Source organism: Haematobia irritans, chromosome 5 (genome assembly GCF_050003625.1).
Source record: "Haematobia irritans isolate KBUSLIRL chromosome 5, ASM5000362v1, whole genome shotgun sequence".
Classification (NCBI taxonomy): Eukaryota; Metazoa; Arthropoda; class Insecta; order Diptera; family Muscidae; genus Haematobia; species Haematobia irritans.
The window spans coordinates 173,630,828-173,702,916 of NC_134401.1; the positions used below are offsets into that span (position 1 = coordinate 173,630,828).

Sequence of the window (72,089 nt, forward strand, 5' to 3'; positions counted from 1 at the left end):
GTATTGCGAAAACTGCGTAAAAAAGGTTTTTTTATTTATATATATCGCCTCGAAAGAACTTAATGTGAAGCGAAAATTAAGTCTTGTCTAAAAAGCCCCTCTTGACCAAATTTCGTGGGGAACAACAACAAAGGTATAGCTCTAGCTTCAGGCACCGTGGTGCTGTGGTTAGCATGCCCTCCTTGTATACAAAGGGTCACGGGTTGAATTCTAGTTTCGACCAGGCACCAAAAAAATGTTTCAGCGATTGATTGTCCCCCTCAGTAATGCTGGTGACATTTCTGAGTGTTTCCAAGCTTATCAAAGTGGTTTCACGGTTCGGACTCGGTTATCAAAAAGGAGGTCCTTTGTCACGAAGCTAAACATAGTGGTATCACAATGGGCTGAATAGTCTAAGTGAGCCTGAAATATCGACCTAGCCCTATATCTAGCATAACCTAAACTAGCTTCAGCTATCTCTCTTTTAGTATGTCTTGTACTGTTGAGTCTTGCACTAATATTTCATATTCACGTATAGAAAATTGATTATATTCTGACAACATTGTGGTCAGGGTATAAATATAAACTCTTGCTCATAAGATTTTTATGTGATATGGAGATAATTTATCAAGCTCACTCAGAGTTTATCTCGTTTCTTTCCTGGCATTATGTATTTCGCAGAAAATCAAATAGAGCACAAATCCTATGTAAATATATATGAAAAAGGAATTAAGATGAAGATGAAGAAATTTTGTATATTTACCCAATTAATATAATTGTTTTCAGATGTTGTACGAAGGCAGTTCGGAAACTTCTTAGTCTAGCACAAATAGCGCGGTATAAACAGAAAAAAGTTAAGTGTTTTGTTATGAACACATGTTAAATTTTGTTTCGATCTGGCAACTCCTTCATATAGAAACAGGTGTTCAAAAAAGACGCATCCGCAATTTTTTTACAATTTAAATATTTCCATAAAAAAGGTTTATCGGGACAAGAAATTCATAATGATATGGTGAATGTGTTAGGTGAAAATACTCCTTCATATGCAACAGTAAAAAATTGGGTTGCTGAATTTAAACGTAGTGGACGTCCAAAAACAGCAGCAACAACAGAAATTGTAGCCAAAGTGCATGATATGGTATTAAATGATCGTCGAATAAAAGTGCGTCGAATTGCTAATATCATGGGCATCTCAAATGATCGAGTCCATTTAATTTTGCATGAAGAACTACAGATGAAAAAATGAAAAAGCTTTCTGCAAGATGGGTGCCGCATTTGTCAACAGTCGATCAAAAACGCATAAGAATGAACATTTCTCAAGCTTGTTTGGATCGTTTTAAGCGAAATAAAATGGATTTTAAGCGTCGTTTCATAACTATTGATGAGACATGGAAGTTTCAGGATATGATATTGAAAAATAAAAATATTTTTGAAAAACTAACTATTCTCCTTCATTGATAGGCTAAGAAGTTTCCGAACCGCCCTCGTATATCACAAACGTAGTTCCTCCTTCTTTATAATACTGTACTAGCAGAGGGCTTGTTCCTTACATTTGTAAATAATAAAATTTTCCCTCCAACACTATGTTTGTTATACACTTCAGATTACGGCAGTAACAAAGAAAAGATCTCTAGAAGTGCGAGTAAAACATGTAAATTAAACACCAATACCAGGACACAATGTCACCAAGTGCTCAAACAGGCATATTCTCATTACTCAACGTTAAAGTTGTGTAGGCCATCCCCAATATTTGCACATAAATCGGAGCTGTGTGCGTATGAAAGGCATCATTGAGATAAGATATCGATTTTTTTTGCCAGATATCTGGTATCACCTGTAAATCGCTTTGTTATAGGTGTCCAATACCCTAGTTCCCTGTTGGGTGAGAATGTCGGTGTTATCATATTTCTGAGTTGTTGTTATTTTTGTTGTTCGCTGTTTTGTTTTTTTTAAATAATATATTTTAACCATATAATGTTTTGGTTTTGTTTTTAATTTCAGTTGTAAGCGTTTTGTGGCATGGCACACATGGCCAGTCGTACCATTTTATAATCGGTCATCATCAACGAAATTTCGATCAACTATATCGCGATCCTCCGCCCAATAATAATAACAACAATCACCAGTATCCAATCGAGACGAATCAAACGGACTCGAGCTCAGTTTTGGAAGATAGCAATAACAATAGCAGCGATTCCACATTAATTCTTGTGCAGAATTGTAAGTAAATTTTTGGATAATTAATACTTTTTATTTTGTTTTCTTAACTGAATTATGGCATTTTGTTATTTCTCTTAAAATGAAAATCTGGGTCTAGAGGAGTTTAGTGTTAACCGAATGTATAATGACCCATATCGATTTTGTGACCGATAAGCAAGGGAAATGGATTTTTATTACGGTGACATTTATAAATTCAATCGATTTGCGTTACTATATTTGGGGGCGATAAAAGAGTTGAATTGGCAGGTTCATTGTTCCTTTCAAATACAATGACCTTTGCCACAATAAAATGTATAGGATAGACAAAATATCGTAAACTTAAATGATTTGGAAAAAAATACTTAGAGGCCCAGTGAATATTTTATTCTTAAATTTGGATAGTGTAATAAGTCCCACGAGGCTAAACCAGAAGAACACAATGCATGGGGCAGTAATATGAAGTGCAATTCGAACAAACGTGGAGAGGAGGAAAGTTTGAGCCGGTGCCTTTTTATGTTGAAGAAGTACTCTGTTCTTCGCCAAGGGGGTCCTTTTTTCTTACAATATTATCTGACCCTCTTACAGTTAGACCAATGGGGATTACAGAAAACCTTTTCGGGCGAAGTCCACTTTATCGCAGCAGGATACACGCAGAGAAGTAATATGATCGCGTTGTCGCAACCATGGTATTTTTTCGGAAATTGTGTATCTGATTTCAACAAGTATTTGACGTTTGCCGAGAAACCAATACTTCCCTGTTCCGCGTGAAAATGTAACATTATTCTCTTGAACCATATTGGGGGGCCTATTGCAATTCGTATCAATTTTGGAAAGTAGTCAACGAAAGAGAAGTGTTACCCAACACAGTATCTAAACGATTTTTAATTCGCTGCACTTTCAATTTTATAAGATTCGTGGTTACTTCCAATTCCACATGCGGTACTACGTGTTCGATCTGGATGAAATATTTGCAATTGTTTGTACTTAGTTTAGGTTAGGTGGCAGCCCGATGTATCAGGCTCACTTAGACTATACAGTCCATTGTGATACCACATTTGTGAACTTTTCTCTTATCACTGAGTGCTGCCCGATTCCATGTTAAGCTCAATGACAAGGGACCTACTTTTTATAGCCGAGTCCGAACGGCGTTCCACATTGCAGTGAAACCACTTAGAGAAGGTTTGAAAGCCTCAGAAATGTCACCAGCATTACTGAGGTGGGATAAAGCTGAAAAACTTTTTGGTGTTTGGTCGAAGCAGGAATTGAACCCACGACCTTGTGTATGCAAAGCGGACATGCTAAGCATTGCACCACTGTGTACTTGTACTTAACTTTTCGGTATACTTTAAATGCCTGAAAAATAATATATGTTATATAACAGGTTAGCTGATAAGTCCCCGGTCTGACACATAGATGACGTCGCTAGTATTAAATGCATACTATTTTTATATAGTACCAACCTTCAAATGATTCGTGTCAAAATTTAACGTCTGTAAGTCAATTAGTTTTTGAGATAGACCGTCTTTTGTGAAGCAACTTTTGTTATTGTGAAAAAAAAAATGGGAAAAAAGGAACTTCGTGTTTTGATAAAATACTCTTTTCTGAAGGGAAAAAATACTTTGGAAGCAATATAATTTGGCTTGATAATAAGTTTCCGGACTCTGTCCCAAGGAAATCAATAATAATTGATTGGTATGCAAAATTCAAGCGTGGTGAAATGAGCACGGAGGACGGTGAACGCAGTGGACGCCGACGAAAACATAACAAAAAATCTACAAAATGATTTTGAATGACCCAAAAATGAAGTTGATCGAGATAGCAGAGGCCTTAAAGATATCAAAGGAACGTGTTGGTCATATCATTCATCAATATTTGGATATGCGGAAGCTCTGTGCCAAATGCCGAGCGAGCTCACATTTGACCAAAAATAACAACGTGTTGATTATTCTGAGCGGTGTTTGCAGCTGTTCTCGTAACTCGTAATACACCCGAGTTTTTCCGTCGATATGTGAGAATGGATGAAACATGGCTCCATCACTACACTCCTGAGCCCAATCGACAGTCGACTGAGTGGACAGCGACCGGTGAACCGTCTCCGAAGCGTGGAAAGACTCAAAAATCCGCTGGCAAAGTAATGGCCTCTGTTTTTTGGGATGCGCATGGAATAATTTTTATCGATTATCTTGAGAATGGAAAAACCATCAACAGTGACTATTATATGGCGTTATTGGAGCGTTTGAAGGTTGAAATCGCGGTAAAACGGCCCCATATGAAGAAGAAAAAAGTGTTGTTCCACCAAGACAACGCACCGTGCCACAAGTCATTGAGAACGATGGCAAAAATTCATGAATTGGGCTTCGAATTGCTTCCCCATCTACCGTATTCTCCAGATCTGGTCCCCAGCCACTTTTTTTGTTCTCAGACCTCAAAAGGATGCTCGCAGGGAAAAATTTGGCCGCAATAAAGAGGTGATCGCCGAAACTGAGGCCAAACCGAAGGGGTACTACCAAAATGGTATCAAAAAATTGGAAGGTCCTTATAATCGTTGTATCGCTCTTGAAGGGAACTATGTTGAATATAAAAAAAGGAATTTTGACAAAAAAATGTGTTTTTCTTTGTTAGACCGGGGACTTATCAGCCAACCTGTTATTATGCATTAATAGTATGCATTTTTTCGTTACTAAATCAAAAATTCTACAATGCCGAAAAGTTTCATTACATTCACGAATAGTTTCGTGACAAAATTTCGTTAATATAATGTAGAGTTTTCTATCAGTGTATAGTGAATGAATTACATAATTTTTAATAGTATCAACATGCTAGAGAATGTCCTCTTCTCGCCGTTACTTTTTCTAAAATTATAAACATTTTCCCATTAAATCTGGACGATCAATACGTACGTCAATTTAGTAAAATTATATGTTTTACAATCAATTATTTTAATGAGGTAACCGAGAGTTTCAATGTGAAAATCAATCATAGTATCGGACTTTAACCAGAAACCACGCAAAAGATATATATTCACCAATATGTATCACCTACTCACCTACCGAATAATCAGTACAATCAAAAGTATGAATATGTTAATGACCTCACACATTGGATTCACTCAACTTTGAAAAGAAAGTTCAAATTGCATCATTAGAGATTTGGGTAATTGAGAAAATGTGTTACAAGGTAAAATATTTTCCTGGTTTCAACGAATGAATTATGTTTCGCCATCCCCTGTGATTGATAAAAGTTTATTGTCATAAATTTGAATTGAATTTTTTTTTGTCGTATCGAACAGAGATAAAATAACCGGAAAAAATTGGTATCTCTTGCAAAATGACAATTAAATTATGAATATGTGTTAACATGTTAATGACCATTCTGTCTATGTTATCAGTTCTTAGTGATAAACTAGGGCGCTCTAAGGGGAACACTCGCAATTGAGTTTTGGGTTAATATTCCATTGAACAAGGTGCGTAATACGAAGTTGTTAATAAGATAGGGGAAGATTTTTGTGAATCCCCAATGCAATTTAATTTCTTGCGTATTTTGATAAGAAATTCAATTGGGTGCAAACATTTTTTCTGGAGTATTTCCCATAAAGTGTGTGTATTGTCATTCGTCGGGAATTGTAATTTTTAATTTAACTAAAATTATATGTTTATAGGTTACATGAACTATGGGTGTTATAATTATTTAAAATATTGTTTTCTAATTCTCTTGAGTATTATAAAAAAACACAAACAATCAAGTTATTATAAACTTCATGAAGAGGGTAAATAGAAATATTTCTAATATAATTAAAAAATTTTATTTAAAGTGGTAGTTTGATATAAAAATACTTCACGATTATTTCATTAACAGTAATAAATCGTATTACCTGATTTTCACACTTACTCCCATATTAGTCCAATTTTTAAATGGCTTGGGAATCTTGATATTTTTAATTTTAAAAACATCAAGAATCGATTGGCAGAGAAGACTACAAAGAGTTGAAGTCATTTTTTTAATGAAAGGTAGATTTCGGAAAATTGTACCTTCTAAACGCTCCGCAAATTTATTTATATGGGAGTTGTATCCTAAAAGTACTGCAACGTGCACCAATGCTGCAGTTTCTTACCAACGAATGAAACCAACACAGTTTTGACGTTGAGAACTAATACAAATTAATTTAACTTTTGCGGACGTGATTTGGTGGATGAGTCCTCATAAAAAATGCCTACTCGGTGTCGAATAGTTATCTAATGGAAATTCTTATGGAAACCTTCCAATGTTAGGTTAGGTATAGTGACAGCCTGTTAGTTTAGGTTCTCTTAGATTAAGTGGTGAACTTATCTCTTAGCTATGAGTGCTGCCCGATTCAATGATTAGCTCAATGCCAGGGGACCTCTTTTTTATAGCCGAGTCCGAAAGACATTTTACATTGCGATGAAGCCACTTAGAGAAACTTTGTAACACTTTTCAGTATCTTAGTAACACTGAAAAGTGTTTAATCCACTGCTGAAAAACATGTTTGATGTTTTGGACTATTTAAGCAGGGATTGAACCTATAATCTTTGTATGCAAGCTATACATGCTTACCATTGTAGCATTTCCCAACTATTGACAAGATTAGTTGTACAAGCAAACCTCCTTGAGAGTCATTTGGGTGCAATAGTATGTTCCATCCCAGGTTCAGCCTTATCAGCTCTCAGTACTACTGGTGGCATCTCTGAGTATTTTCGCAAGGGCTTGATTGTTAATAAAAATCAAGACATTCGACTCTTTTCCATTTTTATGAAGAATATTTAATACAAAATAATATGCGATCAGAAACAAAAATCTTCTTTTTTTATTTTTTCACAACGCAATATGCCATATTTACTTGTATTTTGTTTTCAATTATGGAATATGTCGCATTATTGACATTTTTTGGAATAAAGTAAATATACACTTGCCTTCATATCTCTATCTGTTATGAAAACACCAGTAATTCTCCTATCTATCTTAGACATAAAAAAAACCTTAAACACACCCATAAACTCCCCCTTAAATGTGATAATGCCATGACAACTTCAGTTAAAAATATAAATGATCACCCCAATTCAAATATGTGGTGTGGTTTTATTTATTTCTATATTAACAAACAGTCATTAAGATTAACGATAATTTTTTCTTTTCCACAAAAATATAGCAATTCGTGATTCCTCCAACGAATTATCTCAAACTGCCATGGACATAATTACGATTGTTTGGTATGTGGCTACATTCCTGGCCTTGGCTGCTTTCTTCTTACTGATGGCCTGTTCCGATCGACGCTGTGCAGATGCATCGCAACGCACCAGAACAACGACTACGAGCGAGACACCCATTCCACCGCCCACACCTTCACCATCCTACAGTGAATTTGCTCCTCCCAGCTATGATAGTGTAATGAAATTGCAACATGCGAATAAACCCAGCATTTTCGTCATACCCTTCCCCAATGACCAGACCCCCAAGGATAATCAGTCACCGAATACACCCACATTGAATGTCTACACAATCAATGAACTCCAGAAATTGGGCAGTTAGCTGAATAATATATCATCTGATTAAAGAGAACCATGAAAAAGACATCTAACTAGGCCGACTTTTAAAGTCGGTAGTATTGTTTGGATTCTCGTCTCATACAAATCTGTGATATTAGAGCATTTCCTCGGTCTTGGAGAAGAGGGTTGCCATTTATTGATTAATTAGTTTATAAGTGCATAAAAATGAGGTTTTATTCATATCTAAATGGCATACACATAGATACGAGAATATCTATGTTTGTATGTAGATTTATTTTACGTAGATGAGAACTCGTAAATTATTTTGATAAGACTGATGATGTTAGAGTAACTGGCAAATTTTTTGCCACACCAGAAATACACACACCCCCATTAGAGGGGCTACTGCCTGAGAGGATTATATATATGCCTTAATCTACGGAGACAAGTGGTAGTCAACTCCAATGTAGCATTATTCAAGTATTTTTTATTGCTATTTTATTTGTGATTAGTATTGTCTGTATGTATTCCATATTAGCATTAATAAAGGAGATGTACACAAAAATTTAAGCTTTGATTTATTACGGCATAATAATTATACGATTTGATTCGCTTCGCAAAGAAAAACAATGTTTTCCATAGACACTAGGAAACAAATTTTAAATTAAAATAATTTCCGAATTTTTATAAGATATACAGAAGATTTGGAGTAGGATTTATCTCCATTAGGTATTGAAACGCATCCAGTTTCATTTTGAGATTATTTTCTCAAAGAAAACCTCATAATATTATCTACAGAATGATAAATACCTTTAACACTATGCCATACACAACTATAAAAGAGCTAAAGTCAAGCTTAGCAGAATACACAATACCCTAAACAAAGCCCATCATAAAAAAAGAAAAGTTGACTTGTATCCAAATATTTTGTTTTGGTATTGATTTCAAATTTTCAAAGAAATGTGTCTCCCTAGGAGAAATTGGTGCAAATTGTCACTGACGGTTCAATCACAAGACTTATACCGGTACTCCAGTTCTTCGTAATTTTTAAATTTTCATATAATTTATTAATTTCTATACTCTCCTGATATTAAAATCTTATTGGATCTACACTTATACTGAAATACAATTATCAGAATAAACTCTTATTGGACTCTTTCCTGGGACAAAATCTTAGAAATCAGTTTCATTTAGAGCATCATATTCGCACCATAAAGGAAAACTAACTGGAATATGTTGCAATTAGTTTTCTTTTCTGGTGCGAATACGATGCTCGAAATGAAACTGTTTTCTAAGAATTTGTCCCAGAAATGAGTCCAATTCGTGTACTAAAGTGTAAATTTATCTGGTCAATGGCAAACTCGTGTTAAAGTGATCGGTTCCTTCTATACGTTTTGACCTGAGTTGGGACTGGTCCATACGCACTAGGGCCTAGCCCTGTGACAGTCATGGGGTTGATCCGTTTCCCGTAGGTATCTATTTGTATGGGACTTACAATTATATTGTTCATGCGACAGGTATCAAAACACATACTTTGTACAGAATTTGAAGAACAACGCACCGAAGGTATCAAAAATTGTGTCCTATTTAAAAAGATTATTTAATAAATAAGGGTAATACGGCTGTAGTGGTCAAATCTCGTGAGGGAGTCTTTGGAAAACATCCGTTAACAAAAAATTACTTACCCCGCAGATCTATGGTTCTTCAATTTGCAAATGTTCCACACGTTCTTATTTCTTCTTTATAATTCAAGAAAAACCAAATTATACCTGCGAAAATTAGCTCTCCTCAACTTGTACGAGCCATTTGTATTTTTACGATTCACAGGTGCCATCTAGTGCTGGTTCATTCAAAATTTAACATTGTTAATAGCAACTCTAATGCAACTATAAAAGACACATTTGTAAATCATATGAATTCAAGTTGCTTTCTCACCCACATAATATTTAAAAGAGTGTTAAATCCGCAAGCAAGCTGTTATGTGTGTTAACATGTCAACGAAAGCTAACACGTTAAAAGTTTTTTAGTTTGCCAACTGTTGTATATTGTTACGAGATGGCGCTGGCGAGGCCATGAAGCAGTTGTATATTGCAGTTGGAGATTTAAAAATGTAAGGATTTGAAATAATAAAGAAAAGTCTTCGATTTTATAGGTTAATGTAAACATACCTAGCATGTTTCCAAGGTCTAAATCCAAGAGATGTTAATTATATTCTGAATTTTTGGGTCTAATGAATAAGCTTTCATAATTTTTTAGTTTTCTATTCCAATCACCAAAAACATTTAAATCTGCCATATTTTCTTAAGATATGTTTGATATTAATATATTCTTTCACCCATAACAAAACTAATTGTCACAAGTTTTATGATGTCAAGAAAAAAATCAATTTAAACATTTCCATTAATTTAATGCATAAATTCGAGAAGTATCATTTGTAAATATAGAATTTATTATCAATACAATAGGTAAATTACACTTGCTAATAATAAAAATTAATGGCTGATGTTTGCACTCTGAGGTGAATCTTTCTGCAAATTTTTAATCGCTGATTCACAGAGGACTTTGATAAGAACCTAGACAAAATATTTTATTTCTTGGAATTAAACAGTGATGTCATAAAAATAATGTTTGTTTTATTGTACCATTCAAGGAATATTTTATACATTCGTTAAAGATTTTCCACAATACTCGTATTGACATTGCTATGTAAATATAACACAGCTTTTATGTTGGCCTCACAGAAAAAAATATCACCAAAATATTTCCAATTAAAAAGTTAATTGAAGTTGAAATTTTTTTCAATTAATAAATTAATTGGTACAATTAACTTTTTAATCGAGATAGAAACATTAAGTTAATTAAGTCAATGATTGAAAATTTTAAAATTTTGAATTAAAAAGTTAATTGATACAATAAACTTTTAATAAAATTCGGGAGACTAAGTCAACTAAAAAAGTGATTAACATTTTTTAAAATTTTTAATTAATTTTTTTTTTCAAACAATCAATTGTTAATGCAAATAAAAATTCTAAGCCAATTCAAAAGGTAATTGAAAATAGTTACCTTTTTTAATTAATAAATTAATTGAGTTTTGCAATCAACATCAATTAAATTTTTAATTGAATCAATTAAAAAATTAATTGAAATTTGGTAATGAAATCAATTAATTTTTTAATCAAGATTTTTTTCTATGCCCAATTAAAACTGTGATTGATACTATCATTTGCGTGATTGAAGACATTTCAATTAAAAAATTAATTGGACCAATTAATTTCGTGATTGAATCAGAAAAATTTTTTTTGTGTGCTGATATCAATGCAGGCTGGTTATTCGTCCAAAATAATTACTTTACATATTATTATAATTTTAATACGAGCTTATTGGACATGAAAATTAAGGAATTGTTATTAGTAAGTTTTTGAAAAGAAAGTGCCAGATACCAATGTTAACAAGCCTGTCTATATATATGTTTCATCGCTGGCTAAGTCGAATTTCTATAGTCTTTAGTGGAGATCTGGTGGTATAGGGTCATATATGGTATTTTCTTATGGAAATTATATACGAGAATTATTCCTGCAGTTTTCTTTTCCAAAAATTAAGTGAGGTTGCCAAAACATGTTACGTATTCCCCATGTAAAAATATCGTTATGCTTTTGAAAAATGTTTAAGGTGATAATATTCCTTCTCTGGGTGTGTCTACGATAGGTTATAAACAGAAAAAAATTTCCGTAGTTAAACTAGTGCTAACTTATTTTTATTGGAAACAATTTATTTGCTTGTACACTGAAAAAAAAGCATGCCCGGTTCCAAAGATTTTGTCTTTACTTCGTATTGATTCCGAGCCAAAAATGCTGAGAATACAAGTAAGGATACTTTTAAGACACAATTCCCTTTTAAATTTGGGTTTTGTGTACTTGCTTCTAGGAAGCAAATTTTAATTTGTCGCTCTTTTTTTGTCGATTTTTTGCTTTGTAGTCAAGATGGAAAAAGACAACAAATTTAAAGAAAATTTCATTAAATTTAAAGAATTTTTCTGAATTATTAAAGTCAAGTTGACCTTAACCCAAACAGTTTTTCTTTCATGTTATGATACCCATTTTTAAGTCAAATCACTTAATTAAAAAGACAATACGACTTCATTGAAAAGTTTATCGACTTTGGACAAGGAAAAAAACTTTATATTAGAGAAATGCGTCTTCTATGCTAAGCAAAATTTGCATTCGTATTTTAAAGGCATGAAATCTTTGACCTCACGACAATTTTTTTTTTCAGTGTAGTTACATTTTATTATTTTTGTCGAAATTTTCCACAGCTTAATGAAATCTTACTTTTTTTAAGTACGTCTCAAAAATTTTATGAACTAGACGTGAGTATAAAGTTCAATGACCGTACACATAAGTTCAATATGAACTAAAGCAAAAGAAGATTTTCGTACGATTCCCAAAAGTAGTAAGAATGAACTACTGTATGTTATGGTTTAAATATGGTCATGATTTGGCGCCAATGATTTTCTTCTTTATATTTAGTTAATTTTTTCTTCTATGAGATAATGTAATTTCGTGAACTGCAGTTAAAAAGTGCAACCGGGCATTAAAATTTCCTGGTTTTAACAACGCTTTGTGGAAATCTCAGAATGTGGAGTAAAATTTAGTTCAATTTTCGTGCGAGGTAGTTCATTCTTCCTATAAAACTGTTCACTTTTTTCGGTGTAATCAGAGCTGTGAAGTCGGAGACGTTTAGCTCGCCTCCAGCAAAGCCAAAACATTAAAAGCACTATATTTTTTTCTAACTAATAAAATATATACGCAAATTTAAGTCCATTGAGTTCTTCAATCGATCAATGACTATAACATAATTGCGTTGTAACTTCCACTGATGGAGATTATTCTGTGTTTTCAAGAAGCTTACACTAGAAGATGAGCTGAAACGATCCATTTAAATTCCATTAATAACATTTCGATTTTTTTTAGTTTTTTTCAATTTTATTTTTAAAACAATATAGCTATGTCCGTCTGTCTGTAGACTTCACGCTCACATATAAATCGATATTTTGATTGGGTTTCTTGAGCGTTAGGTTAGTCTTTTTTGTAATAATTGTAATATTTATATGGTACAATACTATGATTTTTCCTTGTTGTTTGAAAAATTCGTAAGCAATTAATTTTTAGCAGTTAATATGGTTGTTATCAGCAATTTAAGTTTTTTGTTTGTTTGCTATGCTGGGGACAACTTTAAGAATATTTAAGAATTTCAAACACGTATGGGAAACATTCTGCGTAAACCCAAAATTGATTATTATTATTATTGTTATGAAACGTAGTAGTAAAAACCCCATTATAATGGAATGAGGCAATTGTGTCCCATAAGCCAACGTAAATAGACAAAGGAAACTAAGATGGGAATAATTTAAATATAATTTATTTTGATTGAAGGAACACGAACAAACTATACATAAGAGAAAAATTAATGCCTTGATAAAAATAAGCAATAGTTTGTTTAATCCCTTGTTCGTTTTAGCCATAATAATCAGCATTAAAGAAAGATGATATATTTAGTCACTTGAGATTTAAATGACTTTCAGAAATTTGACTTTTGTTTTTATTTCCCATTTCGACGTTAGTTGAAATTGAATGACAATTTCTTACAATTTTCTCATATTAATTCGTTGTTATCGGTAAGTTGAAAACGTGTAAATGCAACTCAAGAAGTTTTTTTTAACATTACAGTTAATTTTCCTATCTAATTTTGAGAAGTTTATGGTATTTCAAAATACAACCCAGAAAACAAAAACGTACCCACAAAAACATTAAAAATATTCTTTTTATATGTGGAAGTGGTGAAAGATTTGCACAAAAGCAATGAATTTTACAAGGGTTTGTTATAGGGCGAAGACATCTTTTTAAATACCCGCCGCATCGATTTCACACTAGTTCATCAGATGTGATGCTATTTCAGTATTTCGGATTTCATTTTGAAAATTTTTAAACATTTTTCCTTACTTATTTATGCTTAGCACTAAGTTCGTTTCTGCGAAAAAAGAATATCTTCATCCAGTGATGCCAACTCCCGAAGGGCAAAAAACACCAAAAATATATTATAACTTCTAACATACCACCCCCAACACAAAAACTACTAAAGCCAGCTAAAATTCAATGCTCTACTAAAAAAAAAACTTCCAAAGATGTATTATAGAATTTTTGTTTATTGATTTGACGCATTTATAGTTTTATGAAATGATGAACCTCTATTCAAGTGCACACCTTGATCCGTTTGAATACATTCAACCCATTCATTTTGATCAGCAATGTCTATCAAATTGCACACTATTTTTTTTTTTTCAGAGGAGAAAAACATTTTATCGACATTAAATTTGGAAATATTAATATTTGTAGGGAGTGAAGTAAAAAATACTTCAGTTATGAATTTAATACAAACGTTTTTTAATGACATCTTTATCAAGTTGAGAAATTCATCACTGGTCGCTAGGTATTTCTAAAGAATACCCTAAATACCAATATTGATTAAAAAAAGAATCTATACCACCTTCATAACAATCAAATTCTATATTTTGCAATATAGTTGAGTTTCTTAAGCTTTTGAAAGTCTAATCCGAATTTTTGTATGAAAAGATATCGCCAATTAAACTCAAAACTGTTCAAATTGAAAAAAGCACCAAAAGCACTAAATGAAAATGGCAGAAAGCACCAAGTTGGTGTTTTTTTTGAAAAGGCACTAAAAAGGCAATTTGGTGCTTTTTGGAAATCAAAAAGCACTAAATTTAGTGCTAAAAGCACCAAAATGGCATCACTGTCTTCATCTATGTCTGTAAATAGGGTCTCAAAACCAGGGATGTTAACTTATTTATGCGAAATAATATGTCTGCCTATTTTTTCGTGTGAAAAATCCAGTGTTGTATAAATATGTGTCTGAAAATGCTCAAAACAAAGATTTCGCATTTATTCCGCGCTAACGTGTTTTATATTGAGTATAACAGCTTTTCGTGCGAAAACGTGATCTGAGTACTAGGCTTTAGAAAGAACTTCCAAATTTGTTTGCTGGGTTTTCATTTAAATCAGAGGGAACTATGAGTGTTGAAAGTAAATTTTTTACTATGCATTGCATTTGAAAAAATTTTAAATTGAAATATTTTAGCGATAATATGAAAAAGTAACAGAACAATTCTAAGTAGAGTAGACTTACAACTGTTATACATTACAAATAAATGCGTTTTATTTGAGATAAAAGTAGGATCAAATCTTCAGGAATGCTGTTGAGCAATTTCTAAGCGACAAATCATCTAACAACAATACCAGAAAAAAAGAGATTCACATTCGTAATGCGAATCTTCGCATCTGTGCACAACTTGGACAATCCCACCTGTTGGTCTATATAAAAAAATTACCTTCACCATTTGTTTCGGCTGGTTTTCCTTGGTAGCAAATAAGTTTCGCAGAAATGGATCGACAAGCGTGTTGGAAAACCGGTAAATACAGGGTCTAAGAATAGCCTATACTATCTTGTCGCATCTGCTAGATGTAAACAATGTTTTTTTGTTTTGTAAAAAATCACATAAAAATATTATACAATTAAAACTATACAATAACAACAACAACAGCGATGGCGATAGTAGGCAGCAGCACAACAAAAACAAATGTGGGCAACGTAAATTTAGCGTGTGCTGAATGGGCCATGGAAGTGCGAGCGGAGAGTGTACGGCCAATGTTGATTTTTTGCTACGAGGGAATTCCATTCTCTTTGCTTTGAGCTCTCTTCAAAGAAAAAACCTCAAACATTAAAATATTAAAGAGACAATATGAGTCTCTAGGTCGACTTGTTTGAGCTTTACACTAAAATAAAATATTGAACTAATAAGGGTAGGGTTACACTATTCAAATATTTGGCCGAACATTTTTTTCCAGGTGTATTTTTGAAACAGTTTGATACTGTTTTGGGAAATGTACCTATCGTGGTGTTATATATGCTTAAAAATATTTGTAGGGTTGACGGTAACGATTAATTCTTTTTATTTCTACCAAAATTTGGTCCATTGCGATCATATGCCAGAATTAAAGTGATTAAATCCTGTGGACCGGTTTATCTTCTTCTTGCACCGATTGTCGGTTTTTGTGAAAATCCCATTTTCGGTGGACCGGTAGAACCGGTATTTTGAAGGCCCCATCAACCGGATTTCGGTGTTTATATTTTCATTGTAAAAATGACATTTTTAACGTCAAATTTAGGTATATACATTTGGGGTTTTTAATAAATTGAAATATTAAATAGTTGCAACGTACATTAAAATTAAACAAAGTGTGTCAAAGTTTTAATAAATTACCGAATTATTTTCTCCGTTGATTTTTTGTGACAATAAAATTAGACTTTCTTTTTAAACTTACGTGCTTTTATGAAAACCGGTTATTCGTTTCAAAAACAAAAAAAAAAAACACAGTCCACCGGTTTTGGAAAAAGTCCTGGGTTTCAAAGCCGAGAAAACCCGACTTTCAAAAAACCAGATTTTTATCACTCTAGTCAAAATGATAATGCATCGTAGATTTAAGGAGACAACGTTTAAACAATATTAAGTGATATCATTTTGTGATATCATTTTAATTTAAATACTTGCCTTTGAAATATGCCTTCACCTCATCTGTTAAGGATTATTGGCTTAGGTTAGTTAGCTTAGGAGATGTTAGGTATATTTTAGGCTCTCTTAGACTTATCGTTGAGAACTGCCCGATTCAATGTTTAGGATACACGGAAAATTTACCGAATTTTTTCGGCTTTTTTATTCAAATATATCGGAAAATCGATTCAAAAATAAGAAACAGACCTTTTAATGGATTATCTGTCATATTATCTTAATGGAGCACACATATCAATGCTTGAAAGAAAATCGAATTCAGTCCTATATTATATAAGAGTTTTTATCTATTTCCTTCGTGTTGATTATGTCTTTAGCATAGAGATGACGAACTCGACTTTTTTACAAAAATCCATTAGAAGAAAAATCGACTTTTGTAATCATCAATGAACTCTTCATATTTTTGAGAACTAAGTAAAATGTTGGCCTTAATCAACTAATCGAGTTTAATAGCGATCTAAATCGACTAAACGACTTTTTATGAAAATATCGAAATGTCAAAATTTGAGTCCAAGTCCAAAATTGCGACGCCAAAACTTGAATTTCAAAAAACGCAAAGTCAAAAGATGACTTTTATAATACTCTAAAATCGACTTTTAAAAATTTTGAATAAGTCGAGAGGTCGAATAGAGCGGCTCTTCCAAAATTTGAAAAAATCGACTTTTTGATTTTTTTTACAATTTCTACTTAAACATCATAGGGTTTTTATGGTCTGCTGTTACAGACACATATTATCTTGACCATTTGAATACCGTAGGTCGTGATTTTCTCTCTTGATAATGATATCGGATTGTATATTTAGAATTGCGACAAAAGGAATCTTATCTAATCGGTTTAACGACTACACTACTTCCCTATAAAAATGGGTCATATAGGATAACAGGTTGGCTGATAAGTCCCCGGTCTGACACATAGATGGCGTCGCTAGTATTAAATGCATATTATTTTTATATAGTACCAACCTTCAAATGATTCGTATCAAAATTTGACTTTTTAGTTTAAGTCAATTAGTTTGTGAGATAGAGCGTCTTTTGTGAAGCAACTTTTGTTATTGTAAAAAAAAAATGGAATTTCGTGTTTTGATAAAATACTGTTTTCTGAAGGGAAAAATACGGTGGAAGCAAAACCTTGGCTTGATAATGAGTTTCCGGACTCTGTCCCAGGGAAATCAACAATAATTGCTTGGTATGCAAAATTCAAGCGTGATGAAATGAGCACGGAGGACGGTGAAAGCAGTGGACGCCCAAAAGAGGCGGTTACCGACGAAAACATCAAAAAAATCCACAAAATGATTTTGAATGACCGTAAAATGAAGTTGATCGAAATAGCAGAGGCCTTAAAGATATCAAAGGAACGTGTTGGTCATATCATTCATCAATATTTGGATATGCGGAAGCTCTGTGCAAAATGGGTGCCGCGCGAGCTCACATTTGACCAAAAACAACAACGTGTTGATGATTCTGAGCGGTGTTTGCAGCTGTTAACTCGTAATACACCCGAGTTCTTCCGTCGATATGTGAAAATGGATTAAACCTGGCTCCATCACTACACTCCTGAGCCCAATCGACATTCGGCTGAGGGCACAGCGACCGGTGAACCGTCTCCGAAAGACTCAAAAGTCCGCTGGCAAAGTAATGGCCTCTGTTTTTTGGGATGCGCATGGAACAATTTTTATCGATTATCTTGAAAAGGGAAAAACCATCAACAGTGACTATTATATGGCGTTATTGGAGCGTTTGAAGGTTGAAATCGCGGCAAAACGGCCCCATATGAAGAAGAAAAAAGTGTTGTTCCACCAAGACAACGCACGGTGCCACAAGTCATTGAGAACGATGGCAAAAATTCATGAATTGGGCTTCGAATTGCTTCCCCATCCACCGTATTCTCCAGATCTGGCCCCCAGCCACTTTTTCTTGTTCTCAGATCTCAAAAGGATGCTCGCAGGGAAAAAATTTGGCTGCAATGAAGAGGTGATCGCCGAAACTGAGGCCTATTTTGAGGCAAAACCGAAGGACTACTACCAAAATGGTATCAAACAATTGGAAGGTCGTTATAAGCGTTGTATCGCTCTTGAAGGGAACTATGTTGAATAATAAAAACGAATTTTGACAAAAAATGTGTTTTTCTTTGTTAGATCGGGGACTTATCAGCCACCCTGTTATATATATTCGCTTGTGGACCTACATGACCCATTTTTTTATATCGATATTCCTTAATGAATAAAAAAATGTTCGTTTTGGTTTCAATCACGAAATTATTTGATCAAATTCATTTAATATCAAATTAATTTTTAATAGCAATCTACGATGCAAATTTAAACATTTATTATTCCAATTGAAAAGTTAGTTTTGTCAATTAATTTTTGTGATTGATTTTTATTTTAATTTAAAACTTAATGATATCAAATAATATTTTAAATGAATATTTTTTTAAAAATTAAATTATAATTGAAACATTAAAACTATATATGATCAAAATTGAGTATCCAGCGACTTAGTGCAATAAGATGCAATTAGGCCAAGTTTTAAATCGATGTTATTATAAGACCGATGGAGTATCGATATTTTTACTTTTTGAGATCTCAGATAAAGTTAAGAATGTGGCACCAATTACCTGTTTATATTCTATTTGTATGTCCTCTTTATTAATTGTAATAAATTTAGTCTATATTAAATACTTGATGTAGGTGATATGGGAGCATCTGCCACTTGTTATTGGTTTTTTTGCCTTTAGTATTCGTTCTCTCCACAATCCACTGCCAAGCATTTGAATGTTGATCACTTTTCAAATTGGATTTCAGTGACAGTTGTGCGAAAGATTTCACTCTGTCCAATACGCCTCGAGAACTTCAACGCTTTGGAATAGTAAAACCTCGTGTAATAAGTGGATGTGTCTTTTAATTTTTGTTGGTGTAGAAATTGTTTATAAAAAGATTCATCGAACAATTTAGAACGTTCAGTCGAAAGTGATACGCGGTGAACCAAACAAGTGGTCGAAATTTTAAGAAAAATAAAGAAAAACACACACACACACAAGTGAGAGGAAAATATTCCACTGTGATTAAGAAAATAACAAATTAATTCACAACATTAAAAGCAACAAAAAAGAAAGTGAAAGACCATGTCTTGTAAATCATTGTGGCTCATAAGTGGCGGCTTTATGTTAATCACATTGCTATCGATCACTCCAGTGATCAGGGCTGACATTGAGAATAATGAAGTTAGTGATGGTCCTGAATACCAAAGTACGTATGAATGAAGAGTCATCACTGAATGAATGATTGAGCGAGTGTTTGACGTTGATAGCGCGAGTAGCAAAGATGATTCTGGGATTTATTTTTATCAGTTTGATTGAACTTTTGATCCCTTTTCAAGTGAACATTGTGGCGTATTTGATTGTCTTGGTTTTCCCTTGCAAAAAATGTGAAGGCAAGACTCGGGCATGCACACTCGGAATATGTATTTACTAAATTCTTATTAACAATTGCGCAATTGTTTACTGCTGCTGCTGTCAGTGAAACGCACTGATTTCATGTTTATTTTTACCATTAGGAGCCCTGACATTGGCTGCAAATGCACGCGACAGGCATCAGCTGATGGCTGAACGGATGTGTGACACATGTCGTATATTCAATCCAATCCAAATTGAGAAAATAGCCCATGTGAGAAATGCAATTTTGTTTTATTTTTATTTTAAAGAAAATGCATTTGCAAATTTATTGGGTTTATAAATATCTCTGTTGTTAATTGGAAAGTAATTAGAATTTTTTATTTCCCACTTGGTGTCGATAACTCTAATGCGGATACATTGGATTCAATATAAAATTCGATATTTTATTGGTTAATACATACATTGAGCAAATATTAGCCATCCTCTTCAATATATTAAATATTGTTAGCTTTTTCACTTTCAAACCCAACAAAATTGTTTACAATATTTAAAAATTCACAAAATCTGATTTTTGTTTGATTGATGGTCCTTTAAGTAAATGGTACAAAGTCAATAATATATTAACCTATATAGAATTTGTTTGTTGTAACAAATCAGCAGATCAGGAAAACTAAAATGTTGTTATCGGTTTGAATGGGTGTTATACTATATATATATTGACTGGCACAACATTTGCAGTACCCGGTGATTCACTACAATGGAAATTGTAAACCATTTTTTTATAGCCAATTTAACTTTATTTTAGTTTATGAATATTTGTTGATTTTAGTTAAATTTTGCCAATTGTGAGTATATTTTTCTTAGTTTAATTATTAGTTGCATACTTTAATGACGTGAACTAAAAATGGCGAAAAGGTTATATAAAAATGAAGTACACAATTTTTTTGGAATTGGAAAATAGTTCATAATTTACTACATATTATTGCAATATTTATTCGAGCTTATTGGACAAGAAGATTAAGGGAAGGTTTTACGAATTCCCAAAACGCAAAATTTCGAATTGTCAACCAATACCTATTTAGACATGAAAATTTTACAAATTAATCCTTATCGATAGAAACAGCTTTGTGAAAAATTCGTATTACATATTGTAGTGCTTCCGATAATAAAGATTGAGAAAAATTTTGCGTTTTGCTAATTTGTAGCAAAACGCAAAAGAAAATGTGAGGTACCCATCAACACAATCCTGAGTATACACATGTTTCATCGCTGAGTAGCCATAGCCTTTAGTGTAGAACTGTCGGTGGTTTATGATTCATTTTGGAACTTATATGCTAATTTCTTATAATAATTACATACGAGAAGTATTCTCCCCGAAGTGAATCATTTTTTATCACCACTGTGCATCATCTTGTTAAATTACTAACGGCCATTTTCTTGTAGCTCCGTTTGGCTTTAACTGCCAGTTAACAGAAAGTAAATTGCAAATATCTACTCTCCGGTCAACTTTAACTGAAAAATTTTCGGAAGTTAAATTTCTAACTGGCATGTGGAATATATAGGCAAGATGACAGATATGTCCATACTACAGTTTAAAAGTTTGTTAGTTAAGGAACAATAACGGAGCTTCATGAAAACGGGGGTAAATGGATAAAGTTTACTTAAATTGCGTTTCTCAAATAAATAAAAATTTCTTCATATAGCGCTAAAGATATTTTAACCATTTTTATCTTCAAAATATTAATTTTTCTTAAACAACAGAATATTTATAATATTTAAAAGCTTTTAAAAAAAACCTACATTTTATTTCAAAAATACTGATACTTTTGCTGTGTCTCAGAAATAGATTTTTGCTTTGTGTGACACTTTAACGAAGCTCTTCGTCTCAAAGGGAACGATTACTGCTTCAATCAATGCATGGTATTTAATTCCAGAGTCAGCGTTCGTAACATTCAATAAGCGAATACGTTACAAGAAACGAATCAACCTCAACACTAATATAGGAGAAGTCCTTAGGGTGTATGGACGTGTCCCAGTTTTGGTCAAATCGTATGGATGGGATGGTCATTTTAGGTTTTTCTTTGACAAAGTTAACTCCACAGTACAAGTTCTTGAAAGCATCCAGAGACTGAACAGTTTTGGGCAACCTATTACCCAGCAAAAAATAGAGTACTACTTCAGCAGGATTGAAGGGAGAGAGACAGTACCAACTGCTTACAAAACAACCGAATCAGCGCTGATTTAGTGCAGCTTCTACATAGCGCTGATATAATTGCTCATTTCAATAGCAATATTGCTCAGAAGTGATATATAATCTTGAGTTTATTTAATGGCATTGCTGGTATGAAGGAAAACAGCACTACCTTTCATGCATGTATATTGCATGAATTGGTTGCAATAACGTAAACGAATGATTATAAACTAGTTTGATTACTCGTTTACGTTATTGCCACCGATACATGCACTGTGGATGCTCTGCCTACTTTATTGTATACCAAAAAAGGCAAATAAACTCTTACTGCCGAAGAATTTTTTGCTGGGTAGGAAGGAACCTGTTGCATGTTTAATAATGATCACCGCCACCAGAAAGGAAAGGAAAACCTATTGAAATCTGTTAAACAATAGACAATTCTAATAAATTCAGTTCACATACATAATTCGAATGTGTAGTTCCATTGGATTGTATTTCAAGAGAAAATACAATTTAGAATTGTGTAAGAAAATTTAAAAACTGCTATAAAGTAGAGCAGGGGTACTACTAGTCAGTCCTGTGATACCACTTACCGTAGTGTAGTGATTTGTGTTTATTTATTTTATTTATTTATTTCTATATTTATTATAATTAAAATTACAATAAATTGATTTGTGTTTTTTTTATTATGTCTAATCTGATGTGTTGATTTATTGCATCCTCCATGAAACTAAATGAAATACCTGTTATTTCGAACAATATGACAGCATATTTCACGTTTTCTTACCTTCAATTTCGAACATTCAATAAAATGATGTACTCACATGCAAATAAGTCATGAAATCAGGTAGTAAATTAGTTTGGATTCATTTTGTCATTCATAGCATTTTTGTTTTGATTTTTAAATCAATGATACCATTGAGAGGATTTATTGTGTTCAGTTTGTTTTTTTTTATATTCTCGGTTAAACCGCATTGAAAAAGATTTACAAATATGTTTATTTTATTTAAATGGCATTGCAAAAACAGATGGTGCTCCAATTTTCTTATTGACTTACTTGTCTTATGAATGAGGTCTGCATATGGATTAAGGTGATGATGTACGACAATGAAGTCTATCAAGACAAAATAAATAAAAAATAAACAAATATATCGTTGTTATTTGATGATAATTTTTTGAAAACCTCATAAGTAGTTGGACAATAGCCCAAAAATTTGCGATTAAAAAAACAATCTTGGCCAGGGTAGACCAAAGACCTGTGACCACTTAAACCTTTCTTTGTATCTCTCTAGCAAATAAACTGCAATCAATCTTCTATAAACAATGCCAAAATGTGAGGTTTTTTATGTTATTAACCCATGAATGGGATATACCATATGTTTATATTGAAATTCCAAAGGTATTCAATATTTGCGAATAGTTTTGAATACTAAACAAGTCTAAGCAATACGAATACGTTAAAACAATCAATAGCAAACAATCGGTGGTAGTCGAAGGTGACGCTAACGTGAATGATTATTCGGTTACTTTTTATTATATTTAATTACTTCTCTTTGCAGTGATCCAAGGTGTCAAAGTGTATCGAGGTGATCGTGAATGCATCCTTGTCGGTGGCCTGTGTGTACATAACAGTGATTGCCTGGAGTCCACAACCAACAAAGGACTCTGTCCCTCCAATCAACATATGGGAGTTGAATGTTGCTACGAATGTAAGTTGTAAATATTCGAATGTGTTTAACACCTTTAACCATGCCACTTTTTATAGTAAAATCCTATTATCACTCCACATAACAAATCAAGCACACAAACTAAATTTAACAAAAAAAAAAAAAAAAACTAAAATAATCTAAAAAAATTCTAACCTAAAAAAATCCTATCCTTACGCTCTCCGTTCAAATAAATCGATATCTAATTGGTATATTATTCATTATCCCATTGATTCAATCCTTTCTTTCCATATACCATCGTACCTGATTATAGTGCCCATGAGACCAGCACCATGCCATCAACATTGGGGTGAATGCATGGATCGTTGTCATAAGGCCTTATTGAGACCCGGCACTGATTGTGAAAATGGTCAAGTGTGCTGTGTGTTAGTTTGAATTCGTTCAACAGTTACAGATGGCGCTGCTGTTCAATTCAAATTATTGTGAAATGGTGCTGAAGCGTACATACATAGCTCTAAGTGTAGATGTGTAGCAGCTCATTAACCAAACGATTGGAGCTTAACCCAAAGCTTTAATAATAATAATAATAATAATAATTATTTTTTTATACTAGATATAAACCATAATTTTAGGCCTTATATTTTTTTGTTTTGTTTTTGTTACATATTAATTTATGCGAATAGTTTTCAAACGAAAAGAATATGTAATTTATAAGTATGTAAATACTATGTGTAGATCATTTCTTGACTGTGTATAATGACAGCTGATTTATAATTTTATTATTACTTTATTTTTCAAAGAAAAAAAAAAAATAAAATTTGTATTAAGTTTAAAACTACAATAATGTCTTCAACATATTGTTAAAACTGTTTTTTTTTATTCGAACAATATTAAGGAGTATACTGAAAGTGTTGGGAAGCTTTACATGGGACATACTGGGTAAGTATTTTTTAAAAAATATATACGATTATAAATATGTGATAACAAAATATGTTTTTTATATCGTATTCATATAAAATTAAGTATCATGATAAAATCAGAGAATATTACTATAATTATAGTTTGTAATGTAAATGTAGAATAGCAATAATATTCAAAACTTATTATTGCACTATTGTTATCGGATGGACTGTGTACAAGATAAAGATTTTTTTTCGCAATTATATTGACCAGGAGAGTACTCCAAAATGTCTTCAATGTTGAAAACCGAAATATTATTTTCAAAACCACGTATTAGGTGTAAAATTTCGTCGGGAGGGAGATCGTGAGGACGTATCTCATAATGTTTAATACATTTCGCCAATGCCTGTCGCAAGAATACCGCAAAAACAATTAAGGGCTAATACTGAAATTTAAGATTGGACTAAAATTTCTCTTTATATCGCAGGAAGCGTTTACACGGATTCTTTCATTTAAAAGAAGGTGTCTACTCGTTGGTCGTCTTTTTTACCTGATTCACATTGACTTCTCGGTGAAGAGAAATTTGATCGGCACTTGCAAGAGAAACAGTATTATTTCATTGCCGACTCACTTGCCCCGAATAAGAAACAATCCAATGAGAAGATCAACTCATCAGTCGAGGCTTAGGACAAATTCAATCTTCAGATGTGTCGAAAAAATTGGTCTTCATTGGGCCAAGTGCAGTTAGCTAACAGGAGACTATATGGAAGAATAAAATGTAACTTTCCTGAAATGTTTCTTATTTTCGTATAGGCTAAGTACTTATCGAACACACTTTTTTAATTTTATAAAAAAATTTATATATTAAATAGGTAAAATTCAAGATTGATATCTATCTTATAATAGTCGTAATTGTCATCAACATAGGCTCTTAGGGCGTATACACAACATTGAGATATATTAATCATACGCGGTGGTTGAATGGCCCAAATTGCTAAATCTTAAATAGCCAAATACAATTTAGATAGATTTTTATGAATTAATAGCAAAGGTTTGTTGAACTTTTTACCCATGTCATTGTCATCTATGCTGTCACATCATATCTCTGTGATTTTACGAAAATATTCGAAATGTTTACTGAGGTAAATGGCATCATCTTTTTTCACAACTGACCTCTAAAAATGACAATTTTAAAAGCCAAAATAAGCAATGACCTTGTAAAAAAAACTTAAATACACATTTATATTTGTTTGTATACTATCAAAATGTGTGTTATTCGTCTATCCTATTTTCGTTTCACCTAAGAAAAGTGTCACCAAAATTCTATTTTTATAATTTGGAGACACTTTCTATTGATTTTGACATCAAAACAAACAAATTAATGGCGCCAGTGTTTTTGGAAATTATAATCAAAAGAATTTAATTCGCTGTGATGTAAAAACTGTACAAACGATTCTTGTATTTGTCACGAGATTGAATATTAGCACATATTTATATCTATTTTTATAATAAAAAGCATACAACTTAATTAGCTCAATATTTCATTCAAAGGCACTCTGAGGGATATCAAATTAAATGCATGAAAGATTTTTTTTATATTTAAAATAATTAAATTGATTTAATGTTTTGATGAAATTTTGTAATAATCCTTACCACTGAAGAAAATGTGTGTGCCATATTTTATACATTCACAACACAGGATTTTGGTATTGATTCCGAACCAAAAATACAGCTTCTTTAATATAAAGATATTATTTAAGGATCTATCTCAATATTGGCTTATGTACAAAAATAATATCAATTTAAAAACCCAAGCAAAAAATGTTTTCTTAATTCCAAAGATGCATGTCCTAAACTTAAAGAAACCAATTCTTAAAGCAAATATTATGAATTTTATTTCAATTAATCTTTGAAATCATTTTTTTATAAATTGATTTTGTTATTTATTACTTAAAATAAATGTTTGTAAATAAAAACATGAACATATCAAGAAAAAAATACAAAAATTATAGAGCTCAACTACATACAGAGGAATTCTGGTAGTTTGAGGATTTCAGGTATGTAAGGAAAATTTCTATATAAATGAGGAAATAAGGAATATAAATATTGACCAATGACCCTTTGTATGCAAGGTGGGTATGGTAACCATTGCACCAAGGAGACTCTCAAGGAAAAAGTAATGACCTGTATATTTTTAACTACAATTTACGAAATTAGAAGAAAAAATGGACTAAAGGTAAAAACAAACATCATTGGCGCGAAATCATGACCATATCAGCCATAAAGTAGTTCATACTTACTAACATATTTTTGGGAATTAAACGAAAACGTTCTGCTGCTTTAGTTCACATTGATCCTATGTGTACCGTCATTGAACTTTATACCCACGTTTAGTTGATAAAATTTTTGAGACATTGGATGGTTGAAAATTTAGTAAAAAATAATAATATTTAACTAAAACTTTTTTGCAATCAAAATAAATTGATTTTTTCATTACCTTAGCTACGGAATTTTTTCGACATAGGAAAAAACGTATTTTGGTCAAGCCACGATCAATAAAAATAAAATACTACACCCCATACAAATATGATTATTATTTATAAGACACTATGATTATTCAATTATAATGGGAAACATAATTACAATGACATTGGAATAGGGGGTAATATTTAGTATGATACAATCCATTGGTTCTTGAACACAGAGGACCCTGTGCCTTGTCTCTGATCCTCTCAAGACAGCTATAAAAATTATAAATATTTTTATTAATGAAAAAAAAATTATAATATATAATTATAAAAATTATAATATATAGAATTTACTTATTTGTATCACAAATTCAGCGCAAAGGCTGTGAAATGGTTGACATCCATCCTATGAGAAGCATATGTTAAAATTCACAAAATTATCTTACAATCGAAAACAATCTCAACAAGTTCAATGGTTATGAAATCGTTTCAGAAGCTCAGTAGAAATAATTCACTCGTTCTGTTTTTATAATTGAGGCTCTACGAGTAAAGCAAACAGCAAATTTGAATTCCGCGTTGTTATACCCACCACCATAGAATGGTGACGGGGGTATAATAAGTTTGTCATTCCGTTTGTAACACATCGGAATATCGATTTCCGACTATATAAAGTATATATATTCTTGATCAGGGAGAAATTCTAAGACGATATAGCCATGTCCGTCTGTCCGTCTGTGTGTCCGTCTGTCTGTTGTAATCACGCTACAGTCTTCAATAATGAAGCAATCGTGCTGAAATTTTGCACAAACTCGTCTTTTGTCTGCAGGCAGGTCAAGTTCAAAGATGGGCTATATCGGTCCAGGTTTTGATATAGTCCCCATATAAACCGACCCCCCGATTTGGGGTCTTGGGCTTATAAAACCCTTAGTTTCTATCCAATTTGCCTGAAATTTGAAATCTAGAGGTATTTTATGACCACAAAGGGGTGTGCCAAAAATGGTGAGTATCGGTCCATGTTTTGGTATAGCCCCCATATAGACCGATTTCCCGATTATATTTCTAGGGCTGCTAGAATCGATAGTTTCTATCCAATTCGCCTGAAATTGGAAATCTAGAGGTATTTTAGCATCATAAGGAGGTGTGCCAGAAATGGTGACTATCGGTTGATGTTTAGGTATAGCCCCCATATAGACCGATTTCCCGATTTTACTTCTTGGGCTTCTAGAATCCGTAGTTATTATCTAATTTGGTTGAAATTTGAAATCTAGAGGTATTTTATGACCATAAAGAGGTGTGCTAAAAATGGTGAGTATCGGTCCAGGTTTTGGTATATCCCCCATATAGACCGATCTCCCGATATGGGGTCTTGAGCTTATAGAATCCGTAGTTTTTATCCAATTTGCCTGAAATTGGAAATCTAGAGGTATTTTAGAACAACAAAGAGGTGTGCCGAAAATGGTGAGTATCGGTCCATGTTTTGGTATAGTCCCCATATAGACCGATCTCCAGTTTTTACTTCTTGGGCGTCATAAATCTGTAGTTTTTATCCAATTTGCCTGAAATTAGAAATCAAGAGGTATTTTAAAACCCTAAAGAGGTGTGCTGAAAATGATGAGTATCGGACCATGTTTTTATATAGCCCCCATATAGACCGATCTTCAGATTTTATTCTTGGGCTTATAGAAACCGTAGTTTTTATCCAACTTGACTCAAATTGGAAATCTAGGGGTATTTTAGGACCATAAAAAGGTATGTCGACAATGGTGAGTATAGGTCCATGTTTTGATATAGCCATCATATAGACCGATCTCCCGATATAACTTTTTGGTCTTCTAGAAACCGTAATTGTTGTTCACTTTGCCTGAAAATCTGGAGGTTTTTAGAAATATAAATAGGTGTGCAAGAAATGATTTTATTTTGTAGGCTTCCAGAATCCGTAGTTTTTATCTAATTAATTTATTTTAGAACCTTAAATATGAGAGCCGAAAATGGCGTGTATTGGTCCATGTTTTAGTTTATCTCCCAAATAGACCGATGTCCCGATTTTACTTTTTGGGCTTTTATAAGCCATAGTTTCTTTCAAATTTTCATAAAATTTTAAATCTAGAAGTATTTTAGGAACATAAAGAGGTGTGCCGAAAATGGTGAATATCGGTCCATGTGCACTGATAATGAAAATTGCTTGAAACTGAATTATAGTTTCCAGATTTTACTTCTGGTAATCATTTAAATAATGGGTGTAAAAATCTATAGATGTTAGATTTTAAATCAAGGCGTTATTTCATTTTCATTTCATTTTCTTGCACACTTGCACACGATGTTTATGATTCCTCAAAAACTCAAACAAATATGGTTCTTATAAATCCAGAATCTGATCTAGTCTTCATAAGTAAAATCTTTGAATTTATCTTCGGGAAGTGCATTGGTTGAACTGATCTGCTTGTCATCAAATCCCCCTGAAATTTTCACAGGAAACTATAATATTTGATTCATGGTGGTGGGTATTTAAGATTCGGCCCGGCCGAACTTACTGCTTTATATACTTGTTTTTTTTTTTGTTTAATTTAAAAGAATTATGCAAAATGTGACAAATGCAGTGATGCAATTCATTCATTGTATAAACCAATGGACTTCATTTGTCGGTCACTTTATGGAAGACCAGTGTGAATGCCACACTGAGTCAAGTTCAATTGGTTGAGGTTGAAGAACGACAAACGGCAAAGAATTTACATAACATTCTCAATTCCGACTTGATTTCATTTGAAGACCATTGCCAGCCAGTTTGTTTATTTCGATAGGATCTTGTTTGTCGTTAAATTGGACAATGTCTTGGTTAAGGCTGAATTTTAATTCCATTAAATTGTAATTGAAATGACAACCGAGTTTTAGTTTCTTAAAATATTTTGCGCCGCAATGAAGATCACAGGTCGAGGACCAATTGTGTTGGGTATTCCTCGAATTGCGCCATAGACATTGTGTCATCAAAAGAAACATTGTTTCTGGTGTCATTTAGATGATGGCAAGTGGGAAATTCTTTCATTCTCCAATTGTATGCAACGAAAATGTTTGTTATAGTAGTTGCTACATTGAAATACATCGATACTGCATTTATTTGTGTGAGTGTGTGTTGTCTAAATGTTCCAAATATGTGTGTGTGTGTATTTGTGCCTGTGAGAACGATAATATATCCTTTTGTATATCTATCGTTGACTGAACATTAAGCAAGCACAACGTTTTTAATCAGTATCAGCAAATTATGACAATGACCAAAAGGAAAGAATGACCATTTTGTGAAACGAGGCCCACAAACATACAAAAAAAAAAAACAAAAATGAAGACCAGACCAAAGTGGTAATTATGATGCACAATCTTTTATGGGGTCCATAGCCTTGCAAAAAATATTGTGCACAATTATCATCTTATGTTGGATAATATGAGTCATTGCGAACATTTTAAAAAAATTAGGTTCATACTCATTTTTATTGGGGGGTATCAAATCGACTAATTTTTTTTTAATTAGACAAAAGGTACAGCTCAAGGGGGAGGGGGTGCTATGGCTACTGATAATAGATGAGATTCTCACCGTTCTGAGTAATAATCACATAGACTATTCAGTCCATTGTGATACCACAGTGGTAAACTTCTCTCTTATCACTGAGTGCTGATCGATTCTATGTTTAGCTCAATAGGTAAGTCCGAATGTCGTTCCACATTGTGGTAAAATCACTTAGAGAAGTTTTAACGTACACAGAAATATCACCATCATTACTGAGAGGGGATTTTTTACGTATGCTCGAAACTGGGATTAAACCCATTATCCTTTGTATGCAAGGTGGGCTGGCTAACCATTGCATCACGGTGGATCCCTAATAAGGGTTGTGATGAGTAAATCACTACAATCTCTTCTAAAATGAACTAGGGCACACGCATTGGTATTTACTGCAATTGAGGAATTCTTTGAGTTGGACCACGAATGCAACAAATTTCAGGCGAAGATATTAGCTATTGAAAAAACTGCAGAACTTCCATCGATTAGGCCGTTATTTAGATGCGATATCAGCATTTTCATCAGTCATGCAGAAATAATGGCCCTGGGCAATACGAACATAAGGTTGAAGGAAGTCATCAGCTCTCTTAGAGTGCTTGTGGTTCTCACTGAACAATATAATGTAACTCTGTTCTTGGCACCTGGACATTATGGCATAATAGCAAATCATGAGGCATAGGAAGGGGAACTAGAGTCACTGCGATTTTCCTTCACTTTCTTCGTATATTTACAGAATTAATGGAAAAGATAACGACTTATGGAAGGGACGTTGGGCTTCTTCTGCAGGCTCTGAGCAAAAAAACTGATATGGTACAAAAATAGTAGAAACTCTAGAATACTAAAGACGATGCAAAGAGGGGAGGTGAGGAACCATAACAGGACAAAATACTCTGGGAAAAACCATTGTACGGATCGGTTTAACGAATGATATTTGTAGATTGTGTTTGGACCCTGGGGCCATTTTATGTCCAGCATTATCTATTAGAAGACACATGATAATGGGCTCATATTTCTTTCAGCCTTTTACCGATTTGCGAAACTGCAGTCTGAGGAGTATTCTCGCTTTCATCAAGGCCTATGGGTAGAGGACCTATGCAAATCTGAAGGACATTGTACCATATGATGAAGATAATCCCATGGAACAGTCACGAAGAGGAAGAGAAAAGAGTTTGGTATAAGTGGATACAAATCCATCCATCACAAATTTTGAATTACTTTACATGTTTGTCTTGCATATAGATAAAACAGAATTTTCGAAAATCAAAAATTCAAATATGCCAGTATCATGGGAAATAGCATCTCTGGGTTCGAATCAAATTAAAGAAATCCGCAGGTTTTTCATGTTAAACCAAAATTTCTTCATCATGAAATGTCCCATAATATTCATGCGAAGGCTACATTTGGAAGTGGTCTCCACTCGCTCAGTCATTGGTCGTTTAACACTTTACCACTGGCATGGAATAATCTCTCTCGAACCAACATTTGAATGGTCATTTGCGATGAGCGAACACTCTTCAGCACTGCATCAGCCATTAAAGTAGAGTAGCTCAACCCCCTTAACCAGCCTCAAAAGTTCCACTGCCACATAATCAGGACTACGATTAAGCCACAATTGTAACAATTGCAATGGCCACCATTATTTTTATGATTGTACAATGAAGCCGCCATCCGGACACAACAAGAGGATATAGAAGACAGACATGAGGTTCGACTTCTTTTATTGCAATAGACAACATGCTGATGATGATCGTCCATGCTAGGATTTTTGGCTCTTTTTCGGAAATAAGTATCTGTCATATCATAGACAACGGGGCATGTATGTGTTTGGGGGTAAGGGTGACTATAAAACATGGGACCATATTTTGCATGAGACCTAAAATATAGCCAGCATATCTGTGCATTCATGGCCATTACGACCAAGGGACATATTTTACACAGAAGACAAATAAGGCAAACGGTTGCTGGGCAATGACAATGGTGGATTATTCCTCACAGAAAAAAATATTAGAGGAAATTAAAGATTCTAGTGGTCTGCAAATAGCTTTTACTGTTTCTAATGAATTGCTTTCTGATAAAAGAAAATATCTCGCTTGTTTTTTTTTGCAACAGAAAATTTTGAAAGAAATGGACTTGTGAGTAAATAAAATTTGTTATACCTTTAGGGCTTAATTTTACCTGAATTATACGCAATTTTTGTAATTAACATTTTCTGCGTTCAACCCTTGCCCGGTCTTATAATCCATCCCTTGTCTTCGTCCATTTGACAAACCGCATCTGGTGTAGGGATGTCGATTGGGGTTTGCTTTGGGTTCTTAAGGGAATTATAACTGGCAATGGATGATTCATTCCAATTAGAGGTGTGCACGTGAGTAATAGTTTACTCACGCTCACGCACACTCACGACTGAAAAATCATACTCACGCACACTCACGCACGATATTTTTTGGTAGGACTCACGCTCACGCACACTCGCGAACAGAAAATTTGTGCTCACGCACACTCACGCACGAAAACGTAGTGACTTACGAAAAATACCGTGACTCACGAAAAATATCGTGACTCACGAATAATTTTATGATTAATTTACCTTACCGAAGTGTCGAAAACATGAGCATTATTAAAATCGAGAGTGTTATTAAACTCTTAACATCCCAGGTGTCACTAAAATTGTAATTGAATTTAACTCTTAAGCGTTTTACGTTGGTGAGCAGGAATATTTTCGTGAGTGTAATTCGTTACTCACGCACACTCACGAAGATATTATTTTCGTGACTCACGCTCACCACGACATTTTGGTTTGTTAATCACGCTCACGCACACTCACGCTATTGTCATGAGCGTGACTCACGACTCACGCACGAATCACGAAAATTTTCGTGAGTCACGACAATTTCGTGTCACGTGCACATCACTAATTCCAATAATGGATGAAAATATCAACACAATGCGCTTAGATAACTTGCGCTTAAATAACTTCGAAAATTATTCAAAAAATAGTTTGACGGGAATTTGAGCCAACAGCTCTGTGTCAAGTCCAATACTTCATGCAGCGTCAAGTCCAATATTTCATGCAGGTCGCGTTATTTTAAAATACCTGTTGTAGCAATTTCCTTGCTTGACATGAGTCGGCAAAACGATGTTTCTCCTCCATGATGGCCACCTGAACTCATCGAAGAAGAAAACCCATCGCACACAGATTTCTCAAAAAACAAAAAACGAATCAGAAGTTTGTTTAAAGAATGTAGGGACTTGGGTCATTTTTAAGCCGAACTGACGTACATATATATGAGTGATTAATTCTTATTAGCCATGGCATAACCACAGAAACATGGGCGCTAAAAGCAACAAACGAGAGAAGACTGCACTCGTTTGAGATTTGGATATACCGACGGATCTTAAAGATATCCTGGACAGATCACATCTCAAACAATGAAGTACTGAGACGAATAAATACCGAAAATCAAATGATCAGAATGACAAAAACGAGACAAACTGCATATTTAGGGCACCTTATGAGAAATGGAATATATAATCTCCTCCAAAATATCATAAGAACCAAAATAGAAGGACGCCGACGGAGAGGAGACGAGAAATAACATGGATAAAAAACATTCAGGAAAGGACAGGACACCAAGTTGAAATAAGCCTTTTGAGCGCAGCCAGACACCGAGAACTAGCTATAATTGAATGACTTTTTTAATTTTGTAATATATGAAAAAAAAAATAACTCTGTAATAATTAACATTGTATGACCGCTAATATCCGAATACGGATTTGTAAATAAAGTAGAAGAAGAATTCTAATTAACATATGATATATAATTATGTTTTCGTAATAGTATTCAAATGAATCATCCCTGACAAATGGGCGAACAGTCACTGGTAGATTGACTCAGGATTTTATATCAATATTTCTGGCAGTGTTCTTTTCAGTAGATTTTTCATAGTTTAATAATCATTCGTTGATTTTTGGACTCCCCAAACAGACGCTATAAAATTAGACTGATTCAGCTGAGTGTTATAAACTATGGTCAAAATAATATTACGAAAACTAAGGAATACAGAATACTATTTGTTCCGGGAATAAAGCTATTTTCATTTTTTGAGTGGTATTTGCATACTTTTAGGCGCACCATTTTACGATAGTCTCCATTCTTATGATTCTATTTGTTAATAGTTTTAATAGTTTTAAATTTTCTAAATACATACTAATGTTGATTGATTTCCTGGCTAAATTTAACTTCATTTATTTTTGATACATTCTTAATCGGTGGCTGTTTTAATGGACTTTTCCAAAATTGAAACACTTTTTGTTTAAATGTGAAAATCTTTAGTTACGCCCAACCCCTTTATGCCTTGCTCGTTGTATGTTTGGATACCAGCCTTTTGAGTTCATGACATCCCTAAGCTTCACCTCATTATTCAAATACTCATTATACTTCTGTGGGTCTTTGCAAGAACATAAACTTGCATGTAGCTGGAATCTAAGGAATCTTTTATTTGTTCCAAAGAATTATCGTGCACATCAAGTTGCTGGCGGTGTAGATTTAACTGTCAATATGTCTGTCACACTGTCATCAACATCTCATGATCCTGTTGCCAGCAAAGAAAGTTTTTAATAAAAAACTGCCACAAAATTAGGAAAAGTATAAAAATATACAACTGACAGCTAGCGTGGAAAAAATGATGAAAAATAAAGATACGGAGGGGTTTGCCACCAACCCCTTTTCCATAACATTAACGGGTATCATTATCCTGTATTTTTTTTGTTATTTAAAGAAAAACTTTTTCTGCAATTGAAAAACAAAAAAAAAGAATAAAGCTAAGATGAGTTGAGCTATTCACACAAGAATGGTAGTGGAAAATTATGAGTGGAAAACATGCAAAGAAACAAGCCAAAATTTATTTATTTAGATGCTAATTTCCTTGAAAAAGATGGTTAATTAAAAAGTGTTGTTGTCCTCATAAGAAAAGTGCGTGCGTATCCTGTCCCAGCTATTTCAATTTTGAATGTAACGGAAATGCCCGCGGTTATGTGAAGAGGTCGCTTCAGTGGGCCGTTTGCTACTGTCTATTCCAATCCTTGATTCACCTTAATTTTGTTTGCTTTCTTTGTCCTCTTGAACGAAAGGAAATATTAATTAGAAATTTACTCCTTTACAAGGACTAAGTATCCTTGATTAGATTTAATTGCCAAATAAAGCCAAGAATTCATCTAAAATATTGTTAATTGCAGTATTTTTCGATAAAAGAAGATCGTACGAAAGAGAAAAAATGATAAGAGCATTATTCTTGAAGCATCAAGGTCCTTTCGTGGGCAATTAATCATATTCACTTTTATGAAATTCGGATAAACAAACTTGGATTTGCTTGTTTTACCATCCTCTGTTAAGTTTTCCAGGACGAAGTTATGACAACAATTATAGCATCTCGATTGCTATGCTAATTACGCTCTCTGCCATCCTTATCGCCAGCTATGCATTTATGCATGAGAAGCAATCTTGACCATATTTACATGACATCGTCCAAGATAAAAGCACCAAAGTTTTGCGGAGAAACTCGAAGAGATTTGCATACCACCTTCAAATAACAAACTTCTCCAAGTATCATGTGGCATTAGCCAAGGTGTGGTCATAAGCTTCGGAAATAGGAAATGCATATCATTAGGCTATGTTGGGAAAATCATTGAAATGGCTAGATGAGTAATTGCTTCGTTGTAGTTGTGGTTGGTGGACGAGAGTGTGTGTGTGAGGAATTCATTAGAGCTTCGTGTGTACTGTCATAAGGGCCAAATCAATTTTTATAAAATTGAACTGACTGGTATGATAAACAAATTAAAGTTTTTAGTTTTAACTATTTCAGAATACCTTACTTTAAGTAAAATGTTTAACTAATTTTAAGTTGAAATATGAACTGCAAAAGAGTTCAAAATTGTTACGAAATTTGAATAAATTTTTTGAAAATTGAACTAACTAGTTGTTGAAGTTCAGAACTTGTTATAAATTACGAGCTACATTTTTCTCTGTGTAGTCTCGACCTTCGCTACTTATTAATTGTTGTTTTAAGCTTTTTAAGTAAGTGGTGTATTTCGTATTCGTCTATAACTAGTTCATCCTGTATGATAAAGATGGGATACGTTCGGTGAAAGAAACTCCCTCTATTGTCCATTTTTATGTATATCCCCCATATAAACCAATCCCCGTGTCTGATGGGAATATACTCCTGCTCTCTATATATTTCAGTTAAATATTTTTTGTATTAAACACTTTATGCCATTAATTGTGTGCTTAAACGTTTCACCCTAATATCGACACTCTTTCGAATCTCTATATTATCCTATAGTTTGGTCCTTAAACAAAGAATTTCGGTGTACTCGAAAATCATATGTCCAATCACTGTTGTGGCATCGCCTGTGATTATTTTGTAATCCATTCCCATGCCACTCGTTGTGTCCAGTTTGCCATCCATACAGGATACACAAGGAAAAATGCATGTTTCCGGCTGTTGCTGCCGCTTTTGTTGCAATTACCAAATATTTATTTATCCTTTCGTTGTGCTCATCTCCCATGGCTGCCTTTACTCCACTCCTCACCAAAAGTTTTCCTCTCTTTCTCTCTTGTAGTATCTCAAGAGGAAAACTCACATACGCACTTCTCAGCTCATTAAAAAGTTTTACGATTTTCTCATCTTTATCTTTTGCTAGAGAATACGTGTATGTGTGCGCGTACGGTGTTTGCTTGTGCATGGGGGGCTGTATGAGTATTTTAATATCAAATGGAAAAGTTGCCAAAGTTTGTGTACTCTTTTAACTTCATAAGGATAGGAAAAAAAAAACACTGGTGTTTACGCCACTCACAAACAAAAAAAACGAGAGAAGAAGAAATTTATCCAAAAAGATAAAGAATTAAGTACAACCGAGTACGATGACGGCGACGAGTAAGAAGACAAGTATGATATGTTTGGTAATGATGTTGAAAATCAACACTTCCGGCTCCATTCACAAGAACCAAACAGAAAAACAAAAACAACTGAGAAACAACAACGAAAAATTATGTAAAGTTACTCCTTTCGGACGGATAAAAGAAGGAAGATATGATGACGACATCTCATTGAGATGTTTTTAATTAGATAGTAAACTTTCCGTTCGAAGAACTCCATAGAATGTAATGTTTGATTGTTGGCAGTGACGTTTTCCTCTACAAGATGAAAATTAATAAACTAATTTTTGGGGATTAAATAATTTATGGAACATTACATTACAGTGGGGTGGAGTATTCCTGTTAATACTACCAATGAACCAATCATAAACGAATGCATTAATTGTATTTGACAAGGCAATTTATTTAAAAATATATCATAATGTCAAAGGTATAAAATGTTTGGAAATCATACTTTCATACAATCATATTTACATAAACTATTCATTCTGGTTTTATTAAATTTTTCATTTTCTTTACATTAAAAAATGTATCAAGAACCATCTAGATGGCTCACTAATATTAGTTTTGGTAAACAGCCATTGGCCAAAAACGACATCAGTGGCAATTAATTTTAATTTAAAATTCTAGTCCTATGAGAATTCAACACATGCGACATGTGATTGCAGTGCTAACAGGTGATACTTTGTGTTTAGCAAACAAACATTGTACCAGGTGTTCTCTTCATATTCGCTTTAATGTCCTCTGAAAGCCATTCATAGGATGGCTATCGCAATGTCCATCCATGCAACTAGGTGTAATTTGTGTCTTTAGGTGAGTTGACATATCAATTTGCTTTACATTTTTAAAAATAAATAAATTTATAATAAAGCCTACGAATATATGAATAAAAAATATAAATGGTATTTTTCCAAATTTATCTTATATCATGATAGCAGCATAAGAGAAAGTGTGTCAAAGTTTAGGTAAGGTCAACAATAAAAATTAGTCAAATGCAAATTAATTGTTTTTTTTCTGTAGCTCTCTAATTTAATCTAATTTTTAGGCACAGGGGAAAATATCCCATTTCCAATGCCCAGTGATTGATCCAGGGGACATGAAGCGTCGGCATCAGGGATGATAAATAGCATAGTTGAAATGCAACTAAATTCGCGTCGAAAAAGTATCTTTCTAAGGAAAAACTTACTTTTTCATTTTAGTGAAAGCATTCGATCTCTTAAAATAAATTCTTTTTTGATTGCGAAAGAGAGTGAGTATTATAAATTGGTGGTACAGTGGCTGATCGACTGAAAATAATGAGAAAGTCTGAAGGAATCGACTGTCTGATTCCATATATACGTCCTTTTACCCAAAAGACGAAGTAATATTAAATTACATGGAGGTTGTAACATGAAATATCTTAAAAACATCAAAAATGGAACAACGGATACTAAAATAAACATCTAATAACGAACAACGGATACACAACCTCAATATGATTGAATGTATATACATTTTTGGTCCTGATAATTGTGATGTTGTATACTGTCGTCATAGACTATCAGCTAAAACAGACAGTAATTTTTCTTTTTTAAAATTAGATCTAAGCAAATCTAACAATAACTTGATCTCCATTTCCAAATCTCTTCTTAAAATGAACAGCTTGGGATATGAGTCGGTTTTCCTACTACACAGAACGTTTTCTTTGCATACTTTTATTTATTACTTTTGGGAAAATAATGTATAAGAGCGGAAACGTTTTAACAAATATGGTATCCTAAGCCTAAACTCGATTATATCTTCTTATCAAAATTAGCACACAACGTTTGCGGTATAAAGGGAATTAATTAAAAAGTGGCACAAAAATAGACAAAAATGTGGCACAAAAATGCAAAAAGTATTTAAAAACTATCACAGCTTGAAAAAAGTGAAAAATATGCTTCTATAATAGCACAACGGCAAAGCTACTTACAAGTGTGCAAGTATCTGACGTAGACCTGTTGAGGTCCGATTCACAATTAATAATATACGATGGATGAAAAATTTAAAATACATGAATTATGACAAAGAGCAATAGTTTATTTACAACAAATTTCTTTAAATATAATTTCATCACATAATCTTATGTAGTTGGGTTCCTTTATACAGCGTGTATTCGTTGATACTGTGCGTTTCGTAGATTCCGTATTGGTGCGGGTGAATACGTTGACTTGCTTTCGGCTTGCTGATGAAGTCGTACATCCTCGGGGGCAGAATTAAATTGAAACTTTTGTACTTTTTTGATACTATTTCAGTATAGAAAGTACCATGGTACACCCGCGACACATTGTTATCTTTTTCAACATTCATTAAGTTCATAAATTAAAATATGAACGCTAATCCAAATCAGATTATTCTTATGACAATTGAAACCCATCCCTCAAATCAACGACTAAAGCCTTTAAAGGCTGATTGTCTAAGAAGAGAATTTAAAATATAACGGTGATAAATACGTCTGAATTCGAATTGCTAGCTGAGTCGCTTTTGTCTTGAATGTCAACTATCATTTATCAGATATCGATAAGATTTCTGCTCCACTTTTCACAAAATTTTATATTGCCAAGTTTTTTGGCAATAAAAAACTTTAGTCAAATGAACTTCCTGTGCAGCTAAAATAAAGAACTTTTTTGGGAGGACATTTTTGGAAGTGCTCTTAAAGTTGTGCCTTTGAAAGAACTTCCAAAATTTTTTGCTGGGGTATTAATGGTGGAATTCCTTGATAAAGGGTGATACGGTCAAAATTTGGTCAAGGGAAAACGCGTGTAAATCGGTGAAATCGTTTATTTAAAAAATCAAATTAAATTTCTTTTTCAAGCTCAATTATAATAAAATTCAGAAAAAATATTCAGTTAGGCTTTCGCTTTTCCAAATCCTAATTGCCGTGTTTCTTCAGGAAAGGCAGCAGACGTTTATTCAAACACTCTTTCACGTAAATTTCTTGGTTGACAGTCCCGGAAGCTATGAAAATGCTGCTTTTCAAGCCACAGGTACAGATGGCTTGCCAAACCAGATATTTCTTTGTGAACTTTGACAGTTTTATGTGCTTGAAAATATCTGCTACCTTTCCCCTTCCTTTTGCCGTATAAAACTCTTGTCCCGGAAGCTGCTTGTAGTCGGCTTTGACGTAGGTTTCGTCGTCCATTACCACGCAGTCAAACTTCGTCAGCATCGTCGTGTACAGCCTCCGGGATCGCGCTTTGGCCGTCGTATTTTGTTTATCATCGCGATTTGGAGTCACTACCTTCTTGTAAGTCGATAGTCCGGATCGTTTTTTTGGCTCGATGCACGGTTGCAGACGATACACCCAGCTTATTTGCGGCATCTCGGAGAGAGAGGTTAGGGTTTCGCTTGAAACTACTGGCAACTCTCTTTGTCGTCTCAGCGGCTTCCGGTTTTCGATTTCCCCCCGATCCAGACTTCCTGGCTATCGACAAACGTTCCCCAAACACTTTAATTACATTTGTAACGGTTGATTTGGGAACTTTTAGCGATTTTGCCAGCTTGGCGTGAGTTACATATGCAAACCCCCAGACCTACATAAAAAATGAGTTACCTGATAAAATTGATGAATTGCTTAAAGAAATTCAAAAGCCAGACAGTAACCCAATACCGTATCCGGTATTGGGCAAACCATAATATTTCCATTTAATTCAAATAATAAGCAGAAATAATATTTAAGTCAAACGTTAGCATAGTAAGCTAAATTGTAAAATTAAGAAGTAAGTTCATTTAATGAAAACAAATAAAGAACGAGTCTGATCTGGGCATTTGATCGAAACACAACGTACACCTTTATTTAATTTTTTTAAAAAACCCCGGAACTCGGTAAAACACAAAATTTGAGTGTACCTCGGATTTTCGCGATGCGCGAGCAAAATTTTGATACGCTGCTCTTCTTGCTTGGACGGCATTTTGACAACTGAAGAGTGAATTCCAAAATCAAAATAGGAGCAACATTCTACACACACACACCTTCAAAATGAGGGGTGTTCAGGTTTTTTAAATGCAAAATGAAATGAAATGAAATGAAAGAAAGAAATGAAATGAATTAAATGAAAGAAATACGTCAAGTTTATATTGACCATATCGCCCTTTACCGAATTCAGTGCCACTAATCTGCATTTAAGAGTTTGAGCCCATGATAATTTTACCTCTATTTTAAGAAATATTACTTATTAAAATCCATATGGTTAATCAATTTTCTGCCAAAAATCATTGAAGTGAACTCTGCAGGAAACATAAAGGCCATACCTGTAACAGACAACTGGACATAGCGTTTGATCTTTCTAACCGCCTTGCCAATTCGATTTGGGAGATTGAGTAACACCATTGTAGCTATACTGACGTTGTTGGTTGTATTTTCAGTTTGTAGTAAATTATGAAAGCCTCTGACAAAAAGCATAAATACATGACCGGGAGTATGTTCCATATGTCCAACCAGATATTGGTGGGCCTTTGAATATTTGTTGTTGGTGTATTTGACAGCTCAGTTTGTGTTAAATTAGTATACAAATTTACTTTACAAAGTGCATAAATTGCTTTTCATAACGCCTCATTTAACCCGTATGCAAACACACACTCACACATGTACCCACATATTTACAGAGATATGCACCCCACCACCATCATTCTTACTCTCCTATTGGTGTGAATGAGATTTACGAATACCCTAACCTCACAGCCAATCTTTGGTGAATCGTACAAAGAGGTGGGTGTGAGTTTACAATTCTTTTTCGTTTGTGTATGAGTATGAGCGGAGGCCAATAACTGTGTGTGTGTGTTAGTGCCTGCATGTGATTGCGGGTGAGAGCATAAATGCTTTTCAAACAAATTTTCCGGTGCATCACTTTGACCATTCATGCGTGATAGTAAACAATTGCAACTCAACGACCCTGTGGTTGTTGTTGTTGTGAGAGTATGTGTGTTTGAATGGCAATGACTGTTGCATTGTTTGAATGCTGCATTTAGATAGTAGTATGAAGTGGTAGTGGGTAGATTGTTATCGGTCAGTGCATATCCGATCCATACGTATGAAAATGAAAGATTCTTTTTTAATCGAATTCGGAAATTATTGCAATGACTTGCATCAGAATTCCTTTTTTTTTCTCATAGGATACATACGTGAACTAACCGGCTTTTTTAAGAGCCTATCTCCTATCGTCAGAAAATTGTATTTAATTTTTTGGCGGGGATATTAAGTTTCTTCTTTAGTTTAAAGTTTGGTCACATTTATTCAGCTTCACTAAGTTCGATACTGTTGTAGGGGAACCAAAGAGGCCCAATTATATTTCCGCCAATAATAACGTACACGTTTTTTGTTACGTTTTCGGATATTTCTTTAAGCGATGCCAACATGTTCAAGTATACGAGCACTGCAATTTATAAAAGGACATGGCAGTTCTGTAAGGATAGTATGGTGAGTGAGGTTGTATGGGTCATAAATATATGTTTGTGTGTGTGTATATGTGTGTGTGTGGAATTCATCATCTCTCATACCAAAAAACATGGACATATAAATACCTTTCTTCTCTTTGTTCCCAACCTGAGGCAAGTTTTTCTCTTATACCCTGGAGGATACTTGGATGGTTACTAGAACTATGAACACATACATGCATAGACCGTGGGTGAAATGCACGAGCTGTGCTTCATAACCTTTGCAATAATGGTTTTCATTCAGTTCCTTTTTGGTCGTCTCATTCCCAGCACCTCTCCGAGGGCACAATGGCACTGTGAAGGATACTTAAAAATATGAAGTAGGAGAAGACAAAGCAAGGAAAAAATGCTTGGCTGTTTGCATATTTCCCATGTTTGTCTCTTTATTATTTCCGTTCCGTTCTGTTGTGGTCTTGGTCGTCGCCATCGTCATCAGCAAGACGAACGAAGCATCATCATCGTAATCATCACTAGGAAAATCATCATGAACGACTGCACTGTGTCCTTAAGTCCTGGGGCTTTTTATTCCAATTTGTGGTTGGCTTAAGTATTGTAAGGCTTTTTCCTCTAAGCTCTATTGCATCATTGTTGTTGTTAGGTTGAGGCCTGTGCAATGGCGTCTTTCCTTACACTGAGGTAAGGAAACCCGACTACATGATAAATACTTAGATGGATACCTATCATATTAGTGTATGATGTGGAATTTACAACGTGACGCAAGACGAAACTTCTTCTGAATGATAAATATAGCTCCGAAAAAGTTGATTGGTTCTAGTGATATCAAAATGTTACTTTAGCATGATACCACAGTGGTGAACAGAGAGAAGTTCACCACTGTGGTATCACAATGGACTGAATAGTCTAAGTGAGCCTGATACATCGGGCTGCCACATAACCTATCCTACCTATCCTACTTTAGCATGAGGAAGCTTTGGAAATGAGGATCCTATGGTGAGCCCAATACTTCATCCAAGAACATTTCCAGAAAGATCAAAGTTATGGCGCCATGACAACTTAGGCGCGAGATAGCTGTTTGCAAACGTGGTACCCATAGGCACTATGGGTACCACGTTTGCTAACTCATGATATCCAGGAACCCCTTGAGTAAATTTCTGTCTCGTTTCGTTACACTTGACGATACACTCAGTGGTACACACCGGAGACCAGGGTGGCTATCAGCGTTACCGTTGAGAATTTTTAAAAAGCGACACACTCATGTCATAAGTAAGTGGCACAATATGTGTCACACTTCTTATATAGAAAAGTAACAATTAAATGCATTTATATCAATATTTTATATACACTGAAAAAACAGTGAACCCACCAGGAGGAAAGCATTTAGTTAATTTTAATATTTTTTTAGAAATTTTTAACTAAACAATATTACAAACGCTGACATCACGCTGATATCACAAAAATAAGTAAATATTTTTCGACAAATTCAAGAAAATTTATTAGACATAATTAATTTTTTTCACTTGTTAAAGAAAATGTTGTAGTTTGAAAGAAAAAATTGGAGTTAAAAATTGCAAGAATGTCTTTAGTGACATACGAAGTTCATGATGGACGCATTTGTCGTAAAATTTACAAATGTAAAGAAATAATGAACTATTTTGTGAAAAATACGAATTTAGTAAAAGTTTTTACTTCATTTGTGTATAATTTTTCCCCGTCTTTTAGTTAATTTAACTAACGTACGCAAAAAAATATTAGAGTAAGGAAACTTTACCCACATATAATAATTCCATGAACTAAAATAAAGTTAAATTGGATTTAGTGAAATAGAGAGTTCACTTTTTTTTAGTGTTGAATTCTGAAAATATTTTTTTTTTTTAATTTAACAGGTTGACCGATAAGTCCCCGGTCTAACAAAGTAAAACATATTTTTTTTGTCAAAATTCGGTTTTATTATTCAACATAGTTCCCTTCAGCGATACAACGATTATAACGACCTTCCAATTTTTTGATACCATTTTGGTAGTACTCCTTCGGATTTGCCTCAAAATAGGCCTCAGTTTCGGCGATCACCTCTTCATTGCAGCCAAATTTTTCGCCTGCGAGCATCCTTTTGAGGTCTGAGAACAAGAAAAAGTTGCTGGGGGCCAGATCTGGAGAATACGGTGGGTAGGGAAGCAATTCGAAGCCCAATTCATGAATTTTTGCCATCGTTCTCAATAACTTGTGGCACGGTGCGTTGTCTTGGTGGAACAACACTTTTTTCTTCTTCATATGGGGCCATTTTGCCGCTATTTCGACCTTCAAACGCTCCAATAACGCCATATAATAGTCACTGTTGATGGTTTTTCCCTTCTCAAGATAATTGATAAAAATTATTCCATCCGCATCCCAAAAAACAGAGGCCATTACTTTGCCAGCGGACTTTTGAGTCTTTCCACGCTTCGGAGATGGTTCACCGGTCGCTGTCCACTCAGCCGACTGTCGATTGGACTCAGGAGTGTAGTGATGGAGCCATGTTTCATCCATTGTCACATATAGACGGAAAAACTCGGGTGTATTACGAGTTAACAGCTGCAAACACCGCTCAGAATCATCAACACATCCCAGCAAAAACTCTCATTACCCGGTAATCTTGTAGGTAAGCCTATTTAATAATTAATAACCACTTATTAATTGGCATCCCTTCGAATTACATTCACATACACATGTCCTAGAAGGAAAGTACTTCTCCCCAGGCATACTTTCGGCCATAAAATAAGTAGTGCATTTAAAGCATATAATCACCTAATATGTAATGACTTATTCGTAGATACACCAAAGCTTGCAAAATAGCCACTTATTGTCTCAGGCAACCAAATCTCGAAAATATTGATTTCTATCGCCGATTACAATGGATCAAAATATGGCGAGTGATGCTGTAATAGGAGAACTACTTGAATAGAAACGAATATTGTATAAATAAACAAAAAAATTAATAAATAATGTAAATAAGATGCAAATTAATTTCACACTTAAAATAGAAATAAATGTAGGTTGTTTAAGGGAGTTGGATTCGTGAATTACGTTATAATATATCCAATAGCCAATTCACATAAGGTTCAAAATCTACTAAAAGTGGATTTTAAGTCTCTTTTTTATAAGGCAAATGCCATTTGAAATTTAGTTTAAGCGCATTTTGGAAATGTAATGTAAATGAGGTATAAGAAAGCATTTATTTAAAACATAATATGATAATGTCATTAAACACAATTATTATGAAATGTTTGCGATAAAAATTTCTTAATGGAAAAATTTTCAGAATTACCGTTACATTACATATTCTTTTTGATTTTTTATGTAAGTGCTCGATTATGTGAATAATTATACCTAATGGTACCATCATTTATTCTATTTTATTAATTCGTTAACTACAACTGCATAAAATTTGAGAATAACAATTCGAAAATTACCGAAAAGTATTTATTTTCGTCATTACAAGTTAGTCATTATAACTCGCCGCAATGTAATGCAACGTGTAATGACAGCTTTACTCCTGGTAATGTCAATTGTAATGAGATGTGGTTACCTAATTTTTGCTGGGGTTGTTGTTTTTGGTCAAATGTGAGCTCGCGCGGCACCCATTTTGCACAGAGCTTCCGCATATCCAAATATTGATGAATGACATGACGAATACGTTCCTTTGATATCTTTAAGGCCTCTGCTATTTCGATCAACTTCATTTTACGGTCATCCAAAATCATTTTGTGGATTTTTTTGATATTTTCGTCGGTAACCACCTCTTTCGGGCGTTCACCGTCCTCCGTGCTCATTTCACCACGCTTGAATTTTGCATACCAATCAATTATTCTTGATTTCCCTGAGGCAGAGTCCGGAAACTCATTATCAAGCCAAGTTTTTGCTTCCACCGTATTTTTTTCCTTCAGAAAACAGTATTTTATCAAAACACGAAATTCCTTTTTGGTCCATTTTTTTCACAATAACAAAAGTTGCTTCACAAAAGACGATCTATCTCACAAACTAATTGACTTACAAACGTCAAATTTTGACACGAATCATTTGAAGGTTGTACTATATAAAAATAATATGCATTTAATACTAGCGACATCATCTATGTGTCAGACCGGGGACTTATCAGCCAACCTGTTAGATTCTCACTAACCTTATAATCGGTCCATTTCCATTTCTTAAAATTCAATAATCAAGAGATTAAATCTGCTTAATCAACATAGAAAAATTTATTTGCATACTTTCAGGCCGCATACGTGTTTATGGAAAAAAGGGGAGCATTACACACAAATGTAACGTTTGACTTGTACACTCGATTATTTGTCAAAGCTATGATTTTTTTTCGTAATATTATTGGGTTCAAAATGTACAAGAAAACTTACAGTATAAATGAATGTAAATAAAAAGAGGCACATTGACATTCAGTGGCACAACAATATAACCGCTTGAAAAAAGTGGACAATTTGACACTAAAGTGGCGCAACGGTACCACAGCTGGTCATAGGTATTCATCGGCTCCTCTTTATCGCCATCCTCCATATTGTCTTGATTTAATCCACGCGACTTCGTATCGAAACTGAAACAATTATATACAGCCGTAAGTTCGCCCTGGCAGAATCTTACGTATTCTCCACCTCCGAAAGCCCCCCAAGCCAAATCTGGGGAGCGGTTTATATGGAGCCTATACCTAAAAGCGGTCCGATATGGCCCATTTGGAATACCATCCGACCTATATCAATAACAACTACTTGTGCTAACCTTTTCGTTCGGAAGTTAGGGCGATTTCAACAGACTTTTTTTTAAGGCTATGTAATTATCAGACCTCTTATATACCAATTTAAAAAAGTGTTCAATTTGAATCAATCATCCATATTTTCCTATGAACTCAGTATTTATCGATTTCGCACGACTAGATGTTCTTGTAGTCCGGATCGAGTGTGGTGGATCGTATTTAAAAATCGACCTGATCGACATTTCGGCAATTTATAGTTATTTGATGTGGCACCCTATAAACTGACATCAAGGTTTTTCTGTTTGATCAACTAAAATGTTAGAAATCGGTCCATTTTTGATATAGAGCAAATGTATGTGTGTGCTCCAATAAGTATTGTAGTTACATACTGATTCTAGAACACTTCATTACAGTGTTTTCGTATTTCAATATCTGCCTGAAATTTTTGACTAAACAAAGTCCCAAAAAGATTGAAACAATATTATCAACCCTTTTGGTGAAGACATGCAATTATGTGATTTTAACTGTTGGCCTATAAGAGATTTCATGCTTACGACAATATTGACTTCGTAATATATGTCATTATGGAATAGCCTCAAGTAACATTCAGTATTAATTATATATCTTCCGCCTTGCTCTGTAGCATGGAAACATTCACTGCTTTTGGCCTAATTGCTAATTTTCGAAGTGATTATAAGATTTTTGAAAATTCCATAGTAAATTAAAGAAATTTTCATCGTTAAATGAATTAATGGGAATATAATTTCTAAAGCAATTTCCTTGGTTCTTGTTGTATAAATGGTATCTGGGTGTGTGTGTGCATGAGTGCGGAATTCTATTGCATTGTGCAAGTACGTCGTCTCATACAGCGTGTGAAAAGAAGAAAATATTTAATTAACACCTTTTGTTTATCTAATCCTTTGATGGCTAATCACATTATCCTTGTTATGCTAAGCACGACGCTCTGTTTCTATACAAATATCCGTCGTTGTCTCCGACTCTGAGGTTACCGGTGTGTGTGTGTATATATGGACATGTGTGTGTGTACACCATATATTGCCCTCGAACGAACCTTTTAAGCTTTTGTAAGCTACCACCCAAAATCCTCTTCCCGATCTATGGCCAACTTCCTAGTTGGCACAAAGCTGTGAAGGATGGACGACGGGAGTGATTCATTGAGCCGCTTGTCGCCGTGTCTGGTTTGTTTGTCAAAGCTCTAAAACGATTCAAAGAAAATGTCAATTAAAATATTCATTTGCATACAGATGAGAGTTCACACTTTCCTTCACACCCACACACACACATATATAAATGCACACAAACTCATACAAAAAGATTTGTTAAAAATTGCTGGGGAAGAGCAGATATAGTCCCATACAATTACCTTTGACTGTGCGACCAGATATGAAGAATGTGATATTCTAAGTGAATTTGTTATTATTATTATTATTTTTTCTATAAAAAAAAAAAAAAAACAATGACATACTGCTTTACCACATAAAAATATATTTGCACTACTTTTTTAACACTGAAAAAATTTCTTGGTTTCTGAAACCTAATGAATAGAAAATTTATATAACAGACTGATTATGTGTGGACCATAAAATGGACTGATAAATGAGAATATACGAAAGGTTTTTAGAATAAAAATTTCCGGTTAGTATAGAGAAAAAAATAAGAGAAGTATGGAGAAAAACATGGAAAAGATTGATTCAAAATCCGCTTAGATAGAAACAAATTTGTCCAATTTAACTTTTAACATTTAAGATGCCTTAGAATATCATCATTTCTTTTTATTATTATTAAGTTTTTTTTTTTGAGTGTTCATATGTGTGGGTTTTATTATACATTATATCGCTTTGCATGACATTTTTTATAGGAAATACTTAGCGAATTTCCAGACAAAAGATAATTCTTACAATAGATTTTCAACAAAGAAACTATAGGAAATGACACTTGGCGTAGAGCCTATGTCGATGGCTGTCGAATAATTAGTTGTAATTGTTTTCTATGAATATGCAGCTTCCGATCCAAGAAACTCAGGAACTAGTCCAATAGATTTAATTGATGTTGTTCCCATTTGCAAAATAAAAAATGAACCTTGCATTTATACTCTCGTCTACAAACACAAATCATTTTTAATAATATAGATGATTTAGATTAGATTAGATTTAGATTTTATTTTGTTTCCATATTGTTTTACAATTCAAGATTTTCCAATGTACAGTTGGGATATAAATTATAACAAAATCTTTAGAATCTTAATGACAATAACTTATAAGTTGTCTGTCAATACCCTAGTTTGCTGTTAAATATTCTAGTATATATATTTGATTTACGTTAAACAAATAAAATTCCTCTCTGATTATGTGTGTTCCATATTTAAGAGCACAACGCACATAGTTATACAACCTCTCCCATTCATGATAAAAATTACCATTTAAAATTGTTATTAACTCATTTTCATTAAAAAATGTACCGCCCAAATACCTTACCCTGAATTCTCGTAACATTGGACATTTGGCTATGAAATGTTGCAAATCTTCAACTTCTCTTTGGTTTCAACTCCAAATTTGTTTCCATTTAATTGAAATACGTCATCCCTTGTTTTCATTATAATTGAAAATTTTTCCAGAAAATTCGTCTGTTCCATATTTTTGTTGAAATCTAATAGCCGAAGCTATTAGTGCGGAAGCAAGCTAATAGCCAAAGCTATTAGTGCGGAAGCAAGCTAATCGTCGGGAAACGATTAGTGCGGAAGCAGGCTAATTGCCGAAACAATTAGTACGAAAGCGAGCTAATAACAGAAGCTATTAGTGCGGAAGCAAGCTAATTGCCGAAACAATTAGTGCGGAAGCCAGCTAATAGCCGAAGCTATTAGTGCGGAAGCAAGTTAATTGCCGAAACAATTAGTGCGGAAGCCAGCTAAGAGCCGAAGCCATTAGTGCGGAAGCAAGCTAATAGCCGAAGCTATTAGTGCGGAAGCAAGCTAATCGTCGGGAAACGATTAGTGCGCAAGCAAGCTAATAGCTGAAGCTACTAGTGTGGAAGCAAGCTAATAGCCGAAGCTATTAGTGCGGAAGCAAGCTAATCGTCGGGAAACGATTAGTGCGGAAGCAAGCCAATTGCCGAAACAATTAGTGCGGAAGCAAGCTAAATGCCGAAACACTTAGTGCGGTGGAAGAGTTCCTGTCGCTTAGTGTGAACTGACTGCGGTCGTGCCACTCGTCGTGTTCAATACCCTTCGGCTGTCGGGACTCCCTGCTCGTTGCCCAAAAACCCCGAGTTTATTTTCCACTTAGATATTAATGACACCAGAGTTTTACTAAAAAAAATGTTGGCCAGGTTGCGTTTAAACATATCTTCGCCTACTTGTTTCGACAATCCACCTGCTTTTTGAACGTCATTTTTGGTGTTAGTAAGGTTCCAAAATAGCAATATTCGTTTACTATTTCAATTTCTTGGTTCATATATTTTCATTTGCTGATAATCTATCTCCTTTCCGAAAAACCATTATCTTGGACTTTTCCCGATTTACCTTCATATTCCATCGTTCGTAATAGTCTTCCAGCCTGTATATGATTATTTGTAATACACATCTGTCATCAGCTAAGACAACGAAGTCATCAGTGTATAATAATAATCGACTATTAGGTCTTCAACCATAAGATCTTCTTCCAACCTATTGTGTAGACCGTTTAAGTACAATGTAAACAATAATGGCGGTAGTAAACACCCTTGCCTTACTCCAGTAAATGTATTAAAATGCTGTGATACCTCACCCCCAGTCCATACTGAAGATTTAGTATATTGGTACAAATTTCTTTGCAGATTTAACATTTTGGTTAATATTCCCCTCTTATATAGTTTATAAATTAGTAGTTGTCTGGGGACCATATCAACAGTTGGCGAAAAAATCAACCCCGCTTGAAATTCAATGAGTATTTTGTTATCCTCTATCCAATTTTTCAATATATTGTTTATAACTCCGGTCAGAACTTTTGCTATCGTATTCATGAAGGAGATTCCTCTATAATTGTTCGGTACATTTATATTTCCGTTTTTATAGATGGGGAATATTACAGATTCTTCTATGATAGTGTCTACTTCTCCTGTTTCATATATACGACTATACTGATAAGCCAATTCAACAAGAAATTCATACGATGCAAGCTTTAAGAATTATTAAAGTGATAAATTGTGAGCATTCACACACACAAAAAAAATTTGAGATAATTGTTACAATATTTTTAAATGCACGCATAAAATCGGTTTGATATGTGTATTTGTTTAGAACTGAAGAGAATGAGTGTGTAAAACATAAAAGCATACTTTTGTACTATTTTTGGTACTTTTTTAGCACACGATGTACAATGGAGCCACCGTGGTGCAATGGTTAGCATGTCCGGCTTGCATACACAAGGTCGTGGGTTTGATTCCTGCTTCGACCGAACACCAAGAAGTTTTTAGCGGTGGATTATCCCACCTCAGTAATGCTGGTGACATTTCTGAGGGTTTCAAATCTTCTCTACGTGGTTTCACTGCAATGTGGAACGCCTTTCGGACTCGGCTATAAAAAGGAAGTCCCGGTCATTGAGCTTAACATGGAATCGGGCAGCACTCAGTGATACGAGAGATGTTCACTAATATGGTATCACAATGGATTGAATAGTCTAAGTGAGCCTGATACATCGGGCTGCCACCTAACCTACAATGGTACCCTAGCAACACATTTGGTACGATCTTAAAATTTATGTAATTGCATATGTTGAAATATCATATAATCAGAGCTGTGAAATAGAGTCAAATTTGCTTTAGATTTATGGTGTTTTCTTGTCTAAAATATGTATTTTTTCTCATTTTGTTCGGAATGTCACCTTTTTAGGTTATTTTGAAAAACAAAATGCAGCAGTTTGAAAAGGTTTCGAGTTCTGTTATGAAAATTATGCCACAGATGTAGGCAAGAAGGTAAGAATTGTAGTCCATAGACTTAAGTAAATAAACAAATAAATAAATTGAGGGCATTTTCAGCACTGCCGACAAATGAATGTGCTGCGATAACCCTGAAAAACAAAGTTGCATTTGACTTTTCATGGTCACTTGAATAAACGAATGTGGGTCAATTCAATGTTTTCAACGACATTTTATACCAAAGGAATATAGGGTACAGAAATCATTATTAGCTTTTTAGACTTCATTTTCTTTCTCCTAGTTGCTTCCTTGAACTCTTCTCTGTTTTAGGGAATTGACAGCATTTACAAATGTACACTCTGTGCACACAAAATGAAGACATTTTTTTTCAGAAAATAAACACCATTAGATTAGTTCTCGCTTTCAGACTTTCTCATCCGTTGCAAAGAAAATTATTGCATGCGATCCATGATGGGTGGTATTTCAGATTCTATCAGCTTGGTTCGCACAAAAACAGTTCTTTCTGTATATTACTGTTCTATACGGAGGATGCACTCAGAGAAGGAATATGATCACCTCAAACATATTTCAAGAGCACCATGTTACTTTTTCACAGCGACCATGTAGCATTTTTGTCGCAAAAATATTCTTTTCTCCTCAAACATAATATGCTTTCCGAAATCAGAAACATAATTTCCGAGAAAAGAACATGGTTGCGATAAACATGCTCCATGTTTTCCGTGAAAAAGTAACATTTTGCTCTTGGAACATGGTTGGGGTGATCATATTCCTTCTCTGCGTGTGAAGTGGGTACGGAATGTTGCACAGTTTACACAACAGTGATGGAATACTTAGACTAGTTCTTTTTTAACCTAATATAGAGCCATTTCAACAATGCTATCTTTCATCCTTGTTGTGTATACAGTGAAAAGAAAAAACGAGAGTTGCACTACATACGAAATTATCCCTGAAATGTCGTGGGTTTTTAGGGGTTTCATCCTTTTGGGTGAACTCCCTTCAATTTCTCCTTTAAGGTATCCAGATAAATAATCTTCTCTTAAGTTTTGTTATATCCACTTCTGAAAAGTCTTAAATATCGAAACCTCAAAATTCATTCTAATATACATGAATTCCCCTCAAACCTATCTCTATAGCATTTTATGCCTCAATTTTCTTTGAAATACCTTTTGACAATGTACATGTCAAGATCTAGAATGATGCTTGGGTTTACTTACTCCTCCTGGTTTAATTTTTTCTCAAAAAAAAGCATATGAAGAAATGGTTAACTTTTTTAGGACAATTGAAAATGTCACTAAAATCTAATTTTACAATAAAAACAATCCATGTGGTTTGTGTCTAAGTCAATTTTTACTTTACAGCTCCATAGGTTTGTCTGGGGCTAGCTCCCTTTTTGATTTTTTCACATAAAATCATCTAAAATAAATCCATTTCTATTGCTTAACACAGTCTAATTTTATTGGTTGGCAAAAAGACGGGTATTACAAAACGTTTGGACATAGCCCCCCATCAAATACTTGAGGAGTGTGCTTAAAACCATAAGAACTGATGACATGTCCATATGGACATGTAAAATATTATATGTGTTATAATATATTGTCATTTTAAATAGATGATCGCTGGGTCGAGAGTTGGTAGAATACCGAGAAAAGTATTATCCCTGTTTCCTAAGGAGAAAATCAACAAAAAAAAGACGAAGGAAAAAACACCAGAAGATCCCCAGTAATATAAGTAAAGGAGTTATATTTTCATTACTTTCACCACTGACCTTTGGGCTAAGAAAATATACACAGAACCAAGAACACACGTATCCATCTACAGCCATACATCCGCAAGGAAACCTCTTTATCATAGTGCACATTGAACGCACACACACACACGTTCGTAACCACAGAAAACTTCCTGCATAAAAATTCGGCCTTATCCAATATGTAAGAGGGGCAAAGAGAAGATTGGATAAATTCGCCTTATTCGATATTTCTTTGAAAACAGCGAGACTTTGGATAATCCAATATTACAGAAAAGTTTATATTTTTCAATTGCTCCAAATTCAACCTACGAAGAAATTCGCAATGTCTTTTGCTATTCAAACTTTTCTTTATGAACAGTTAGAAATAGCAAAGACTCGATAAAAATAGATGGGAATCCAATTAGCGTAGGAAAGGCAGAGGAGTTAAGAAATAACTTGATGCTCACCGTTGCAGTTGTCTAAAGTAAGTGTCCATTTATTTCTTTTTATGCTTACGTCGAACATCAATCCATCGTATTAAAGCTCTCTCTCTTTTTGTTTTCCGCCAAATCTTGACGTGTATCGATTTTTCAGAATAAGCACTATTTAGGCACGATTAGTCATAGATGGATGTTCGATAACAAAAAACTTAAAGACTAGAATTCAATTCAATTACAAATTCAAATACGATTTCGGTATAATTCAAATTGATATGAACAAAAAAAATGTAAATTTAAACATACTGGGGGCCCTTTGCATGTATGCAAATATTAAAGAATTATATAAGGAGATTTGCTAAAGATTTGATAGCTGCGGAGATAATTTGTTGTCTATCCGATGGTATCAGTTGATGTTCATTCGAATTTGATGTTACTCGCCGATGTAACACATTTGGTTGGCGTCGTTGAAGTTTTGAGGTTCCGTTACCATTTTGTGAACGTTTGGGTGCCTTAGGACGTCGTCTACTAGATGTTGGCTCTATACGAGGGTGTAGTGCATGGTGAAGAAGTGTATGATGATAATGTCCACAATTTTGACATGTTACTTGGGAGGTGCAATTTCTTAAGCCATGGCTCCTTGCCAGACAGTTAACGCAATAGTGATATTTATAGACAGCATGCTTCCGGTCAGAGGCGTTCATGTGCAAGAACCTTTTGCAGAATCGGAGAGAATGGTATTTCAAACAAACTTTGCACTGATGGATTCTTGGATCTCGTCGAGCTCTTTTGAAAATAAACAAGAAGGATGTTGAATACTTTAATTTAATGCGAATAAAAAAGAAAAAATGAAAATGAATAACTCAATTGGATATTAAGCATTATCGTAGGGTAATAAGCAAAGCTTAACAATCGGTCGTGTGATAATACCGGTTGAAGTACGTATATCGGCAATGCGAACCTTGGTATCACTTCCTGTGTACACCTTATCAATTCTTCCTAGCTTCCACTCACTAGGTGGAAGAAGGTCATCAATGACTACCACTAGATTATCTTTCTGAATATTTGGGGTGGGAGATTTCCATTTATATCTCTTTTGCAGATTTCGTAAATAGTCCTCCTTCCATCGGGCAGCAAATTGGTGGTGAAGAGCCTTAAGCTTTTCCCACCGATTTATTACCGTTAAATTACTGTTGTGAAGTTCAGGTAGGGCCATAACTGGACCCCCTCGGAGGAAATGTCCAGGGGTTAAAGCAGTAATATCATGGGGGTCCTCAGATAGAGCAGAAATGGGTCTAGAGTTAAGGACACCCTCAATACGAGCTAGAACGGTGGAAAATTCTTCGAATGTACAGCGATGGGAGCCCATGATACGACGGAAATGAAACTTAAAACTTTTTACAGCTGCCTCCCACAAACCTCCCATATGGGGGGCATGAGGAGGTATGAATGACCAATCTAGACCATGTACTAAATATCTTTGTGAGATATCGAAGGAGGTTTTGTTGACAAACTGTTTGAAATCCTTGATTAGGCTTTTGCTTGCTCCTAAGAAATTCTTCCCATTATCAGATACGACTTTTTTGGGTAAACCACGTCTTCCGACAAACCGAGAAAATGCAGCAAGAAATGCTGTGGAAGTAAGCTCTGAGCAAGGCTCCAAATGTATAGCCTTTGTGGCAAAACATATAAAAACACTGACATATCCCTTTATGATTGGAGCATTACGAAGACTGGAACTTTTAAGCTCAAAGGGACCAGCGAAATCAACACCGGTTACTTCAAATGGTAACGTGAGTGTGGTACGGTCAACAGGTAATGGTGCCATGATTTGATTGCATGGTCTTTTTTTGTGAATGGTACACGTTTTACAAAAGTGAATAATTCTTTTCACGGTGTATTTTAGCCGACTGATATGAAATTCAGTATTTATAATGCGGCACATAAGCGAACATTCTCCATGTAAAAGAAGGTTGTGAATAAACTCTAGATAAAGCTTTGTAAAATGAGCCTGATAGGGCAGAATAATTGGGAATTTTTCATTGTATGGAAGGTCGGAATTAGCAAGACGTCCATGGACTCTCAAAAGACCATGTTCATCTATAAATGGGTTAAGAGAAGCGAGGGGACTTTTCTTAGGTAAAAGTTTCGAATTTGATAAGTACCGATATTCATCAGAATAAAATCTTTGTTGAGAAAGAAGTATAAATCTTCTTCTTACAAAATTAATCTCGTCATGGGAAATAGACGTGTGTGATCGATTGAGTCTTTGCTCTTTGGAGCAGTTATGGTAGAAGCGAAAGACATAACAAAAAACTCGTAAAGCTTTCGAATACGTAGAAAATTTTTCGAAAGGGTATGGTTCAGTTAAAACAGCGGGAAAACTCTCCACCTTTCTTCTCTCGGATTCTGGAGGATATGGAATTATATGTGGAGGCCAGCAGGACGATTCCTGCCGCAACCAAGTTGGACCATGCCACCATAGAGTATTATCGATTAATTCATTCACGCGACAACCTCTTGTTCCCAAATCTCCGGGGTTTTCGCCTGTAGGAACGTGTCTCCAATAAGCATTTGGAACATTGTATCGAATTTGGGAAACTCTGTTGGCTATGTAGGTTTTCCACATGTATGGTGGTTTACTAAGCCAACCAAGCACAATTAGAGAATCACACCACAAGAAGATATCGGAATTGTTGAAGGGCATAAAAGACAGAATTTGTTTTATTAATTTCGATAGCAACAAGGCCCCACAGAGTTCAAGGCGAGGTAAACTAATTGTTTCGAGGGGTGCTACTTTCGTTTTCGAAACCAATAAATTCGAAAAAATTCCATCGGAACTGCTAACCCTAATATAAACAGCAGCACAGTATGCATGTAAAGACGCGTCACTAAAACCGTGAATTTCAATACAATTAGAGGGGCTGTAATGTATCCATCTTGGAATTTTTATTTGATGTATGAGTGGTAGTTGTGAAGCTATCGATTTCCAACGAATTTGAGAAGACGATCCAACTGGTTGATCCCATTCAAGTCCCTCTAACCAAAGGCTTTGCATTAGAATTTTAGCCCGAATTATGATTGGGGACAACCATCCAGCTGGGTCATATAATTTGGCAACAGCTGATAGGATTTGACGTTTCGTAACCGCGGCGGAAGCTATTTCATTATTGAAGGCGTACGAGAAGCAATCAGTAAGAGCATTCCACTGAATGCCAAGGGTTTTCGTAGAACTAGCCTCATCAAATTTAAGGAAATCAGAGTCGTATAGATCTTCGGGGGGAAGATCTTGTAATAGATAGGGATCATTGGCTGTGATTTTTTTGAGTGGAAATCCCCCTGAATTCAAAACCGAAATTAATTGAGATTGAGCTAATTTTGTCTCGTCAAGAGAATGGCCTCCCGCCAGTATATCGTCTACATATGTCTCATTGCGAATAATGGATGCAGCTGAAGGAAACTGTTTCTCCGAGTCTTGTGCCAATTGTAGCAAAGTTCTAATGGCTAGAAACGGTGCACAATTGAGGCCAAAGGTAACAGTTTTTAATTCGAAATTTTTAATATCTGTTTCAGTGTGAGATCTGAATAGGATCCTCTGAAAACATCTATCTTCCGGGTGAATTAAAATTTGGCGGTACATTTTTTGCACATCTCCGCTGAAAACGTATCGATAAATTCTCCAGTGTAAAAGTATTGACATCAAATCGGCTTGCAAAGTTGGTCCTGAATAAAGCACATCATTAAGTGAAAGACCGGTGTTAGTTCTGACAGAGCCATTGAAAACTACTCGAACTTTGGTAGTCTTGCTATCGGGACGTACCACAGCATGGTGTGGCAAATAGAACGAACAATATTTCCCGTTTTGTCGCTCTTCGGCTGAATGTGTTTCCTGCATGTGGTTTAAAGTGATATACTCAGACAGCACTTTTCGATATTCATTAGAAAGATCGGTCTGTTTTGAAAGTGATTTTTCTATTCGGATATATTGTTGTAGTGCAATCATTCTCGAAGGACCTAGTGAAAGTGTGGTATTGAATTCTTTTTTAAACGGCAGGCGAACCATGTATCGACCATCAGGTTCCCTGAGAGTAGTGCGTTTATAATATTCTTCACAATAAATATCCTGTTCAGACACCTTTGGAACGTTTGGAATTTCTTCTACTTCCCAAAAATTACGCAGAAGATCATTAAGGGCTACATTTTCCGATGCACTAACTGTGGCAGAAAAACTATGAACGGTAGGAACTGGTCCACTAACAACCCATCCGAAGATAGTATTATGGGCCGAGAGATGGCCATAAATGTCTTTGAGAAATCCTTCCCTCTCAATGTGATGGGTATTATCTGCCCCGATAATGAGGTCTATTTGTGCAGACTTGAAAAAGTATGGATCGGCCAACTGAATTTCAGCAAAGGCATGAAGATTGGGTGGTTTGATAGTAAATGATGGAAGGTGATTTGTCACCTTAGGTAAGATAATAGCAGAGACCACTATTTTGGTCTTCATATCTTTTGAGCATAAGGTAAGATCACATTCCTTATCTGAACTCTGAGTTTTACCACCGATTCCAGATACAACACAATGTGAACGCCTCGTTGGTACTTGCAGCCTGTTACGAATCCGTTCAGATACAAAGGTTCGTTGTGAACCGGGGTCAATTAAAGCCCTAATGGTAAATATTTCACCCAAATATTCCACAGGAACTAAAGCTGTCCGTAAAAGGACGCTTGTGTAATCAGAGGATACATGGACGTTTATGTCAGGTTGTAAGACCGATGGAGATGCAAAATTCTCAGTCGATGGGATCGACTCTTGCATGATTTGAGGGGTCACATTAGGTAGGTCGTGAGCCACCATTGCTGTCTGAGTGATTGTGGTATTATTTGATGGAGGTTTGGCCTTTTTCAAATGAAGCAGGGAGTGGTGATATTGTTTGCATTCAGTACACCTATTTTTACTTTTGCATTCTTTTTTTACGTGCCAAGGCGATAAGCAATTGTTGCAAAATTTGTTTTTAAATACAAATTCTATTCGTTCTGCAACAGAGAGTTGTCTGAAGGCTGGGCAAATTCGCAGTGAATGGATCATATCGCAAAGTCTACACTTACTCTCCACTTTTTCCTCCGAAACATAGGATTGAATTGGCTCCATTTGAGCCCCGAAAAAGTTTTGAGTTTCCTTAATGCTAGAAATTCGTTCAACAATTTCATATCGACTTATTAAAAAGGTATTCATTTGGGACCACTTCGGTAAAGTTTTGTGAGAATCTAGCGATTGTTCCCACAATGCTAAAGTAGCCTCGGGCAGTTTTGTGGACACCAAATACACTAGTAAAGGGTCCCAACCGTCAGTTGATACTCCAAGGGTTTGGAGTCTAGCTAGACAGTCGTTCACTGTCGATTGTAAATTCTGAATAGAACGACTATTTTCCGCCGAGGCAATAGGGATATTAAATAGGATTCTTAATTGGCCATCGACTAATACTCGGGTGTTTTCATATCTTAGTTTTAGGGCCTCCCACGCAAGGGGAAATGTTTCGTCACATAACGTGAATCGTTTTACAATGGCACCGGCTTCACCTCTTGTCTTGTTTCTCAAATGAAACAATTTCTGTGCAGGTGTTAGCTTTGGGTGATTGATGTATATGGCGATAAACATATCGCGGAACGATGGCCATTCCTCATATCCTCCCTCAAAAATCTCGGTATCGCACGGTGGTAGTTTAATATTTAAACCCGTGGCCATGGCCTGTGGACACGATTGAAGAGGTACTACAGGGGCAGCGAATTCTGTGTGCCTAACTCCTCCCTTTTTAATCCGTAACAGGTCTAAGATTTTAGATTTACAAATATAGTAGTTATCCGAACAGTTCTCAAACTTACTCCGGGCTGAGTCCAAAAATTCTCTGTCGGCATCCCCGTCCTTACTACCAAACATAATTGTTATCGTGGAATATGCCCCCTGAAGCTTGGTCCACCTTTCCTCTAAATCCATCATCTTTACCTCTAAAATCGATTCAGTTTGGTCATCCTCCCTGATTGATGCGAATTGGGTACAAAACAATATTAAAAAGTCAGAGGAGAATATAAACACATTTTTTGGATCCGTTGCTTTTTCCATTGTGGAGATTTGAGGCAAGCCGACTGAGAAAAATATTAATATAGTGCACCCGCAATCGCAACCGAAAAACTAAATAACACAGCCAAAATTTTCAAGCCCAGGCTTATTAAACCTTGTATCTTGTAAATGAAACGTTTGAGAACTTTTGGCAAGTATTTCAAAATGTATATGTATAAATGTATTACCAATGATTTGTAGCGAAAATGCAACTAGTGATACGGTTTTAATTCTAATTTCCGATTTACAGAGCACAATATTGAAATTAAATAAATATATATACATGAATATACAAATATAATATCAGCACAAATTGTAACGTCAGTACAAAATGTACAAAGAGAAAATCGCCTGTCCAAACAGCGGTGCTATTACGAGATCGGTTTTCCAAAATTTTGTAACGTAAGTACAATTGTTCAAAGAACCAATAAATATTGATACTTAAAACAGACAAGTCGAAAATATAGTGAATCTATATTCACATAATCTTAAGAAATAAATCAATTAATATCAGAGTTCTACGTAACGCAAGTACGAAGTCTTCATGTAATGAAACTTCTATTAGAAGTTATAAAAATTTAAATCCTATTGATTTATTTAACAATATGTTGTGGGAAATTATTTTGAAATACGATCACATGTATCTGATTTCTCCGATCACATGTGTTAAACAAAGTATCTGTAAGATTGCTTTCATCAGTTTTCTTCTGTCTGTGTTATTCCTCCATGAACACTATGTCTGTCCCTTGTTATGAAAATGGAGACAAAATGCAATATATAAAAGGCTCGTCTTTTTGTTATGAATATGGAGACAATGTATAATAAGCAAAATGTTGCGGGAACTTGTATAACAGTTTGGCGTTGTTGGAATTACTCTCTATGTGCTTGCTTCTCAGTAATGTAAATATGGCGGAGTAGAGACGAATTATAATTCACTCTTTTTACTGTGACATATTAACATTTGAAAGTGAGTCATCAAAGCAACAAATTTATTTTCAGAACCCAGTCATTTCATGGCAGGCAAATTAAAAAAATGGGCATTTAAGAATCTTTGATTACAGACTTAGAATATTGTGAAATTTTGCAAACGCGTATGCACAGTAAATGAATGAAATTTATTTCATGCAGTCTTTACCACGTTAAAAGTCAAAACTGCAACCACAAACGGATACAAAGTTACTAATTGCAAATTTTTTTGGTTCTTAGTCAATAACAATTTTCTCACTGTGCTCAGATATGATGGTGTTATTCTAATTTCGAATGCAATTTAAATTAAATAATATGTGTACGACAGAGTTGGGATAAAGTTTTACAAATCTTCAATGGCTTCCATGACAATACGGTAAGTCATCTATATATATGTGTAAATATATTTTGAAATCGAGCAGAGCCCCGTAAAGCGCATTAACAGAGATGAGCTTCAATTTACAGTATGGTACGTGGAGACCGTAACCAATTAAGAGTGCAAGTGAAAACTTATGTTAGTGATTCAATATAGATATGTATGTATGCCTGTACGCAGAAGATCGATAACAGAGTTGTGATAAAGCAGAAAAGAGAATACACTCGGAGTCGTATGGGGAGACGGTAATTAACATTAGAAACATGTGGTGTACTTCAAATATGAGATAACAGAGTTGTGATAAAGCAGAAAAGAGAATACACTCGGAGACGTATGGGGAGACGGTAATTAACATTTGAAACATGTGGTGTAGTTCAAAATGAGAGGCGTGATGTTACACAGCAAAATTTTATGTAGACTAACATTTGGTAAATATAACAAATGTTAATGTTGCTAAATGTTGCTATGCATTTCTCTACGTTTAAACAACCTTCATACAATTGCCGGTGTTGAGACTAGTCCAGACACATGTTTTCTTTAATGTTTCCTTTTCTTTAATTCGCAGTTCGTGTAATTTGAGAAATACCCCGAAATAAAGAAACAAAACTCAACCATCGATTATGCAATGTGGTAAACCAAGATTTTTAACTTGTTCTATAGGAACCGTTATTACGGTATTTTTGTAAAAATCACACTTTCGAGTTCATAAAATTTTCATTTTCACTTTTCAAGAAAAAATGTTTGTTCATTTCTACTCACGATTTTTTTTTTTTTTTTTGGAGTGATAAAATTTTTGGTTACCTTGTATCTTGCTTGCTGCGTTTCACCTGGCTTGTCACATACCTCATTTTACAATAAGTCTGGATTGCGTAGAGTGTCTTAATTCCAAAAGCCAGTTCACGTGAGGTTCAGAAGGACCATGCATAAAAATTCGGCCTTATCCAATATGTAAGAGGGGCAAAGAGAAGATTGGATAAATTCGCCTTATTCGATATTTCTTTGAAAACAGCGAGACTTTGGATAATCCAATATTACAGAAAAGTTTATATTTTTCAATTGCTCCAAATTCAACCTACGAAGAAATTCGCAATGTCTTTTGCTATTCAAACTTTTCTTTATGAACAGTTAGAAATAGCAAAGACTCGATAAAAATAGATGGGAATCCAATTAGCGTAGGAAAGGCAGAGGAGTTAAGAAATAACTTGATGCTCACCGTTGCAGTTGTCTAAAGTAAGTGTCCATTTATTTCTTTTTATGCTTACGTCGAACATCAATCCATCGTATTAAAGCTCTCTCTCTTTTTGTTTTCCGCCAAATCTTGACGTGTATCGATTTTTCAGAATAAGCACTATTTAGGCACGATTAGTCATAGATGGATGTTCGATAACAAAAAACTTAAAGACTAGAATTCAATTCAATTACAAATTCAAATACGATTTCGGTATAATTCAAATTGATATGAACAAAAAAAATGTAAATTTAAACACTTCCATTGGCCGCAGGCCATAAGAGCAACGGTAAAGGAAATCAAGAAACAAGAATAAATGCAACATAAACACCCAAACACACACACACACAGGCATTGTTACACATGCTCAGGCAAATGGGCTCATACATGACCCACCACACAAGGAACACAAACATGCACTGTAACTATGGTAGTTAAAAGGCGAAATACAATAAACAGACAACCGAGGAAAGCCATGCACATATCCTTACGTATGGCTTGATTTATACACAAACACTCCCACACACATGCATACACACATATATCTATGCATTCACTCTTACATTGAGACACATACAAGGAAGAATAATAAGGCGAAATACTGGCATTCATCATTTTCCTGCCATGACAGCGGATACGTGGAAGTCGCCTCAACACAAACACTCATACATATGACTACCCCCACACACATAAGTATGAAACCTCATGTGCATCTTCCATTTGCAATGTTGAGAAACTTCGATATGGTTGACTGGTGCGGTTTTCCTCAGTAAGAAGCTCTTCTTGTCGAGAGTTTGGGGGCGTGGAGGAAAGCGCTTCCGCACATCATGTACGGCGACCCAACAACGTATTCAATTTTCACGGCACCACGGTGAAATGAGTCTTCAGGCATTAAATGCAACCAAATTAGTTGCATTATGAAACCATGGAACCACATACATAGTGCTCTATATAACCTACCTGTACGAGCATTTCTATCTTTTGGTTTTTCAACGACACATGTGACCCAGCGAATGTTTCCATTTCGCATCGACATTGGCTAATTAGAAACACAAAATAAACATTTTGGAAGGCTTTGAAATTTCTCCAGAGATCAATGTGGCAGGGTGGGTGCGTAATTTTTCACCGTAGTATCACCCCAATAATTCGGCCTAGTACTATTCGGTGGCCCCTTTAGGTTAGGTTAAAGTGGACCCCTCGATTTATTGTCAGGCTCACTTAAACTATTCAGGGAGCCACCGTGGTGCAATGGTTAGCATGCCCGCCTTGCATACACAAGGCCGTGGGTTCGATTCCTTCTTCGACCGCACACCAAAAAGTTTTTCAGCGGTGGATTATCCCACCTCAGTAATGCTGGTGACATTTCTGAGGGTTTCAAAGCTTCTCTAAGTGGTTTCACTGCAATGTGGAACGCCGTTCGGACTCGGCTATAAAAAGGAGGTCCCTTGTCATTGAGCTTAACATGGAATCGGGCAGCACTCAGTGATAAGAGAGAAGTTCACCAATGTGGTATCACAATGGACTGAATAGTCTAAGTGAGCCTGATACATCGGGCAGCCACCTAACCTAATCTAGCCTAACCTAACCTAGACTATTCAGTCCATTGTGACCCCTTTACTTTTTTTCCAGGTAGTTGAAGAATATCACATTTTATGAATCGCAGAGGATGTTCGCAAGGGGAACTCCCATGTTTCGTCAAGTCCTTCGTTTCAGGCATCTAGCAGTGCATCATTTGGTTGATCGGCGGCCAAGAAACCTCCCAAAATTCCTGCGGTGAGAAGGAAGATGAGCCCCCATATACAGTATGGAAACATTCTTCTTTTCAACGTACAATTTACCTACACCTATAGAAAAAAAGTAAACTACATTTTGGGAAAAAATGAACTATCTCGTGCGAAAATTGAACTTAATTGTATTCCAAATTTTGAGATTCATTAAATTAACGAACATTTTCCGACATTTTTTGGATTTTTAATTACCATTTACGAAATGCATCTTTCTCGAAAAGAAAAAATGAACTAAAATGAAGAAAAATCTTAGGCGCCAGATCATTCCCATTTTAACTACGCTGTAGTTCATTCTTACTATTTTTCTTTGAGAAGTGTACGTGAAACTTCTTCTGTTTTAGTTAGAATTGAACTAATTTGTATGTCATTGAAATTTTACTGTCATGTAGTTCATAAAATTTTTGAATTTATTTACACGTGGTAGAAGCAAAAATACTAGCTCGACTATGTTGACATCTTTATTTAATTTTAATCTCCCTTCAAGATGTTTGTTGGGTATTCTCTAAGAAGCAAACATGCACTCATGCTTCTTCTAGAGTTTCACATTTGACATAATACTGACTTCCATCAAGGCGACAAGCATATCACGAGAACCCAACTGCAAGCAACTAAAATCAAGCAGAGGGAACGAATACCAAAGGAAAAAACAACAAAAAAAACAACAAACCTACAGAACCAACAAGAAATCCCGCCTCAGAATATGGAAGAGCAAAGGTAAGGCTTCAACGACGACCAGGAATGACAAACCAACAAAAACTACAATAACTGAAATCGGGGTATTCAGTGCCAGGATAATGTATGGAAGGACAATAATGTTGTTGGCGGTTAGGAGGCACTGTTGTTGCTGTATTCGTATGATGCATGGAAATGGTCCTCGTCATGCTGACGATGATGACTCACTGTCTGTCTGTTTGTCTCCTCAAATGGGTAAATGAGTGAATGGATGGACGAATGACTACAAGACTGACGTCTCTGCAATGCAGTCTATTGTATTCGAGGTGGTGGTATTGTAAGATACCGGAATGAAGATGAATTCTCCACGGAATTGGACTGAGATGAGATGTGTTTTACACCTGCAAGCAATGCTTCTCAGTACATACACACATACATACAAGCAATTATACAGGCATATATACATACATATGTACATGGATCAACCCACGTAGCCCCCTGCCAATGCGAACAAATGGTTGACTGAATATTTAAGTTGTATTCTGATAGTTGGTGTGTCTGAATCTCTGATGCAAAGATACAAGGATACTTGGATGCACGAATGGTTTACTGCTTACTTGGCTATATATCGAAGAGCCAATGTGCAATTCGGTAAGAAGACAAGAAAGGAAATACGTTCAGGAAGTTGAACTATTGCGACATATACACAATGATTCAAACTCACTCCCACTTACCCAAATATTAATAACTGGATACCATGCTGCTAAATATGGTACTGCTTATTTTACATGTGAGTGGCGATAGGACTAGTGTGTCGCCTGTATTTGTACCAGGCTTGCCATACCAGAGATTTATAAGAAACATTCGAATTTGTGAACGGAACTTCTCCTCCTGAAATTTCTGCTTCTGACAAATACTTAAAAAAATCGATGGCCAAGTACATATTGGTGCATAATTGAAAATCGCCTTGATGATCATCAATGAACTTTGACTGCTTGAATGCCTACGAACTTCCATTAGTTATCCTAGTTGCAAACCTTTAACATTGATAATATAGGTCAATAATCTGATGTATCAATGTTGCATTTAAATTTCTTGAGCCTATTCTACAGAATAGAGCAATACTTATTGATCACCTCGTATCATTTAAATGAACTTATTGTTCATCGACCAGCGGTGGATTATCCCACCTCAGTAATGCTGATGACATTTCTGAGTGTTTCAAAGCTTCTCTAAATGGTTTCACTGCAATTTGGAACGCCGTTCGGACTCAGCTATAAAAAGGAGGGCCTTTGTCATTGAGTTTAACATAGAATCGGGCAGCACTCAGTGATAAGAGAGAAGTTCACCTCTGTGGTATCACAATGGACTGAATAGTCTAAGTGAGGCTGAAATATCGGGCTGCCACTATACCTTACCTTACCTGCCACTATACCTTACCTTACCTTACTGTTCATCTACCATATAGGTCAATAAAAGAACATCGTTTCCATGTACATCAATTGACAATTTTGATTGTCTGGTTGAGTTTCCGTTAGTTATCCTACACAGAAAAAAAATTCACGAAAATTTTTCAAATTAAAACTTTAATTGAGTTTTAAAAAATATTCTATTAAAATTTTAATTGATTCAACAAATTTTTTAATTGAAACTAAAATTAATAGTATCAATTAATTTTTTAATTGGATCAATTAATTTTTTAATTGACCTTCAATTAATTTTTAATTGATACTATCATTCCTGTGATTGAAGACATTTCAATTAAAAAGTTAATTGGATCAATTAATTTCGTGATTGAATCAGAAAAAAATTTTTTGTGTGTAGCTTTATACATTTATTTTATAGTCTATGCAGGTAGAGAAAGAATTCGATCACCCCGAATATGTTTCGATAGCAAAATGTTATTTTTGGACATTGAAAATGGCAATCATCAGAAATCGGATACATAATTTTCGAGAAAATATAATTTTTCTAACAAACATCTTACATGTTCTCCGTTCAAAAATAACATTTGGATCTTAAAACATTTTTGAGGTGATCATATTCCTTCTCGAGTGTGCGAGCCTAAAATATCGGGCGGACATTCAAATGAATGTACTATCATAGTTATTGAAAACATGGCAACCATGTTGTCTTTTGAGGGATAACGCTTATACACGCGGGAGTGATTTAAACAAATGGCAACCCACTCTTGATATTTTAACCACAGCTCCTGATTCCAAATGGCATGGATATTTGGCAGATTTATTCATCAGGAATACTACAGTTGTTGCCTGCTTCTACATCTTCTCGTTTGATATCCTTAAAGCTTTGTTTAAGCTTTGTGATATTTCGTATTTAACATAAACTTGGCTTTTGTTCTCCATCGCATATGCACACACACACACATTCACACATATACGAAGGCATTCTGGGAAATGAAAGGATATAAGTTGCTGCATGCTTGCTTGCATTCATCCTATTTCTCATGCGTATATCGTCGATTTAGGAAATGCTCGTAATTATGTTTGTATGACAGTGGCTGTCACCATCGCAATACATGTCGCATGTCATTATCCAAATGACAGAAGCAACGGAAAGGGAGTGAAGAGTGAGGGTGGTGCATCGCTCTATCCAGTCACATCATGCGAATGAGTAAATGTTGTCGTTTCAAAGATGCGAAGTAGAGTGACTATTCATAGGTTCCCATCAGGCAGATCATCAGACTTTTAATCATAGTTCTATCCCTACTTGGAACTGCAATAAAGCAATATAAACTCTGACATTTAAATGTGTCACCCATAAGTACATGAACGCACCTGGAGCCATAGTTAAATATGGAAAGGAAGAATATGCGTTAGTTTGGCTAAAGGAATTGGAGTTGAACTACCCAAACTCTATGTCTTTGTATATTCGGATGTTACATTAAGGTTGAATAGACTGCAAAATATACCAAGGTAATTGAAAAAGTGCCAAAATTCTTAAGAGTTTACATGTTGTGGAAACTTAAATGCGTCAAATTTTTCGTCTTAACCCTCTGTATCATAGTGTAGACTGTAGGCAACATACCGTTCGAATGCCTCAAAATTAATAGAAATAACTTCTTTAGCTCAATCACGCACTGTATCCCGTGGTTTACATACTGAGCTAATAAACTAGTAAAAATAGAACAATTAGGTGGCACTACTTGCTGGAAATTGACATTTCTTTATTGACTATTGGTATTTACGAAAAAGTGCCGGTTTGCTGTGACTTCAAAAAATAATAAAAAATTGTTGTGCTTGTGTTTTGTGTGTAATCTTGATAAATTGGACAGGTAAGTGTTTGAGCTTTAAGGTGGGTATTAAGTTCGAGTTTAGCCGCTAAAATCGTCATTTTTTCACGATTACTTTTCTTTAATAATCCATTTTAAGGAATACAAACTTTGTGACAATTTGCTTTGGGATATTCCCCATCAAGTTATAATGAAATCTGCAACAAATATGGATAATTTTATGGCTTTTTTTACTGATTTAGTTTTCACTTTACTGAAATTTGGCGGCTAAACTCGAACTTAATACTCACCTTTATTGTAGAATGTTCTTTTTGAACAATTTTTACGTTTTTTTTTTTGTTTTGGGTGGCAAATAATATTTGGCAACACACCCAAATTTGTGGGAGTTTCTCTTCAAATAATAAAAATAAATGAAAATTAAAAAATACCTGTATTGTATTTTTTTGTTATCATCTCCAATACAAAAAATCATACAAATCAATGAGTGATAGAGAGTTAAGCTTAAATAGGAACTACGGTAAAGTTAAAGCACGATACGATTCAAGGATTAAGCGAATGAAGTGATAATTTCTCACTCACTCACTGATTTCGAAAAATAAATGTGGATGTAATGAATATCCCATTAAAAAACCATCTTTATTGAAATGAAATCCTTTGTCAGTTAAAATCGACAAATCGAATTTTATAAGGCGATAAAGTGCATATCTATTTGAAAATATTCAAAAGTAGAAAAGTCGAATTTTAAAAATCGAAAACTCAAAAAGTAGATTTTTCCAAAAGTTAAAAAATTTGGTTTTTCACTCAAAATAAAGTGATCCCTTTTTACATTAAAATGAACTAATTTTAAAGAAAGTGATATCTTTATTTGTTTGAACTCTGTGATTTTTGTAGAAATTCTAAAAATGCCTTCAAGTTTTTTTTTTTGCTTAAATATTATCAATATCATCTTACAGGCAATCACACATACCATAACACCTGGGACTATTTAAATATGTAAGAAGTACTCTATAAACACATACTATTATTGCCCATCAATATATATGTAAATGTATTGGTATAAATCTCAAAGTTTTACAGTTCTCAGCTCTCTCTCATATTTGAATGCACTGACACCTAGAGCAACATCTCTTAATTACTTTTCAAATGCGACATAGCCTTAGGCGTGAATAAATGTGGAATATATAAATTTTGTATATTCATATGTATTATGAACTGTTTAATGAACTTTCGGCGTTTTCACAGTTACGTCACATAGAGTGAGCTCAATACATTTAGAGTTTTTAGTGTAGTGTAGCAAATGCTAGGAGCACTTATATGAGTATGTAACATAGGCCAATAAGAGAAAGTATATACTTAAGGAGTTCAGGGTGAAAAACTAGCTAAACAGGAGCATTTGTGCCATACTTCCAGCAAAATCGAATGCTTGAGAATAATAACTTATCATCGTGGGTTATCATACATCAGATTTAATACCACGTAGCACATATATTTGTTGTCTATTTTTCATACACAAAATTTTTTGCTCATACACTGAAAAAACAGTGAACCCACCAAGAAGAAACATTTTAGAAAATTTTGAATATTTGTTGAAAATTTTAACTAAACAGTATTACAAACGTTGGCATCACGCCGATGTCGTAAAAATAAGTACATATTTTTCGACAAATTCAAGAAAATTTATTAGACATAACTAAGTTTTTTCACTTGTTAAAGAAAATTTTGTAGTTTGAAGCAAAAACTTTGAGTTCAAAATTGCAAGAATGTCTTTCTTGACATACGAAGTTCATGATGGACGCATTTTTGGTAAAATTTACAAATTTGAAGAAATTTTACAAGGAAAAGAAAACCCTAATTACAATCGACTGGAGAGTCTGAGTGAGTCTGATATAACGATATATATTGTATATATACAATATACCTAACCTATTCCACAGATTTCTGATCGAAATCTCCCAGTTATTCTCGATCTAAAATCTTCAAAAAGAACCAACGTGTTAAATTTGGCACAAGTTTGATTTGTAGCCAGATGTGATTGATACTATATAGCTCGCATGTAAGCTTATCCTTTTATTTAGTTTCTTGCAGGTTTAGAATGCATTTATATAAACTGATTAACAAAATTTGGGTGGTAATGTTAATCCGATCCTCAAAATATTTTCCATTTGCCTTAACCCTTTCACTACCGAAATAAATCCACTGTTAAAAACTTTAATTTTTCTTCTGTTTTTACTTGCACTAACAACATGTAGAACAAAAATTTTAATTTTAAGGGCCTATCTCAATTACTTCAAGGCCTACACGCAAAGAAAAAAAAAACGTTTGGAAAACGTGTACCGAAAAAGTTTTTCTTTTGTTAGAGTTTTTTGAATTGCTTCGAAAATTTTAAACTTTTATCACCAAAAAAATTCGTTTGTTACAAAATTTTTATTTTTCAATAAAAAAATTATTTTTGAAACAACAACACAGTCCATTTTGTTTATATCAAACACTGTTCTTTTCTGACTTTAGGTCTTTAATAAGACACATTTTACAGTTCAAAATTTAATATACTACAATGTAATGTTGAACATTTTTTCGGAATCTTCCGAACATATCTGGAATATATGTAAAAAAAAAAAAACAAAACAAAAACTTTGGTCGAAGCAGGGATCGAACCCACGACTCTTGCCACGCAAGTAGGACGTAGCAACTACTGCACCACGGTGCCAAACTAAATGTTTGTTTCTGTTAAATAAACTTTGTTTATTCGGTTCGTGGGCGCCGCAAGCTATGCTATATAAATATAACTTATATGGATATTGATCTATTGATGACCATATCAGGTACATAGCTCAGTGGTTAGTGTGTTGGCTTACAAAGTGCATGGTCCGCGGTTCGATTCTCCGTCCTGGCGAAAGGTAAAAAAAATTTTAAAAGTGTATAAAATCGTATAATTTCTTCTACATTGTTGGTATTACAGGAAAAGGTGTTAAGAACTAAAAAACATCGTGGATGTGAGAAAGATGTGGGGGAAAATGCAATTAGCAA

General features: G+C 34.5%; 3 protein-coding genes and 1 long non-coding RNA gene across 5 annotated transcripts in view; 2 read left to right on the top strand and 2 right to left on the bottom strand.

Annotated features, from left to right (window-relative positions):
* LOC142237475 (uncharacterized) overlaps window positions 1–8,244 on the top strand; it is a 15,888-nt gene extending 7,644 nt beyond the window's left edge. The window contains exons 2-3 of the mRNA XM_075308805.1: window positions 1,981–2,199; window positions 7,343–8,244. Of these exons, the coding sequence (XP_075164920.1) occupies window positions 1,981–2,199; window positions 7,343–7,722 (599 nt within the window). The 3' untranslated portion in view covers window positions 7,723–8,244. The remainder of the gene's footprint in view (window positions 1–1,980; window positions 2,200–7,342) is intronic.
* Window positions 8,245–19,115: 10,871 nt separating this feature from the next.
* LOC142237476 (uncharacterized) lies at window positions 19,116–24,412 on the top strand. Of its 2 annotated transcripts, none has more exons than XM_075308808.1 (3): window positions 19,116–19,564; window positions 23,461–23,610; window positions 23,667–24,412. In XM_075308808.1, the coding sequence occupies exons 1-3, from the start codon at window positions 19,441–19,443 to the stop codon at window positions 23,690–23,692; spliced, it is 300 nt and encodes a 99-aa protein (XP_075164923.1). In that variant the 5' UTR covers window positions 19,116–19,440; the 3' UTR covers window positions 23,693–24,412. The 2 variants fall into 2 exon arrangements, with proteins under 2 accessions (XP_075164923.1, XP_075164922.1); XM_075308807.1 differs by having other exon boundaries at window positions 23,882–24,412.
* Window positions 24,413–27,038: 2,626 nt separating this feature from the next.
* Window positions 27,039–27,449, bottom strand: LOC142241698 (uncharacterized). The gene is made up of 2 exons (XR_012723763.1): window positions 27,291–27,449; window positions 27,039–27,209 (listed from the first exon to the last, which is right to left on the bottom strand). It is a non-coding gene; the product is annotated as an uncharacterized LOC142241698 (long non-coding RNA).
* A 27,245-nt stretch (window positions 27,450–54,694) lies between these two features.
* Window positions 54,695–63,568, bottom strand: LOC142239236 (uncharacterized). Its single transcript, XM_075311007.1, has 2 exons — window positions 62,924–63,568; window positions 54,695–55,448 (listed from the first exon to the last, which is right to left on the bottom strand). Exons 1-2 carry the CDS (start codon window positions 62,968–62,970, stop codon window positions 55,004–55,006), a joined length of 492 nt encoding a protein of 163 aa, XP_075167122.1. The 5' UTR covers window positions 62,971–63,568; the 3' UTR covers window positions 54,695–55,003.
* Between the last annotated feature and the right edge of the window lie 8,521 nt (window positions 63,569–72,089).

What these genes read in the sequence shown, in the direction of transcription:
- LOC142237476 (XM_075308807.1), top strand. Translation starts at nt 19,441, where the DNA reads ATGTCTTGTAAATCATTGTGGCTCATAAGTGGCGGCTTTATGTTAATC. An exon ending in TGATGGTCCTGAATACCAAA is followed by an intron (nt 19,565 to 23,460) that starts GTACGTATGAAT and finishes TTCTCTTTGCAG; the next exon opens with TGATCCAAGGTGTCAAAGTG. An exon ending in AGTTGAATGTTGCTACGAAT is followed by an intron (nt 23,611 to 23,881) that starts GTAAGTTGTAAA and finishes ACCTGATTATAG; the next exon opens with TGCCCATGAGACCAGCACCA.
- LOC142239236 (XM_075311007.1), bottom strand. Translation starts at nt 62,970, where the DNA reads ATGAGGTATGTGACAAGCCAGGTGAAACGCAGCAAGCAAGATACAAG. An exon ending in CGCAGCAAGCAAGATACAAG is followed by an intron (nt 55,449 to 62,923) that starts GTAACCAAAAAT and finishes TATTTTCAAAAG; the next exon opens with AGCTCGACGAGATCCAAGAA.